This window comes from Hylobates moloch, unplaced genomic scaffold (assembly GCF_009828535.3).
Source record: "Hylobates moloch isolate HMO894 unplaced genomic scaffold, HMol_V3 SCAFFOLD_18, whole genome shotgun sequence".
Classification (NCBI taxonomy): Eukaryota; Metazoa; Chordata; class Mammalia; order Primates; family Hylobatidae; genus Hylobates; species Hylobates moloch.
In genome coordinates this window covers 56708647-56780735 of record NW_026652293.1, presented here as the reverse complement: position 1 = coordinate 56780735, position 72089 = coordinate 56708647, and the positions used below count along the sequence as shown (strand labels likewise).

Below are 72089 nucleotides of genomic sequence, written 5' to 3'. Positions count from 1 at the left end.
TGTTCCTTCTGGCCGGGCACAGTGGCTCACGCCTGTAATCCCAGCACTTTGGGAGTTTGAGGCAGGTGGATCACTTGAGGTCGGGAGTTCAAGACCAGCCTGACCAACATGGAGAAACCCCACCTCTACTAAAAATACAAAATTAGCCAGGTGTGGTGGCAGATGCCTGTAATCCAAGCTACTCAGGAGGCTGAGGCATGAGAATTGCTTGAACCCAGGAGGTGGAGGTTGCAGTGAGCCGAGATCACACCATTGTACTCCAGTCTGGGCAACAAGAGCAAAACTCTATTTAAAAAAAAAAGAAAAGAAAAGAAAAGAAAGAAAGAAAGAAAGAAGAAAGAAAGAAAGAAAGAAAGAAAGAAAGAAAGAAAGAAAGAAAGAAAGAAAGGGGGAGGGAGAGAGGGAAGGGAGGGAGGGAGGGAGGGAAGGGAAGGAAAGAGTGCTCCCTCCCTCTATGATTATATAAATAGGCCCCTAAATTCTATCCTAATATGTTAATGTCTTATTTTGACATGTAAATCTTTAATTTACCTAGAATTTGTTTCTACATATGGTTAAAGTAGAATCTCTTTTTGTTTTTCTTTAAATTGGATAAACAGTTGTACCTGAACAATTGCTGGAACTGAAAATGCCACCATCATATTTTAGATTTCTTTACTCATCTATTTCTGGGCTCTCAGGTCTGTTTCCTTAATACATTGGCCAGATCCCGTGCCAGCAACATACTGTTTTGGTATTGGTTGCTTGAGTCTGAGTTTTATTGTGTACTAGAACTGGTCCCCATGCATTCGCATTTTCTTCATTATTTTTCTCTGAACATTTGAAATGTATAGTTATTTTACATTTACTTTACAATTATTTTATCTACATAGAATCTAAAATTATCCAGTTCTTAGAAGTAAAATTCTAACTGCAATTGCATTAAATTTATATAGTAATGTCTTAAATTTAATATATTAGTTTTTTAAGAACTGGTTTTTTTTTATGTTAAATCTTTCCACACAGAAACATGGCTTATACATATCCATTTGCTGAGGGTTTTTTTAAATGTCCTTCAATACAATTCTATCATTTTGCTTCTGTAAATAGTTTACCTTTTCTTGTTAAATGTATCCTTAGGAATTGTATAGTGCCTGCTGTTATTATGAATGGGCTTTTTTTTTTCATTTCCCTTCTCAAATATTTATTGCTACCATAGATCAAAGCTTTATATTTACACATTTTTCTACCTATCTACCTTACTAAATTCTCTTACTAATTTTAATATTATTTTATTAAGATCTGTAGGTTATCTAGGTATACTCTCAATCATCTGCAAATAAAGACATTTCTGTCTTCATTTCCAATGCTTATTCCAATCAATTCATTTTCATCTTATTATTAGTTAAACCCACCAATGCTGTGTAGATCAATAGTGATGACAACAAGCACACTGTCTTGATCTTGAATTAATAGAAATGACTTCAGCATTTTTCCATTTAGTAAACTGTTTGCTCTTGGTTTGTAATAAATAGACTTTATTGTATTTAAGTAGTTTCTATCTATTCACACGGAACAATCTCTTAGAGGAAAAAAATATATGTACCTGTCGGATACATAATAGAACTACCAAATATCTATGATATTGGCTACACAAATTCTGAAGCATGAATCATATTTCTATTTGATCTGCCACGGTGAGAAACTCATAAAATTTTTGTGGTTAGAAAATTTAAGAAAACCAGGGTCATTTTAGAAATACCCAACGCCACTTTCTCACGGAAAGAACCCAACCAGGGTGAGTCATCTGCACTCCCACATCACCCATTTGCTGACCACAGGGGCCCTGCTGAGAGCTCAGCAGCCAAGAGACAACCCCCACGGTGGGCTTCCAATCCAGGTGGGTGGCAGGCGGAAGGCGAAGGGATGAGAGACCTGAGACAAAGGTGGAGTATAGCGGAGGGGACTTATGAACCAGGCCTACATCCCAGCCAGACAGGGTTGGTGGGTTAGAAAGGAGAGGCCAGAGAAGGCCAGAGCACAATGAGACAGAGATGGGACAACATCTGGCACCTCTGCAGCTGTCACTCTTGCCATCCCGTGATGTCATGTTGCTGAACAGATTCTCTCACTCATAGGTAGAGCTGTGGAAATGAATCCCAATCCCACATAAGCGGGAACGTTGTAAATCCTTCAGTGTTTTCACAGCTGCTAGGAGGCACACCCCTGAGTCGTCCTGGGCAGAGAGAGGTGGGTGTCGCCTTATCCTGTTCCTCATCCTCCTCCTGAGGCCCCAGTACAGTCTTTCAGTGTCCATTGTCTGGTTTGACACATGGGGAGAGAGGATCATGGCCCTGTCTCCAGGGAACACAAGTCCAGCACTGAAAGGTGACACAAAGGTGATGCACACAATCAAACGTTTTGTCTTGGGATTTCTGACTCACCTGCAAATTGGTGACCCCAGCCCCCAGCTAGGACAGCTTCTGCCCTTCCCCCTCGCTTGGCTGTGGCTGACACCTAGTCCCAGTTGGCAGGTCCACCTGCACCAGCCCCTAACTGCCCCAGTGCCCACCTGTGTCAGCCTCCACCTGCACCAGCATCTGCCAAAACCAGCCCCCACCTGCACCAGCCCCCACATGCACTAGCCCCCACCTGCACCAGCCCCCACCTGCACCAGCCCCCACCTGCACTAGCCCCCACCTGCACCAGCCCCCACCTGCACCAGCCGCTACCTGCACCAGTTCCCACCTGCACCAGCTCCCACCTGCACCAGCCCCTACCTGCACCAGCTTCCACCTGCACCAGCTCCCACCTGCACCAGCTCCCACCTGCACCAGCTCCCAGCTGCACCAGCGCCCACCTGCACCAGCCACTACCTGCACCAGTGCCCTCCTGCACCAGCACCTTTCGAGGAACTCTTTCCCAAGGAGAAAGGGATGACAAAAGAGGCCTTCAGAGCACCCCATATGAGGGAGATTCTTGGAAAGCAATTCCTGTTCCTCCTGCCTCTCTCATGCCCAGTTTTTCCAGGACAAGCAAGGTCTCACTGGCTTAAATCAACAGGAAAATTCAATCAACACATTCTGAGTGTCTATGACCATGACCTGGTGCTGGAGATGTGCAGGTACAGGGTGAGAAGGAAAGGGCCCAGAAAGCTGGAATACCTCACCCATACAGGAACCACCCACCAGGGGACAAAGGCGGTCCCCAGCACAGAGGGAGGGAGGAGTTCCACCCAACAATGGACAGCCTAGCCAGGGTGTCGGCGGGCGCCATGCACCCTGGGAGGTCTTTTCTTCACACAAGGGCAGCTCAGAAAAATCCACAGCCTTGCCCACCGTCAATATGTCACAAAGCACCGTGCTTCTCATCTCCCCTGACTTCTCTTTCTCTTCCTCTTCCTTCCTCGCCTTCTTCCTCTTCCTCCTCTTCCCCTTCCTCTCCTCTTTTCTCTCTTCTTCTTTCTCTTCTTCTGCTCTTTTTCCCCCTTCCTCCTCCTTCTTTTTCTCTTTGTCTTTTCTTTTTCCTTCATTCTCTGCCCCTACACTGCCTGCTGACAGGATTTGCAGCTATTCGCTTTCCATCCATCCACCCCCACCACCATCTTTCCAACAAATATTTATTAAGTATATATGTTGTGCTGGGCATGCAAAATCACATTTTCTCTTTACCATGGGAAATCAAATAATTCTTTGTTTATGAATAGAATTTTAAAATTGTTGTTTGATAATTTCTAGCCTTTTCAAACACTTCTGCCTCTCTCCTCCCCACATTCCTGATTTTAAACTTCTTATTTTGAGATCATCGTGGATTCACATGCAGTTGTAAGAAATAATGCAGAGATCCCATGAACATTTTACCTAACTTCCCCCGATAGTAACATCTTGCAAAACTGCAGTATGGTATCACAGCCAAGACCCTGGTATTGATACAGCTAAGAAACAGAACCTTTCCATCATCACAAGGGGTCCTCAAGTTGCCTTTTTATAGGCACACCCATTTCCTTCCCTTGCCAATGCCCTCTCCTCCTCCTTAACTCCTGCCAACCACCAACCTGTTCTCCATCTCTATAATTTTGTCATGTTAAGAATGTTAAACTAATGGAATCAGAGACTGTGTAGCAGCCTTTGGGGATTGGCTTTTTCCACTCAGGATAATTCTCTGGAGATTTATCCAGGCTGCTTTTTGTATCAAGGCTGTTTCTTGGCTTTTTCCACTCAGGATAATTCTCTGGAGATTTATCCAGGCTGCTTTTTGTATCAAGGCTGTTTCTTCTCGTGGCTGAGTAGTATTTCATGGTATGGATGAACCAGTCTGCTTAATCATTTACCAACTTGTTGAAGGACATAGGGGTTGTTTCCAGTTCTTGGGCTATTATGAATGAAGTTGCTATAAACATTCATGTGCAGGTTTTTGTAGGAACATAAGATAAGTCTTCGTTTCTCTAGGACTAATGTCCCAGAGTGCAATTTCTGGATCATATGGTAGTCGCACGTTTAGTTTTTTAAAGAAACTGTCAAAGTTTTCTAGAATGCCTGCACCATCACATTCCCACCAGCAATGTGTGAGTGATCTGGTTTCTCTACATTCTAACTGGCATTTGATGCTGTCACTACTTTTTATTTTAGCCATGCTGATGGGTGTGTGGTGAGATCCCATTGTGGTTTTCATTTTTCATTTCCCTAATGGCTAATGAAAATGTACATGTTTTTGGCCAGGCACGATGGCTCATGCCTGTAATCCCAGCTCTTTGGGAGGCCAACGCGGGTGGATCACCTGAGGTCGGGAGTTCAAGACCAGCCTGACCAACATGGAGAAACCCCGTCTCCACTAAAAATACAAAAATAGCCGGGCGTGGTGGCATGTGCCTGTAATCTCAGCTACTCGGGAGGCTGAGACAGGCGAATTGCTTGAGCCCGAGAGGCAGAGGTTGCGGTGAGCTGCACTTCAGCCTGGGCAACAAGAGCGAAACTCCATTTCAAAAAAAAAAGGAAAAAAGAAAAGAAAAAAAAGAAAGTGTACATATTTTCATGGGCTTATTTCTGTCTGTATACCTTCTTCAGCAAAACATCTCTGTGTCTCTTGCCCATTCTATAGTTTCACGTTGCTGCAGTAGCAAATTTCTGTGAACCTGGTAGCTTAAAAACGACACACATTTGGCCTGGCATGATGGCTCAAGCCTATAATCTCAACACTTTGGGAGGCCAATCAAGAACAGAGGACCACTTGTGCCCAGGAGTTTGAGACCAGCCTGGGCAACATAGTGAGTCCCTATCTCTAAATAAATAAATAAATAAAACTAAGAAAATTAGCTGGGCGTGGTGGCGTGCACCTGTAGTCCCGGCTACTCAGGAGGCTTAGGTGGGAGAATTGCTTGAGTCCTGGAGGTCCAGGTTGCAGTGAGCCATGATTGTACCACTGCACTCCAGCCTGGATGACAGGGCAAGACCCTGTTTCAAAAAACAAAAGAAATGAACACACACATATTCATTCTCTTATAGTTCTTGAGGCTAGAGTCCGAAGACAGCTTCACCGGGCTCAAACCAAGTTGTCACCAGGGCTGCACTCTCTCTAGAGGCCCTAGGGGAGAATCCACCTCGCTTTTCCAGCCTCTAGAGCTGCGTTCCTTGGCCTGTAGCCGCCTTCCTCCATCTTTCGTACTGCCATCAAAGCGTCCTCCAACTTCTCTGTGCTTTTAGCATCACATTGCTTTCTGCCTTCTGAGTCAAATCTCCCTCTTCCTTTGTTTTATTAGAACACTCAGAATTACATTTAGGGGCCACCTGGATAATCCAAGATAATCTCTCCATCTCAAGATCTTTAACTGAGCTGCATATGAAAAGTTTATTCTGCTATATAAGGTAACATTCACAGATCCCACGAGTTAGTACCTGAATAGCTTTCAGGCCGCGATGTAGCGTACTACACCCACGTTCTAATTGAATCGTTCGCTTTTTAATGTTAAGTTTTGAGAGTTCTTTATATATTCTAGATACTAGTCTTTTGTTGGACATGTGGTTTGCAACTATTTTCTCTTACTCTCTAGCTTGTCTTTTTATGATCTTAATGGGTCTTTCATAGAGCAAAAGTTTTCAATCTTGATGAAATCCAATTTATCAGTTTTTCCTTTGATGGATCATGCTTTTCATGTTAGGTCTAACTGCTTGACTAGCCCTAGAGCCCAAAGAATTTCTCTATGGGTTTTTTTTTTTTTCTGTTTTATAATTTTACATTTAAGTCTGTGATCCATTTTAGTTAATTTTTGTATGAGGTGTGAGAATTAGGTTGAAGTGCATGTATTTTGCCTGTGGATGTCCAATAGCTCCAGCACCATTTGTTGAAAGGCTGTCTTTCTTCCACTGAATTACTTGTGCACCTTTGTTGCAAATCAGTTGCCACATTTGTGTGGGTCTATTTTTGGCTTCTCTGTTCTGTTCTGTATGACTCTCCCTCCACCAAGACCACAACAATCTTGATTGTTTTATGTTTTCAATTTTATTAATTTCTGCTATTTTTTTATTTTTATTTTTTTTAGAATCAAGGTCCCTCTCTGTTGCCTAGGCTAGAGTGCAGTGGTGTGATCATAGCTCACTGTAACCTTGAACTTCTGGGTTCTAGTGATCTTCCTGCCTCAGCCTCCTAAGTAGCTGGGACTACAGATGTGCACCACCACACCTGGCTAATTTTTTTTTTTTTTTAATTTTTAGTAGAGACACGGTGTCCCTATGTTGCCCAGGCTGATCTCAAACTCCTGGCTTCAAGTGATCCTCCAGCCTCAGCCTACCAAACTGCTGGGATGACAGGTGTAAGCCATTGTGCCCAGTGTACTCTTATCTTTATTATTTCTTTACTTCTGCTTCTTTTGGGATTATTTTGCTTTTCTTTTCCTAGGTTCTTGAGGTGGGGCTTAAATTATTGATTTGAGACTTTTCCTCTTTTCTAATGTATGTGCTTAGTGCTATAAATTTTCCTCTCAGCACTGCTTAGATGTGTCCTACAATTGATTTGTTGTATTTTCATTTTCATTCAGTTTAATGTGTTTTTTTATTGCCCTTGGGATTTCCTCTTTGAAGCATGGATTATTTAGAAATATGTCGTTTCGTTTTCAAGTATTTGGAAATCTTCCTCTTATCTCTTGTTCTTGATTTCTACTTTGATTTCACTGTGGTCTGAGATCACACTGTGTGTGATATCAATTTCTTTTTAATTTGCTGAGGGTCAGGTGCAGTGGCACACACCTGTAGTCCCAGCTACTCGGGATCCTTGAGCCCAGGAGTTTGAGGTTATAGTGTGCTGTGATCATGCCTGTCAATGGTCACTGCACTCCAGCCTGGTAAACATAGCAAGACCCTATCTCTGGAAAAAAAAAAATTCTAACAAAAAAATTAATTTGCTGAGGTTTATTTTATGGCCTATCTTGAAAAGAATGTGTACTCTGTTGTTGTAGGGTGGAATGTTCTACCGTGTCCATTAAATCTTGTTGCTTGGCAGTATTTTTAGTTCTTCTATAGTCCTGTTGATTTCTGTCTAGTAGTTCTATCAATGATTGAGAGAGGTATGTTACATCTCCAACTATTACTGTTGATTTATCTATTTTTTTCAATTCTTTCCATTTTTATATTATATATTTGCAGGTCTGATGTTTGGCGCATATACATCTAGGATTGCTATGTCTTCTTGGAGGGTTAACCCTATTGACATTAAACAGTCCTTCTGTCTCTGGTAATTTTTTTGCTCTGAAGTTTACTTTATCTGAAATTTATATAACCACTCCTGCTTCCTTGTAATTAATGTTTGCATTATACATTTTTCCATCCTTTTACTTTCAATTTGCCTGTATTATTATATTTGACATGAGCTTCTCATAGAAGCATAGAGTTGGATAGTAGGTAATATTTTTTAATTCGCTGTACCAATCTCTGTCTTTAATTGTATGTTTAAAACTTAAATATCTAATGTATTTATTGATGTCTTATTGATGTCTTAGGGCTTAAGTCTGCCATTTTATTTTTTGTTTTCTGTTTGTTCTCTGTTTCTCATTTCTTTTTCCTTTTCCTGCCTTTCTGTGGGTTACATAAACTTTTTTTTTTTTTTTGAGGCAGAGTCTCGCTGTGTCGCCCAGGCTGGAGTGCAGTGGCACAATCTCAGCTCACTGCAACCTCTGCCTCCTGGGTTCAAGCAATTCTCATGCCTCAGCCTCCTAAGTAGCTGGGATTACAGGCACATAAACATTTTTTAGAATTCCATTTTGGTTTATATATAGTGTTTTTGGATGTATCTCTTTGTATCGCACTTTTAGTGATTGCTCTGGGTATTGTATTATATATTCATAACTTATCAGTCTACTGGTATCTTCATTTTACCAGTTCAAATCACACCTAGAAATCTTACATCCTTTTGTATCCCTTCTCCCTCCCCTCCTGCTTATCGTTGTCTTAAATATTCCTTTACATAAATTTAGAACCACATAAAACAATGTTATAATTTTGCTTCAACTATCAAACATAATTTTTAAAACTCAATAAGACAAGGAAAGTCTATGGTATATACCCATATTTTTGCTTTCTTCTGAAGGTTCTAAGGTTTCTTTTATCACTTTCTTTATGTCTAAAAAATTTTCTTTGAATAGAACTTCCATATGATCCAGCAATTCCACTAGAAATATCCAAAAGAAAGGAAATGGGTGGGGTGCAGTGGCTCATGCCTGTAATCCCAGCACTTTGGGAGACCAAAGCAGGAGGACTGCTTGAGCCTCCCTCCTGGGAGTTTGAGACCTGCCTGGGCAACATAGCAAGACCTCATGTCTACAAAAAAATAGAAAAATTAGCTGGGCATTGTGATGTGTGCCTGCCTATAGTCCTAGCTACTCAGGAGACTGAAGCAGGAGAATCACTTGAGCCCAGGAATTTGAGGTTGTAGTGAGCTAGGATCATGCCACTGCCTTCCAGCCTAGACAAAATAGTGAGATCCTGTCTCAAAGAAAAAAAAAAAGAAATCAATATATCAAAAAGATAGCTTCACTCTCATGTTTATCGAAGCACTATTCACATTCATGAAAATATGGAATCAACCTAAGTGCCCTTCAAATATGGTACATATACACAGTGAAATATTATTTGGCCATAAAAAAGAATGAAATCCTGTCTTTTGCAGCAATTGGAAGCCATTATGCTAAGTGAAATAAACCAAGCACCAAAAGACAAATATTGCATATTCTCACTTACATGCAGGAGATTAAAACGTGTATTTCATGAATAGAGAGTAGAATGGTGGTTAGTTAGCAGAGGCCAGGAAGTTGGGAGATGAAGGGGAAAAAATAATATAAATGTATTTATTATCACTAAACTACATACCAGTAAAGATGGTAAATTATATACGTATATTTTATCTCAATAAGAAATGTTTTAATGGAACACAACACAACTAGTTGAAAGGAGAAAAGTTCTTTATAAGAATTCAGCTAATAGCAATAAGCTGTGATTGTGCCACTGCCCTCTAGCCTGGGTGACAGAGTGAGACTCTGTCTCAAAAAAAAAAAAAAAAAAAAAAAAAAAACAAGAAGAAGAATTTAGCTAATAGGTGAAAGATTGATGATAGAATCCTAAAATCACATTTTACAACTCTGAATAAAACAGTCGGTCTAGGCAACAATCACCAATGCATCCTAAAATCATTAGGGGAAAGTGTGATTGGACATTTTATGAGGATCAGGCTAGCATCAGCTGAATCCACTGATAAATCTTATACTTAAATATGAGGCAACCGGATATCATGATGTCTCCATGATGGGAAGCAGTAGGAAGTGAGAAATATCACATATGAAGTGGATTTGTCAAAATACTTGAGCCTGACTCTAGTAAGTCCCCCAAACCTGCCAGTTTGTAGGACATACAGAGGATAGAGGAAAGTTCGTATGTACACTACAAGGGAGTAATCAATCAAGGGCAGATTGTGGGACATTTGATTGTACATGTCAATAGAATAAATAAGATGAGGAACAACTGTTTGTTATAAAACAAAGGAGACTTAGAAGACATAACTTAATGCGGTATGTAGACTGTGAGGGATGCAGATTCAAATCAATTAAGTAAACAAAATATTTATATCATATTAAGAAATTTTTGACTTTTAAAGTGTGATGATTATTTTAAAAGTCTTCTCAGAGGAGCACACTCAAGTATTTACAGTGGAAACACCCTGATCTATGAGATTTGCTTTGAAATGCTCTGGCTAAAATGTGTGGGTCAACACGTATTAGGTGAGTGCAAAAGAAATTGTGGTTTTTGTTCCCCTTCCTGTGTCCATGTGTACATGTACCCTAAAACTTAAAGTATAATAATAATAAAATTAAAAAAAAAAGAAATTGCGGTTTTTGCATTGTTGGAATTCGCTGTCTGATATTGGAATACATTCTTAAATAAATGTGGTTATGTGGCATTTCTCGCTTTATAACTTTTGCTAATGAATTACTACTTGCTGTTTATTGTATTTATTTTAGACTATGGAAATAATGTTAGACAAAAAGCAAATTCAAGCAATTTTTTTATTCAAGTTCAAAATGAGTCATAAAGCAGCAGAGACAACTCGCAACATCAACAACGCATTTGGCCCAGGAGTTGCTAATGAACGTACAGTGCAGTGGTGGTTCAAGGAGTTTTGCAAAGGGGACGAGAGCCTTGAAGATGAGGAGCATAGTGGCTGGCCATAGGAAGTTGACAACGACCAATTGAGAGCAATCATTGAAGCGGATCCTCTTACAACTACACGAGAAGTTGTCTAAGAACTCAACCTCGACCATTCTACAGTGGTTCAGCATTTGAAGCAAATTGGAAAGGTGAAAAAGCTCGATAAGTGGGTGCCTCATGAGTTGACCAAAAAAAAAAAAAAAAAATTGTCGTTTTGAAGTGTCATCTTCTTTTATTCTATGCAACAACAATGTACCATTTCTCAATTGGACTGTGACGTGAGACGAAAAGTGGACAACTAGCACCGACCAGCTCAGTGGCTGGACAGAGAAGAAGCTCCAAAGCACTTCCCAAAGCCAAACTTGCACCCAAAAAAAGTTGTGGTCATCGTTTGGTGCTCTGCTGCCAGTCTGATCCACTACAGCTTTCCGAATCCTGGTGAAGCCATCACATCTGAGAAGTATGCCCAGTAAATCGGTGAGATGCACCAAAAACTGCAGTGCTTGCAGCTGGCATTCGTCAACAGAAAGGGCCCAATTCTTCTCCATGACAATCCCCAACCTCATGTTGCACAACCAATGCTTCAAATGTTGAAAGAACTGGGCTATGAAGTTTTGCCTCATCTGCAATATTCACCTGACCTCTTGCCAACTGACTACTACTTCTTCAAGCATCTCAACAAGTTTTTGCAGGGAAAATGCTTCCACAACCAGCAGGATGCAGAAAATGCTTTCCAAGAGTTTGTTGAATCCTGAAGAACAGATCTCTATGCTACAGGAAGAAACAAACTTAATTCTTGTTGGCAAAAATGTGTTGATTGAAATGGCTTCTATTTTGATTAATAAAGATGTGTTTGAGCCTAGTTATAATGATTTAAAATTCACAGTCGAAAACCACAATTACTTTTGCACCAACCTAATAAATTAAGATTGGTCGTATGTTGCTGCATATACAAGTTGGGTGATGGGTACATGAGGGCTGATTAGAGTGTTCTCTGTACTTCTGGTTATGTTTAAAATTTTGCGTAACAGAAAGTGAATAGTCATATTCACTGATAAAGGATGAGATTATAAATGAAGAAGATACATTTCCTATGACTAAGGACTTGATGACGCAGTGGCACAACTGGATCAAATCTGGGCATGATTTAGAGCCAATTTAAAATTAATAGACATTGTTCTGATGTCACCAAAAAAAAAGGAGTGTTTCAATGTCATGTTAATTACCATTTTTATAAATTGATTTCAAGTCAAAATCAAAATTTCCTTCTGTTGTTCTTTTAGGCTAGATCTGCCAGTAACAGATTCTCCTAGTTTTTCTTCATCTGAGAATGTCTTGATTTCCCCTTCAATCCTAAATAGTATTTTTTCTGAGTATAGAATTCTGGACTCACCATTGTTTTCTTCCAGCACTTTAAAAATATTGTCCTGCTTCTTTCTGGCTTCCGTGGTTTTTTAGGAGGAATCTGCTGTCATTTGAATTTTTCCTCCCCTATACGTAAAGTAGCAGTCTTCACAGGCTGCTATCAAGGCTTTTTCTTTATTGTTAGTTTTCTGAAAGTGAATTATAATGCTACTGGGTGTAAATTTTTTTGGTTTTATCTTGTTTAGGGTTTTCTCAGCTTATTGAATCTGTAGGTTTATGTTGCATTCCAAATGTGGAAAGTTTTATGTCATTATTTTTTTGATGACATTTTCAGTCTCATCCTCTTTCTGGTACTCCTGTGACATAAATTTAGGTGTTTGAGGTTCTGTTCTTTTTTTTTTTTTCTCTGTCTGTTTTCTCTCTGCTATTCAGATTGTATAATTTTTCATGTCTTATCTTCCAGTTCACTTTCCCCTGTCCTCTCCATTCTGCTAGACCATCCACTGAGTTCTGTGGTCTTTTTGTTGTTGGTTTTTTTTCTTTTTTTTTAGTTATGGTATTTTTCAGTTCTAAAATTTTTATTTGTTCCTTCTCTATATCTACTATTTCTTTGCTGAGGCTTTCCATGTTTTCATTTGTTTAAAATGTGTTCCTAATTTTTGACTAAAGTGTTTTTATTGTGCCGGCATTAAAATTTTCATCAGATAATCCTACCATCTCTGTCATCTCGGTGTTGGCCTCTATTGAATGTCTTTTTTCATTCAGTTTGAGATCTTCCTGGTTCTTGGCATGACGCTTGATTTTTTATTGAAACCTGAATGTTTTTGTATTATGTTATGCGACTGAATTTTCCTTAAGCCTTCTCTTTTAGCTGGCTTTCTGTGTCAGCACCCTGGAAGAGGAGAGGGAAGGCACTGCCTTGATACTGCCACGTGGGGTAGACGTCATGGTTCTCCAATCATCATCTACTGACACCCAAGCTGGGAGACTCCTTGTTACTACTGAGTGAAAGTTAGGGTTCTGGATTTCCATATGGTCTCTACTTGCACCGCAGTAGGAGAATCTTTGTTACCAGCTACTGGAGATGAAAGCCCTGGCTCACTACTTGGTCTTTTCTGACACCACTCTGGCAGGGGTTGTTGAAGTACCCCATCATATCCTTATGAGGGTGGAAGTCTCTGATCCCCACCAGGTCTTTGCTAGCATAGATCGGGCTGGGGCCACAGTCTTTACCGTAGTGTTTGGAGCATAATGGTTATCGTCTAAAAGTCTTCTGCCTTGCTAGGCTGCCTCTTTCCTTATCCTTTAGCTAGAGAGAATAGTTTTTTGTTGATTTTTTTTTCTCTTTCTCTGCACCTGTTTCTGGCTTCTTCAGCTTCAGGCCCAGGGCATATGAGCCAAAAAAAAAAAAAAAAAAAAAAAAAAGAAGCTCATCACTGTGTCATTCCTCAGGTCCCACAATTCCCAGCTGGTTCACCTCCTCTCTGTCTTTCAGAATCTTCTGATTTTATTTATATAAACCAACCCAGAGTTTCTAGTTGTCTTTAGCATGGGGAAAGGGGAACACTACATTTATCCCATCATTCTGGAAACATGTACATACACACACCCCCATACACACACTACATTTATGTTAGTATCAGCTCTCAGGCCCTAATGTTCATTTTCCCTTCACCTTCTCCTTTGCACTCCCCATTATGTGCCATTTTTCTCTCCCTCCCTCTGCTCCACACTCTTATATTTCCTGTGCTCCCTTTTCTGGCCTCCCCCCTTGTTTTCTTCTAAGACTGAGGAAGAGTCTATTGGATGTAGCAGAATCATTTGGCAACTATTTAAAACCCATCAATCCTTTCATTCTACCTCATTCAGTCTCACCTCCCACATGGTCTCACCCCACACCTGTGCACATGGGGCCCTGCCAGGCTTGCTGAGCACTGCAGGAATCCACCTGCGCCTTACAGCTCACAGACACCCAGGGATCCCTCTAGGCATCCTCAGCTCGTATGATCCCACAATTGCACTTTCCTCATGATTATTTCCGTGACTAATTCTTCCCCTTGTCTCTCAGTGTGTGGTGCTTTATGCCTTCCACGTTTCATTCTCTGAAGTTTTAATTGATTTCTTACACTTCCTCCTCATGGGTGTGGATTCTTTACTTGTTACAAAATCACGATTGCAAAAGCCTTGATTATAAAAGTCTCTGGCACAAGCTTAGCATCTGCTAAACTATCTGACTGCCCACACCCTTTCTCTGGACTCGTTTTAACGTTTTTCGGTTCCGCTCCAAGTGCTCTATGGTGTGGTTGTTTCGTAGACCTGGTGCTTAAAGACTAATGTCTCTCCCTGTTGTGCCTGCTGGGTTTCTAAAGAGGAAACCAAGTAGCTAATAGTCTATTTATTTTTCCAACAGTCTCGGGAAACAAATTCACGCAGGTCATCTATCTGCATAAAAGAAGTAGTAGCTACGTTGCCCCAGCTAAAAGGTAACGCCACATTGGTATGCACTGCACAAAAGTAGAGGCTGACTTTAAGTCATAATTTGCATTTTCTCCTTGCAGAGCTATTTATCTGGGGATGTTAGAGTTCCCTGTATGTGGGAAACTCTCATTTAGCATTATATAAATGGTCTCTGGCTGAATCTGTGGAGCTCAGGCAGATATCTAAAAGTGGGCAACATGTTCTCTGGAATAGCTTTCCATAATTCTGTAACAACTGGTACCTGGTCCTGGTATGAAGGAACAGTTGAACGTAATTATCTCCCCATGAGAGAATTCCAGAAGAGATGGCTTAAACCCCAATCTCAGAGGTTTGAAGGAAATTCACATCTCTAGAAGGGACTGTGGAGGACAATGTCTCTTGACTATTTTAAGTTAGCAAATTGTCTCCCCTAGTCAGAGTAGGGAAAATGTAAGGTAAATATTTAAACAAGTGAAAGGAGGCAGTAAGCAAGAAGACAAAACCAACTCTACCTTCAAAATCGTACAAAGAAAGAGACTGGATTCTATTGGAATTAAATTGATGGAAAGATCCTGGACCAGGCTGTGTCCTCCCCATGTGGCTGCAGTGGACACTGGGCAAGACCCACTGGTTTATTTTGTGACTTTCACTCATGTGATGCCATTTGTCAAGGTCACGTGGCAAGCTTTTGGGAAAATCCACCCAGACTGCAGGTCTTTACTTCATCCCACTGTGGTCACACAGCTTAGCTACCAAGGGATGGGAGTAAGAAAAGTGTGTGGTGGGAGGCTGGGGTTGATGGTGCATTTATTTGGTAATAGAGGTCCTTGGGCCGCATGTGCTCTGAATACAGTGATCTCACAGACTTGCTCCCATTCAGGGACCTTATTACATATATGTCTCTCTTTGCCTCATGGTCATTCTTTTTTTTTTTTTTTTGAGACGGAGTCTCGCTCTGTCGCCCAGGCTGGAGTGCAGTGGCGCGATCTCGGCTCACTGCAAGCTCCGCCTCCCGGGTTCACGCCATTCTCCTGCCTCAGCCTCTCCAAGTAGCTGGGACTACAGGCGCCCGCCACCACGCCCGGCTAATTTTTTGTATTTTTAGTAGAGACGGGGTTTCACCGTGGTCTCGATCTCCTGACCTCATGATCCGCCCGCCTCGGCCTCCCAAAGTGCTGAGATTACAAGCATGAGCCACCGCGCCCGGCCTGCCTCATGGTCATTCTTGTGTCACCAACCAGACTCCAAGTTTCTTGAAGACAGGGACGGTATCTCAGACTTAGACATTCCCTGGTATCTAACACAGTACTGGGCTCAACAAATGCTACATCGACTTGAGAGGGCCTGACAAAGGCTGGGCACAGTGGCTCACGCCAGCAACCCCAGCGCTTCGGGAGGCTGAGGCAGGAAGATCACTGGAGCCCAGGAGTTGGAGACAGCCTGGGCCACATGGTGAAACTCCATCTTTAAAAAAAAAAAGAAAGAAAGAAATTGAGACACAGGAGCCCAAAATAACAAAAATGATGTTTGATAGAAAACCCATTTGGTGTAATTTATAATAAGAGAAAAAAATTAAAAAATAGAAAAGGCCTGACAAACATGCATAGTAGTTCCTATGGTCAGCCTGAGCCACAGAGGGGCCGAAGGCAGAAGGAACAGGAAGATCTGAGATGCTTCAGCAGAAAAGGGGACCTCTGAGGAGGCTGGATCGAAGAACCAGCTACAGAGTCAAGCTAGTGAAGGAAATGCTTAAACTCATTGAAAGAAAAAGCACCCCTCCTTCAAAGAGGGCTCCCTACCCCAGACAATGCCTGGAGTTGTCTCCTTGCTCACAGTCACAACTTGGAAGGAGTGGATTTGCATCTAATCTTCTTGACTTACTGAGGCAGATCAGAGAGGGGCTCCTTGGCTCTGCAGAGCTCAGAGACTTTCCTCTCCCCAGAAGAGCTGGTCTAGTCATTGCTGGTGCCCCTTCTTTAGGATCAGGCTGTCTAATCAGCCTTCCATATCTGGCCAGTGGGGGGCAGGGGGTTAAAGGTAAAGAAATCTTTCCTATAAAGTGGTTTAGATAAATTTTGAGGATGAGGTGATTGATGAATTGGCTAGGAGAGTTGGGGGTGGGGCATGCAAACCTCTATGTAGGAGAAGAGAATTGATTTGATTAGGTTTAAAAATTAGGGGCCAAAATACAAATGGATATCATGGATATCTCTCTCTCTCTCTCTCTCTCTCTCTCCCCCCCCCCCCCCCCCACCACGCACACACTCACACACACACGCACCCGCCCCAGGGCTTCTGCTCTCCTCCCGGGGCTACCTGTGTGCCAGCATCATCATTAACCTGCATCTCCCGCTTATCACCTGCTGCACCCCCTGTTCCCACTGATGCTTTAGCTTCTCCAGGGCCCTGCCTGCTCTTCATTTAATCTCACAGCCTCTCACGGTGCTGTGACTCCAAGGCAGGGGGAGGGCAGAACTATGTATAAATCTCTCCAGCCGCTCTCCCTCCTCCCCAGTATCCCCTTGGCTTGCAGGCTCCCTGTGACCCCAGAGACTCACAGAGATGGATGGAGATTCCTTCCTGGCCCACTGGGCTGTCAGAGTCCCCAAGACTTGCTGTGCAATTTTACACTCTTTCCTAGATTAAAAACAAAGTCTTTATGAAAAATCAACCTGTCGTGAGTGAAAGCCTACATACATACAGCAAAGGCTGCTTTCCCACGGTTCTGCTGGGCTAGGGCTGGGGAATTGGCATTATTGGGGGGCGCAGTAAAGGTTAACCGTTTTGTCTTCTTTTTTGCAAAAGCCGTTTTTACACATTGCTTTTTTGAAAATAATAAAGCACTTTCTTTGGGAACTTGGGGTCTTGGTCATGTTGTGGGCATTGGCTTCCCAGCCTCTGCTTTATTTCATTTGTCTGCATTTCTCTTTTCTTATTGGGCCTCCCTGAAAGTGTTCAGAATGTCCCCAGACTCATGCATCATTTTCTGCCTGCCACTTCCTCATTCCTTGTTCCTCAAATTCCCAGAATACAGTGGTTGACAGCACTGGCGGGTTTAGAGACAAGCCAAGCTCAAGTTCCAGCTGTACTATTTGTTCACTGTGACCTTGGGTGAGTTCTCTCACCCCTTGCACTGCAGGCATGATGACAGTACCTGCCTCAAGGGGCTCAGGCAATGCATATATAAAGCCTCAGTGGGGATCTGGGGTGCTCCCTAAATTTTAGTGATTGTCATTATTATAATTTTGGAACACAAGCTTCCAATGCCAGAGTAAGACCTTCACATAGAAAAGATCTAGAGTGTTGTGGGGCCTCCAGGACCTGGAGTGAGAGCACCACAAGGACACCTGTACTAAAACTCACCGCTAAATATCCTGGGCCTGGCCTTTGGACCCTGAGAGGCTACATACTGGAGGCAGTTGTGGGCAGGGGAGCTGGCATAAAAAGCAGACAGATGGGGCTCTGAACTCTGTCTCATTCTCGTGACCACAGGCAAGTAGCCCCCCTCTCTGAGCTTCTGTTTCCTCACCCATACAATAAAGATAATAATTTCCAGCTAAGAATATTTTAGTGAGGTTTAAAGACCATGCATCTAAACATATAACACCACCTGGCTCAGAATGCATGCTCAGAACTTTTAAAATTATGTGGTGACATCAACTTGCCTACTTTGTGATAAGCATCACCTGTAGTGGGTACCAGACCTCTGTGAAAAGCGGCAACAGGGAGATGAGCAAAAACAGGGACACAGCTTCCTTCCCTTAAATAGCACATAGCCATTCCCAAGATCTTTTCAAATACGTGATCTTATCCCCAAAGGCACCAAGCCACTCTAAGGCTGAGGAAGTTTGTCAGCCCCTCTGAGGAGTGGGCAAAGGGGTTGTCCTAGTTCTTTTGAGATGCTATCACTAACTACCATAAACTGGATGTCTCGTAAACAACAGACACTTATTGCTCACAGTTCTGGAAGCGGGGAAGTCCAAGATCAAGGTGCCAACAGGTTTGGTATCTAGTAAGGGTCCACCTCCTGATTCATCGATGGCGTTTTCTCACTCTGTTCTCCCATGGAGGAAGCAGGGAGGCTGTTTTCTGGGGCCTCTTTTATAAAGGCATGAATGCCATTCATGAGGGCTCCACCCTCACAGCCTAATCACTTCCCAAAGGCTCTACCTCCTAACACCATCACCCTGGGGATTAGGTTTCAACATATTAATTTGGAGAAGGACATAGCCATTTGGCCTATAGCAGGGGTCAGAGGTCAGAGATAATGAGCTATGCCTGAAGCCACGTAACCTGAAAGAGCCAGTCCCCACACCTGCTCTCCCACCCCTATCCCAGGCTCTCTGCCACACCCATGGCCATGCCTCTGCAGAACTGGAAGTGTCCCAGTCTTCTGGAGGGGTGGCCATATTAGGACAGGGAATATGTTTAGTCACCTATGACTAGCATTGTTTAAAAAAGTAATAGAATAGAACATAATAGAATAGAACGCAGCAGAATGAAATAGAACATTTCAGATGCACTGCCCATAAGAAAAGGAAATATTGTTTCATGAAATTTGTTTCACGTGTATGTGGGTGTTTCTGTGCATGTATACTGAGTATTGATACCAAATGTAGTTTTTGATTGGGTCACTGTCCAGAAAAGTTTGAAAAACACTTTATTGTTTTATCATCTATTCCTATATCCGGAGCTAATATCCTTTTTTCTAACCACCCCAATTATTCTCCATTAGAGAAAAGTATATTTTGTCTCAAATTTTTTTCAGTCTGGCACAATGATATAAAACAAATTCATCCAAACCTATTTTTGTTATAGGGAAACCCCCTTCCAGCTCTGAAAACTCTGGGGCTTCCACATGCCCTACAGGGTAAATCCAAATTTCCATTAGCTTCCAATGTTCCACCTTTCCAGCCGTACCTTCCACAACTCCTCAATGCCAGTGCTCCTGCCACGCTTGTCTTCCCAAGGTAACTTCTGTCTGCCTAAGAAGAAGTCGCCCCCTTCACCTCCGCATCTCTATCTCTTAGGCCCTGAGCAAGTTTCACTTGCCTCTGACACTCTTCTGCTTTGCAGGCCATGGTGATTCCAATTTCCTGTGAAAACAGCATTTCTTGTGCAATAAGTGCATGGGGTCCCTTGTCACATGTTGCCGAGTTCCTGCATTAAAAATCACACTCCCTCAGCACAGTGCTTTTTGAGATTCATCTCTGTGTCATACGCATCAGTAGCCTGTTCCTCTTTTCTCAATCTCTAAGTAATACTCCATTGTATTCCATGGATAAACCAAAAATTTCTTAGCCATTTGCAATGAGCTTGCCAAACTGCAAAGTCTGGGTGAACAGTCCCCATAAGACTGTCCTCTCCTTAGATGCCAAGTGTGGGGGTCCCCAGGGTTACCCTCACTTCAGATCAGCTGGCTACAAATTCAGAGGTCTCCACAACCACTCTCAGGTTTGAAAATTTGCTAGAACAACTAACAGAACTTGGGAAAGCCCTGTACTTACAATTACAGTTTTATTACCGTGAAAGAATACAAATTAGAAATAGCCAAAGCTTCTACTGCATAGGGCAGAATCTGGGAGAGTTTCAAATATGAAGCTTCCACGCCCCCAGGAACATGTGGTCTTCCCATCACCAATATGTGGCAATGCGCACAGAGTACTGTGGATCTTCTGCCGAGATTTGGTGTCCAGAGCTTTTAATGGGGCTCAATCATATGCTGCCCAAGCACCTGACCTTTAGTCTCCAGCTCCTCCCAGAGGCCAGAGCGAATACTGTGTATTCCAAAGGCCCATCATAAATCACATCATTAGGCTGCTGCTGGCCAAAGCCCCCAGGCAAACAATGACATTCCTATTTCAGGACACTTCAGGGGCCTAGAGATCACCTACCAGTGGCCCAAGACAAAGACTGGACCTCTGTTTGGTTAATTCTGCACTGCGCGCCATTCACCTGCTGATGAACATTTGGAGTGTTGCCAGGTTTTGGCTATTAGAAATAAAGCTGATGTTGGTAAATGCAACAACCTAGGTGAATCTCAAAACTATTAGGCCAAGTGAAAGAAGTACATACTTATGATCCCATTTATAGACACTATAGAAAAGTCAAATCTAACCTATGGCGATGCTAGAACCAATGACAGCTACATAATTTGTGGGGCCCAGTACACTTTATTGTGTGTACCCCTCGATAACTCAATGAAGTAGATTTTTTATTTAAAAAAATACCATTTACTGAGCTCTTGCTATAAAACCCCTGTTTGTGAACGCCCCCAAATTTGTAGCCAGCTGATCTGAAGCAGTTTACTAAGCACTTTACAATATTAGTACATTTGTGCTCAGATGATACTTACAGATGAAGAAATTTAGGCTGAGAGAAGTAACCTGCCCAAGGTTTCATCTGGCAAGGGACAGTATCTGGATTTGAATCCGGGACTGTTAGGCATTGAGAGCAGTGTGCCTAACCACCAAATACCAGTACTCCTGTCCTCTGTTTAGCTCCTCCCTAGGTCATGGTCTGGCTTTTCATATATATTTTTCTGGTCTTCCCATCCACTATAAGTCCCCAATAACAGAGACGTCACCCACAGTTGGGTACGCTGTGGAATACACATAGGAATTTCTTTTCAGACAGTTTTTTCATATGCATATATCTTCATACACAGGGATATAGGTTTTGTTTTTTAAATAAAATTGAGATCTCACTATGCAAACTGTAACATGTTTTTTTTATATAATGGTTCATGAGTTCATTTTTCCTCATATCTTGGTGTTCACTGCATTACTGCTTGGTTGATTTTTCAAAGCAAGAAGGAAGATAAAGTTTTCAGGTTTCGAAAGTGTCTGTGACATGCTGCTTTGCTGTAGATGATAATCCTGCAATCACACCTGCACAAGATCTTCTTATCACAATGGTTGTTTCCTGTACATATTGACACTAAAGAAGATCAATAACTTTAAGGAAAAAAGTCGTTCTGTCAAGAACATTTGACTCTGTTTTTAGAACAGTTACATTTCTTTAAGGGCAGCTCCAAAGTGTAAAATATAAAATGTTTGCAAATATGTATATTATATATACCTTAAATGTGCATCAGGAACATTATATTTAATGGCTGCATGTATTCCAAGAAGTAAATGTATCATAATTTGTTTAGCCAATTCCCCATTATTAGATAACTCACCTTTCCCAATTTCTTTGAAATTATAAACAATGCTGCAATATTGAGACATGTTCGTGAAGTATGAATTTTACTTAAAAGTTTCTGGGGTAGAGTTAAGTACTTTAAACGATATGTAATTTGAAACATTGGTTTTATTTTAAAACAAGCAGATATGAAATTGAATGTAAATTTTGAATTTATTTTTAAAATTAAAAATCTAATTGTGGGCCAGGTGCAATAATCCCAGCACTTTGGGAAGTCAAGGTAGGAGGATCGCTTGAGCCCAGCAGTTCAAGACCAGCCTGGGCAGCATAACGAGACCCACCTCTACAAATAATTAAAAAATTAAAATTAGCCAGGCATGGTGGCATGTGCCTATGGTCCCAGCTATGTGGGAGGCTGTGGTGGGAGGATCACTTGAGCCTGAGAAGTCAAGGCTATGGTGAGTTCTGACCATGTCACTGCCCTCCAAGCTGGGCAATAGAGTGAGACCCTGTCTCAAAAAACAAATCTAATTGTATGGACCATTTGAGACTATATTCACTTTCTTCTTTACTAACAGAATCCAATTTTGTTGGAGGTCCCAGTTGAAAAATAAAATTACCTTTCCCAGCTCCCCTTGAAGATGGAGTGGCCAAGAGTCTGCTCTGGCCAGTGAGCTCTAAGTGGAAATCACCAGGCAGGACTTCACAGAGTGCTCCTTAGAGGTGGGTGGATTTAGCTGGAGCCTCCTTTTGGCCTTGACCTTTCTTCCTGCTTGGAAGTGACCACAGGACAACCATGAAGAAAATGCCAAGATCTAGCTGGGACTTGGCCCTGACATCTGTGAGTCTTTGAATCATACCTTCATGTGGCCATCTCTGAAATTCTTGTACCAAGAGAAAACTAAAACTCCTGATTCATCTAAACCACAGTTTGTTTGTTTGTTTTTGTTTTTTTGTTTTGTGTTGTTTTGTTTTGAGACAGAGTCTCGCTCTATCGCCCAGGCTGGAGTACAGTGGCGTGATCTTGGCTCACTGCAAGTTCCGCCTCCCGGGTTCATGCCATTCTCCTGCCTCAGCCTCTCGAGTAGCTGGGACCACAGCTGCCTGCCACCACGCCCGGCTAATTTTTTGTATTTTTAGTAGAGACGGGGTTTCACCATGTTAGCCAGGATGGTCTCAATCTCCTGAACTCATGATCCACCCACCTCAGCCTCCCAAAGTGCTGGGACTAGAGGCGTGAACCACCGCTCCCGGCCTAAACCACAATTTTTCAAGTTTCTGTTACATCTGATTGTAGTTCTTCTATTTTCAGTATTTCTCCATTTTCTATGAACTTTTACCTCCTTTCCATTTTTTACCTTTTACAAAAGTGTCACTGCCAAATTCTGAGTGATTCCAGTCTCATTCTATCATGCTCCCCAAGGGAGTCCCTGGTTTAGGGTGCTGAAGGAAGGAGAACATGCTGAGGGCTGGGAAGGAGAAAGAACCCATCCGGCTGGAGCTAAGAACAAAGACCTGGGCCCACCTGCCCATGGGAAAGCTCAAATGCGTGTGACTACTTTTCTTATTGATTGATTGATTGATTGATTGATTGATTGAGACAGGGTCTCACTCAGGCTGGTGGGTCACCCAGGCTGGCATGCAGTGAAGTAATCTCAGCTCGCTGCAACCTCCACCTCCCAGGCTCCAGTGATCCTCCCCCTCAGCCTCCCGAGTAGCTTGGACTACAGGCACCACCACCACGCTCAGCTAATTTTTGTATTTTTTGTAAAGAAGAGGGGCAGTGTGGATGTCTCGCCATGTTACCCAGGCTGGTCTTGAACTCCTGGGCTCTAATGATCCACCCACTTCAGCCTCCCAAAGTGCTCAGATTACAGGCAGCTCATTGTTTTTAGTTGCATTTCTCTGATTATTACTGAGGTTGAGCAAGTGTTCATGAGTTAATGGCCATTGATCCTTTCTCTCCATCGAATATTCATGTTCATGTTCTTTGCCCATTTTTCTATTGCATTCTTTATCTTTATCTTACAGGTTTGTGGGCATTATTTGTATATTGTGAATGCCAGACTTGTGTCAGCAATATACATTGCTAATATAGTCTTCCAGTCTTTGAGTTGTGTTTTCACTTATTTACAATGAAATAAAAATACAGGAAAACTGAAGATTTTTAATGTCATCAAATCTTTTATTAATTCTCCCATTTAAAGTTCATGGTTTTTGCATCATGTTTGAGAAATTCTTTGCTATCTTGTAGTCTGGGAGTAGCAAGAGTTTCAGGATATGTATGTACCAAAAAGCCTAGGTCACATCCCGAGAAGAGATATGAAAGTTTAGAGCACCAACCTGATGACAAGGTGGAGGCATGGAAGGAAAGGAAAACAGAGAGCTGGAGGACTGCCAGCTTCCACAGCCCAGCTAGTCCTGACCAGCACAACCTTCTGGAACCTAGGGTTCCACTAGGCTCAGACCCTGCATGCAACTTCTGAGACTATCAGGTGGCAGCCCTGGGCCCTGGGATAATGGAGTTCCTCCAGTCACAGCAACCAACAGGCCAGGGAACACCTCTGGACTTCGGCAGAGAGGAACCTTCCAAGACAGAAAGTCCAAGGATTCCAGTGGAGCATGGTGAGGACTGCCCACAAAAGAAGGTCTGGACATGTTAGGGGGACACTCTGAATCTTTATTCAAGATGGCTCTTTTTTTGTTTTTCAGACTGTTATAACAAAATAAACTGGGTAATTTATAAACAAATGAAATTTATTGCTCACAGTTCTGGAGGCTGGGAAGTCCAAGACTGAGGTGCCAAAAGATTCTGTTTGGTTAGGAGCTGTTCCCCATCAACAGTGCCTTTTTGCTGAGCTGTCACATGGTGGAAAGGCAAAAAAAAAAAAAAAAAAAAAAAAAAGGCTCCCTCAAGCCTCTTTTATAAGGGCAATAATCTCATTCATGAGGGCAGATCCCTTATGAGCTAGTCACCTCTCAAAGGCACCACCTCTTAATACTAATGCTAATACTATTGCATTGGTGATTCCAACATATGAATTTGGGGGCCACAAACGTTCAGATCATAGCACATCCACACTGGGGATTGTCTTCCCATGGTCTACATCTGAGAGGTTTGGGGAGTGTGACGGCTGAGACTGGACAGGCCCTGGGTCCATCCAGGTAAGAAAGGACCCAAGGAGACCCTGGTGGGTTTTTGGATGCAGAGCTGATGAGCTGTGATGGCTGCAGGGGTGAGCTGTCCCTAGAGTAGGGTGCAATAAGGAATGATGTGCTGAGCTTACATCTGGAGGACAATTTTCTTCAAATCATCACCTCTGCTCACTCATTCCCTGAGGTGCCTCTAATGAGATTATCTTTTTCTCTGTTATCTGCAGCTTCTGTCCTAAAGTCACCTGGCACCTACAGCTCCCAGGCTGTGTCACCTCCCTCTCTCCGCCACCAGGGCAAACTCAATCAGCAGCTCAGCAGACTTGAATCTTGGGCTGTGTGAAGACAGTCTTTGGGTGCCTTCTTCCCCCAGCATGGGCTTGCCACCCCCCTCCAAGGACAGGTCTCTGCTGCTTTCTAGTCTCTGCTAACAGTCTCACCCTCTGTGCGTAAACCACAACAGCTTGAGGTTTTCTTTTCCTAGGCCTTCTCTCCCACCAAACTTTTTCTAATTTACATCACAACTCAAACAGTTATTTGCTGCATTTAGCAGACTGCTGGTGTCATTATTTCCCCAAGGATGCAACAGTCTCACCTCTCATCTGCTCCTACGTGGCGATACCCCACCTTCCCCAGAACTAAGAACACAGTTTAATATAATAAGAGTGTATGTTTGAAATGTGTAATTGTGTCTGTTGTTTTCACATAGGCCCATGGGAGCCCTGGCTTCCCTTCCTCATCCTTCTTTTCCCGTCTTTATCTTGTAGTTTGTCGTAGTAACCAATGGGTGGCTTTAGTACTTACATGTACGCACACATGTGTGTATGCACATACACACACACACACACACACACACTCCACGCTACTCATTTTCATTTACAGAGTTGCCAAAAATAAGCGAATGGGGGTTCGGATGGACGGATGCGTGGGTAAATGACCAAATAAATGAATGAATGAGTAAATGAACATATGAATGAACGAATGAGGACAAAGGAGAAGACTGTTGACAGGGAGGTACTCAGCAGCAGTGAATACCAAAACACTAGAATTTTTTTATAGACTCCAACTGTCCAGAATGTCAAAGAAACAGTCCGTGGGAGCCAAAAAATATGCCATTTCAGTTCCACAATACAGAGTATCTGAAATAACAAAAAAAAAAAAAAGAGGAAGAAAATATAAGAACAGGGGGAGCATAAAGGTGGAAAAAAGACAGGATACAAAAAGAAGAGAAAGCAAAAGGCAGTTTATGTAACTAATTCCAGGACAAACAATGCATTCGTTGATATTAATGTCGATTTAGATTCAAATACTTCCAAGAGCCTGGTATGTGTGAAGCACTGAGTAAAACATCCACATGCCTTACTCATTTAATGATCACATCAACTTTGGGCGGGGAGGCATCATTCTTTTTGCTTTCCAGATAATTAAACCAAAGCTTTAATAAATAGAGCCTTCAGACACGGTGGATCACAACTGTAACCCCAGCACTTTGGGACGCAACATGGGAGGATGGCTTGAGGCCAGGAGTTTGAGACCAGCCTGGGAAACACAGTGAGACCTCCTTTCTAACACACACACACACACACACACACACACACACACACACACACACATAAAACCTTTTTTGACTAGCTGGGCATGCTGGCATGTGCCTGTAGTCCCAGGTATTCAGGAGGCTGAGGTGGGAGGATCGCTTGAGCCTAGGAGTTGGAGGCTGAAAAAGAAAAGAAAGAAAGAAAGAGAGAAAGGGAAAAGGAGAGAAAGAAAGAAGAAAACAGAGCCTTGCCTGGGTCTCAGCTGTGTGCCTAAGGAGGGTGTTTTGGGGCAGCTGGGCAGGAGAGCAGGAACACAATGTAAGTGGTGGCTGTAGGTGACAGCATATGGGTCACAGAAGGAGCATCATTAGCATGCAGGACCCACCCTGTCCTAAGTTCAGTGAATCATTGCTGTTTCCCCTCCCAGGTACTCAGGCACAAACACTGCATCCTTCTGGGCTGCAGCCTCCTTCCTGCTCTAGAGGTTCCAGGGGGACTTGAAGAGAAGAGCCCAGTCCTTGCCCTCAGGGAGTTTCAGGCTAGTTCAGGCGACAGAGCTGACACCATGAAGTAAAAAGGCAAAGTGGGCCTAGAACAGGGGCTGAAATGTGTGGCTCAGACAAAACGTGTTCTAGGAATTCAGAAGAAAGAGAGACCCGTGAGAGAGTAAACACTTAAGGAAACATTCTGGAGAAAGGCAGGGATTACTTAAGGATTTAGGCTGGTGGAGGAAAACGGATTCTGGGGGAGAGGCACCAACAGCAGGAATGAAGGATGAGCCTGGTGTTTGTAATGCAATGACCATCTTACCCTGACTGGAGTGGAAGGGCCTAGATGTAGTGGAAATAAAATGGATGAGAAACAGGGCTGGAATCCCAGGGGCCTTCACAGTCAGATGGAGGTAATCTGTGCAATCCGATGCCAGTTACTGGCTGCCACGTTTATAGAACTGGATTGAGAAGCCCAATCAGAAGCAGACATGAAGAAGTCTACTTCAACATAGATAGGACCCCCATCCCTTCCCCCGCTGCCTGACCTTGATTTCAAAACACAAAATCTGTATGGACCAGAAAACCAGGCAGTCAGACCACAGAGCATCTTCTTACAGAAGGAAACAAAGGCTGTGCCTTCTCCACCCTCCCTCCTTCCCTTGCCCCTCACTGGCACCTCTCTTTATACATCCGTTTGGAGAGTTCTATTTCCAAAACCAGTGAGGCAGATAGTGAAAGGAGGGAGAAAGAGGGGGCACCTCCAGGAAGGACCCCGGTGCCAGTGAATTTAGAAGACTGACTTCGGTATATCAGAGAACAAAGCAAGAGGGGCTGGAGAAGAAGTCATTGGTCCAGTTGCCTCTGGTGGGGAGATGAGAGGATTGGGCTGGGAGCTCTGCTCCCTGGCTTGTCCAGAGATGGATCTGGATGGCGAATTTGGCAAGTAGCTAAGTGGACAAAGAGAGAATTGCCACAGTGAGCCACACGGCGATCTGTGAATGTACACCAGGCCTGGGGAGTCCCTACTGCCGGGAGGAGGAGTAACCAAAACCCAAGACAGGACCCATGAAGACTCCTATCGAATATGGGAGGGGAACCATCATCATGAAGACCTAGATGACATAACCAGCTCTGGAAGCAACTTTTTACAGAAACCAAAGGGGAAATCGAGTACAGGACTTGGCAGTCTCTAAAGGATACTGAAAGATAGGATTTTCATGATGTGTGATGAAAAGACAGCAGGTATTATTGTAGGAAGAGGAAGATAAGAAAATATTACAGGGAAGCGAAACATGCACTAGCAGATTTAAAATTCACATTGGTGCCAAATATCACCCCACAGATCACCTACCTGCTAATTTCCAAAAGGAGAATAGAGCTTGACAACAGAAAGCCCTGATCGCTACTACCTTAACCACACAATCAAACTGAGCAGCGTTAATGATAGGACATGGGACAATTGATAAAAGATAAAGTAGCACTATGAAATATTCTTGCCAAAAATGTTAAGCAGAATCTAATCACACCTTCAAATCTAGCTTCTACTTTATAACACATACAGGGATGGAGCAACAAACTAAATATACCAAATGGAAACAATCAGACTAATTGCAGAATGTGGGAGAGTCTAAAATTAATAAATGAATAAAGCAGGGGTGAGGAAGATCATTCTAGGTTAAGAGACTAAAAAGGCAAAACAACAAAAAGCAACAGATTAACCTTGATAGTATACTGATTTGGGGGCAAGGAAGACGTTTTGAGGACAGTTGAGGCAACCTGAGTGTGGTCTGGATTTAATATCAAGGAATTAAGTTTCTTGGGTGTGATCATGGTATTGAGGTTATAAAACAAGAGTGTTCTTACTTTTAAGAGATACATACTGAAGTACTTAAAGGAGACATGTTATAATATTTGCAACTTATTTTCAAATGGTTTAGCCCTTAAACATGCCCATATATATAAATGAATAACAGATGGTGAAATGCTCACAGTTATTGAAATTATGTGATGATCCTTGAATTATTCTCTCAACTTTTTTGCTTGATAATTTTTCACAGTGAAAAGTTGGGGGGAAATCACATGGCATTAGTAAAGAGCAGAACTAACTGTGCTCTACTACAGGGGTCCCCAGCCCTCAGGCCACAGACCCCTACTGTGGCCTGTTAGGAACCAGGCCATATAGCAGGTGAGCAGCAGGCGAGGGAAGCTTCACCTGTATTTACAGCCACTATCTGATCAGTGGTGGATTTAGATTCTTAAAGGCGCACACACCCTGTTGGAACAGCACATGCGAGGGATCTAGTTTGCATGCTCCTAATGAGAATCCTGATGAACAGTTTCATCCCAAAATCACTCCACCCCAGGCCCCTTGGTCTGTGGAAACAATTTCTTCCATGAAACCGGTCCCTGGTGCCAAAATGGTTGGGGACCCACTGCTCTTAGTAGAGCAGTCTGTCTCTCATGTAGAAGGCAAACTCAAGAAGCACTCCCAGGAAGAAGAAGAAAAGAACAAAAAGGTAAAAACGATGAGAAAGAAGGTGACAGACACGTAGACAGACATCAAGGGAGCTTGGGAGAGTGTGAATGAGAAAGCAAGACAAAAATGAATCTTATTTTCCAAGCAGCAGAAATGGAAGAGAAGGAATTATGAGTGTTCCTAAAGAATGCATTAGAATAAATAGAGGAAATAATTTGACATAATTAAAGAACATGTTGTAGAAATGATAATAGGCCTGAGTAAGAATAAAAGCATGGTCTGGATTTCAGGCAAAATCAAGAATTTGACTCATTTCTAGAAACCTTTTGAAAACAGCTTCTAATTACAAGGAATGCAAGAAAGTACTATAAGCATTCATGCAAGGAAATTTTTTTTTATTTGCATTATAAGCAAAGGAACAGCTTTTATGTTGCAGACTTCTCAGCAATGCTAAATTTTTTTTTAAGTTACACTCAGAGCATTTTGAGTAAAGAAAGTAAGGATTCAATAATTTTCTGCCTGGCCAAATTATTTGTAATATGTGGAGGCAGCATAAAGATATTCTTACATATAGGCATGGAAAACATAACTTTTACAGAAGAAAATTACATGAACATATGCTCCATTCAACCAAGTGATAAATTTAAAACACAAGACTGGTGAAATCACATCTGAAAGTATTTGTGGATCCTTTCTTGCTGGATTTAGATCCCAATCATAGTAACTCAGTCCAATTATATATCTACCTAGAGCAACCATGCAGTCATCTCACCACTTTCGCTTCTGCTAATGTACCTTTTCCAGCACCAGGAGGTATGGTTTTGAGCCATATGTATCACCCCATAATTGTGATGGTATCTCTTGTCATCCTTGATAGGCAGCAAGAACAATTACTGTATACAATAGAAAATGATTAACATGTACATTGCTATGCCAGGAGAATTACTGAACTCAAGATCCTTTTATTTTTTTCTTTTTGGTCTTCTATTAATCCGCCACATAACAATAAGGAACTTGAATGGTGATTTTTGTACATCTTGGGTGGCATAAAATTTTTGTTTGTGTTTTTTATTTTTATTTATGTATTTGTTTGAGACAGAGTCTTGCTCTGTTGCCAGGCTGGAGTGCAGGGGCATGATCTCGGCTCACTGCAACCTCCACTTCCCGGATTTAGGAGATCCTCCCACCTCAGCCTCCCAAGTAGCTGGGACTACAGGCCTGCACAACCATGCCCTGCTAATTTTTGTATTTTTTGTAAAGATGGGGTTTTGCCATGTTGCCCAGGCTGTTCTCAAACTCCTGAGCTCAAGTAATTCACCCACCTTGGCCTCCCAAGGTATTGGGATTACAGGCATGAGCCACCGCACCCGGATTGTTTTTGATTTTTAAAAAGTAATAAAATACCAAGAAGCAATTGTGATGTCATTAGCCTCTGTTAGTATAATCTTCCATCTAAGACATGTGTACATTCTTATGTTAATTATTCCTTTTTTTTTTTTTTTTTTTGAGACGGAGTTTTGCTCTTGTCACCAGGCTGGAGTGCAATGGCGTGATCTCTGCTCACTGTAACCTCCACCTCCCAAGTTCAAATAATTCTCTTGCCTCAGCCTCCGGAGTAGCTGGGATTACAGGCACCCACCACCATGCCTGGCTAATTTTTTGTATATTTAGTAGAGATGGGGTTTTACCATGTTGGCTAGGCTGGTCTTGAAATCCTGACCTCAGGTGATCTGCCCACCTCGGCCTCTCAAACTGCTGGGATTACAGGCATGAGCCACTGTGCCTGGCCTGTTAATTATTCTTTAAAAAGAATATATGTTATGTGATCTTGACTGTGTAATTTATACATACACATACTAATGCCTGCACATTAATAAAGGGAGCTTGAGAAAGTGAGACAAGCATGAATCTTATTTTCCAAGCAGCAGAAATCCTCTCTCGGGAAATATTTCTTCTTGTTAGACATTTATCTTGATGAGCCTTAGGGTGAATGGTGACAGTGCAATTGGTAGTTGTGATTTTTCCAGCCACGTGGCTTTTGTTTTGCTGAGTGGGGGATACAACATGAGGTGGCAGTTGAATTGCTCCAAAGCATAGAAAGAGGCAAAAAGGAGAGTAATATTACTATAGCTAATACCCCTTATGTGCCAGACAGTGCTCTAAGCAGTGTTTAAGTACTAACAATTCTGCAAGGTAGGTGCCATTATTTTCCCCACTTGACAGATGAGGGAACTGAGACACAGAGAAGTTAAGTCGCTCATCCAAAGTTTGACAGCTAGTAAGTAGCAGAACTTGTGATCAAACCAAGCAATTATGGCACATGAATCTGTGCTCACAGCTGTCACTATACTCTCCACTCCACCTCACTGCCCAGGAAGGAGAGCTAGGGTTAAGAGAGTGAGAAGAATGTGGATAAGTTTCTGATGGATAGGATGTGATGTGGATTCTCTTTCATGTTTTGCAATAAAATCTTTTATAAAATATTCAGGTGTCCTTCACGTGTTGTAAAGTTGAATTTGTTTTGTGGGTTACGGTGAAATGCCAAGTGTGGGGCGTGTGTGTGTGTGTGCGTGTCTGTGTGTACAAACAGAATGTAAGAATGTAGTTGAATCTGTCTTATTTTTTTCTCCTTTGCATTTTCATTTTCTGTAATATTCTATGGCTGAATGTATACTTTTACAATCAGAAAAAAATTATTTCTTAAAAAGAAATGTATTGAATTTTGTATTTGCCATGTGATGAGTGCATTTAAAATGTTCATAGCAAATAGCCTGGAACAAAACTCATAAAAATGTAAGCAATGGTTATAACTAGATGGAAAAACTAGGCCAACAATGGGCCAGGCACAGCAAACAAGGAGGAGTTTAGATTGAGTAGGGTAGATAAGCACTAAACAAGTAAACCAATGACTACACAGCTAATTTCAGATGGTGGTACAGGATGTGAAGGGGAATAAGTATGACACTGACCAGAAAATAGGTATGGGGGGGCTGGTGAAGGAGGGTTTTGCTTTAGATAAGGGGCACAGGGAATTAAGGTTTTAGCCGAAGCCTGAAGGGTAAGAAGGAGCTGTCCAGGCATTCCAGGCAGTAGGCACTGCAGGCACGCAGGCTGGGAAGAGGAACAGAAGGGACAAGAGGGGTACGGGAATTGAGCAGGAGTCAGTCACATATGGTCTTGCAGGCCATGCAAAGGAATCCTTATTGTATTCCAAGCACAAGTAGAAGCCATTGGGAGGTTTTAATAATGGAATGGCACAATCTGAATTATGCTTTAAAAGGTCACTCTGACTGCTCGTGGAGAATGAGTTGAAGAGGAGGAAGAGAAGTTCTGCAGAGACCAGTTAGGAGGTCAGCATGATTGCTGGTGAAAGATGATGAGGCTTGACTATGGCGGGCTCTGGAAAATGTGACTCAGCTTCCTGTCTTTCAAGAACCTGCCCAGCAGTTACCTCCTGCCTGAGGCTTTTCCTGACCCTTCCCAGGGGGCTTTGTGACTCCAGGGATCACTTCCTGTTGCAACTGTAGCACTGTATAGCACTCACTGTGTGCATGTCCATCTCATCCTTATAAACGGTCAGGCTCCTTAAAATTTTAACTGGTGCCTAGCACAGCAGCTGGCCCTTAGCAATAAGCAACAACTAGGGTATTGAGTGCCTATAACCTGCCAGACTCCCACTAAGCAATTTACATACTGTGATGGTTCATTTTAGGTATCAACTTAACTGGGTTAAAGGGATACCCAGATAGCCGGCAAAGCGTTATTTCTGGGTGTGTCTGTGGGGGTGTTTCTGGAGGAGATTGGCATTTGAATCAGTGGGCTGAGTGAGGAAGATCTGCCCTCACCCACTGTGGCCAGCCACCAGCCAATCCATTGAGGGCCTGGATAGAACAGAAAGGCAGAGGGAGGCAAATTCTTGCTTTCTCTCTTCTGGAGCTGGGACACCCTTCTTCTCCTGCCCTTGGACATCAGGCTCCAAGAATTGCACCAGCAGCCCTCCACGTTCTCAGGCCTTTGGCCTGAGACTGAGAGTTAGACTGTTGCCTCCCCAGGTTCTCAGCTCTTTGGGCTTCCCTGGGGCTCCAACCTGCAGACAGCATATTGTGGGGACTTCTCAGCTTCCATAATTGTGTGAGGCAGTTCCCCAATAAATTCTCTCTCATCTGTATAACTATCTCTCCGTTTATCCTATTGTTTCTATTTCTCTGGAGAACCCTGACTAATACACATTTATTGCACTATTTTAATCCTGTTAACAGCCTGATAAGGTAGGTATTTGTATTAGGCCATTCTTGCATTGCTATAAAGAAATACCTGAGGCTGTGTAATTTATAAAGAAAAAAATTTAATTGACTCAGTTCTGCAAACCATACAGGCAGAATGGCACTGGCCTTTGCTCCACTTCTCGATAAGTTACTCATTTCCATCTGAGACTTCAGCAGCCTGGACTTCCCTGTCCTTATTACTATCAGCATTTTGGTCACAACCATTTAACCAGTTTCTAGTTTTTAAGAAGTTCCAAACTTTTCCTCATCTCTCTTCTTCTGAGCCCTCCAAATTCTTCCAATCTTTGCCTGTTACCCAATTCCAAAGTGGCTTCCACATTTTTGGGTATTTTTATAGCAATTTCCCACTCCTTAGTACCAATTTTCTGTATTAGGCCAAAGAAATACTTGAGACTGGATAACTTATAGAGAAAAGGTTTCATTGGCTCCCACTTCTGCAAGCTGTACAAACATAGCGCCAGCATCTGCTCAGGTCCTCTCTCCCACATATTCACAAAGACGCATGATAAGCCAGGCCCCTGATGGTCTTGCAGCATCCACCCATGATGCAGAGTAAACAGTGCCACACGTCAAGCTGTCCCCAACCTTGCCCTCGGTTCCACTATCAAAAGAGGGAACACTGGGCTTGCCCCAGCAAGGTGTTATTTATGTCAGGCTAGGGCCACTGTGGCTCCCAGCTCTTACTGCTTTCTAGGTGCCCTTACAGACCTCCCCACTGCCCTCTGCATATGCCAGATTGTGAACACCCCCTCCCTCTCCACAGCCCCCACAGTGGGGTTCGGGTGGGCGGGAGGTGGTTTCATCCCTCTACGTGCAGCCCTTGGAGACCTACTTAGGCAATTTGTCACTCAGGCTTCAAGCTGCCAGCCGAGGAGGGGAGCTGAGAAGACTCTATAATGAGATCTTTGCGCTGTAATTAAGTGCCAGGCTTTGTTTTGCACCTATCTTTCCCGCCTTGCCCGATCCCACCGCCAAGCTCCTTCAGGCGGTGAGTGGGGAGTGCCAGCTGCTCTGTGATTACACCCCAAGTGGCAGGTGGCAGGGAGCTCCTCCGCCTGCAGTCTGCGCCCCACCCCCAGGCTTCCCCCACCACCAGTCTTAACTCAAGACGGTGCTATTTCTGTCCTTGAACTGGGTTTCACCCCAGAAAGCCACTCCACCGCTTTCTCATAAGGCTACTTCCTTTTAACCCTTTGGTTGCAGGGCCTCTGGGGTGTCCATTTCTTTCTTTTGACACGTTCCTTTTCCTGAAAGTTTCAGCAAACCCCATAGGCAGAGGGGGTTAGAAAAAGGAAAAGAGAAGTTAGGGCAGAAGGAGCCCTGTTCTTATAGGACAGGAAGGCTCTGTCTTCTCTCTTGGGTCCTCCACACAAAATCGGAGCTTCCAAACATAAGCAGCAGATTCTGCTGACAGGAATGTGTCACTGTGATCTTCACATTTTAGCCTGAAGTTTAGCCTAGCTGAAGAAGCACCGGATTGGGAGTGAGAGAACATGGGATGGTGCTTCTCTTTGGCCTGGCTGTGCTTTTGGACAACACTTCAGGTCTTCGGCCTGGGTTTCCTCCTCCGTAAGATGAGGAGAGGATGGGAGGGGGCAGTGCTGGCATGTGTGATCTCGATAGACACTGTGGGAGTCTGCAGAGACCGGAGCATAACCTCTGCCTCCCTCCCCGGGCCTGGCGTCTCAGAAAAAACCCGTCCCTGGGCTGGGGGCGCGGCAGAGACGGGGGCGTGGCCTGGCCGGTGGGCGGGCCCTTCCGTGGGCGGGGCCGCGGGGTTTTCTGGAGCCCGAGCGAGGGCGCCACTTCTGCGGCCGGGAGGAGCCAACCGTGGCGCGGGCGGCGCGGGGAGGCGTCCCAGAGGTGAGCGCCCTGCAGCGGCAGGGGACAGGCCAGGGGCCCTAAGTCATAGGCAGCGCGGGGCGGAGACGCGGCTGCCTGCGGAGGTCGGACTCCTCTCCGCCCTCCTCCCGGGCTGTCCGGGTCTATTTTCCAATCTATGTCCAACTCAAGCCGCCTCACTAGGCGGCGCTCTCTGCCCCGCGGCACCCGCGAGACGTGCGGTCCCTCGGCCCAGGGACAGGGTGAGGGTGTCATGTGGGTGCCCTGTGCCCGGCAGGTTGGAGATGAGGAGACCTCGGCAGTGACGAAGTCACTCACATCCTCGCTTTGAAACAGAGCGGGTCCTTCTTGTGCTGTCTCGCTGTCACTCTCGCCCCCACCCTGTGGAAGAGGCAGGTGGCTTGTCCCCAGTCACTTTCTTCCTTGGAAAAGGGAGACAGAGGGCCACCTCCAGCAGGGCCATGGAAATCCCAGGAAGTCACTGAGCTGCTCAACAGAAGGCCCCAAAGACCCCACCCCACAGCACCAGGCAGTGCACCCTGGCCAAGACTCCGTGGTCAATATTGCTGGCCTTTATGTTGAGAGGGGGAAAAAAAGCCTGCCTGTGAAGATCATCGCCCAGTGGCCATGCTCCTGTGGAAACACAACTGGAAAGCCATTTCCTAAGGGGCGAGGGTGGGTCTGGGGCCATGCCGTGGCTTGGGTGATTGATGGTCGCGGGAGTGAGGGTGCTGCCCTGGGAAGGCGCTGAGGCCCTGTTGGGTGGGAATCGATGGCTGCGGCTTTCTCCCGGAGGAGGGAGAGCGGTGTTGTTACCTAGTGTTAGGAACACATCCGTCCAGCACCGTGAACTGCAAACAAGCAGAGTAACCCCAGTGTCCTTCAGATACTGTTGCTGAGCAGTGACCTAATCAATGAGATGATCTGTTTGGACGGCAGGTGCATCTGTAATGCAGCCCTCTTGCTCAGTGCCTGGAAGAGGCACTGGTGACTCCCCGCTAATGCTAGGGGTAGCTACCGTGCAGGAGCAGTCAGGCTCTTGCAGGGCCTGTGTGGTTTCATCAATTTTCTCCTGCCTTTACCCAGCCCCTCTGAATTCTGAGAAGTGTGTCCAAGATCTCTTGGACTCCTTGACTCAGTTCACCCTTGTTCTTGTGGGCAGAAAACAATTCCCAGTGTGCCATGCACAGCCAGTCAGAAGGGAAGCCCTGGAGCAGGGCCCTGGGAAACGTTCTGTGGGGCTAGATGCTAATTATTCAGTTACTGGATTGTGGGGAAATTCCAGGGGAGGTCCCAGAGGAGAAACCGGGCTAAAGCTAATTACCAAGCAGTACAAAAATAATCTATCTATCATCTATCTATCTATCTATCTATCTATCTATCTATCTATCTATCTATCATCTATCTATCTATCTATCTATCTATCTATCTCTATTTTTTTTTTGAGACAGAGTCTCGCTCTGCCGCCCAGGCTGGAGTGCAGTGACACAATCTCGGCCCACTGCAACCACTGCCTCCCGGATTCAAGCGATTCTCTTGCCTCAGCCTCCCAAGTAGCTGGGATTACAGGTACCTACCACTAAGCCTGGCTAATTTTTGCATTTTTAGTAGAAATGGTGTTTCACCATTGTGGTCAGGCTGATCTCAAACTCCTGACCTCATGTGATCCGCCTGCCTTGGCCTCCCAAAGTGCTGGCATTACAGGTGTGAGCCACTGTGCTGGGCCAAAAATAATCTAAATTTCAACAATCAGTATGACCATGCCTGTGCATATGACCCTGATTATCAGTCTGACTGATTCTTCCTTCCAAAATGATGGCAGAGGATCACCTCTTTGGATATTTACAGCTCTGAGCAAAGCAAAAAGCATTTAGGTGTCATTGTCTGAATGCAAAACCAGCCCTGCCAGGTTTTCAATGTTGTTTCTGAGGAGGGAGCACCTCTCCGGAGGACAGTGTTTCCGGAACAGTGCTTCCATTGTTCATTCCCGTGCATCAGGAAGTTTGGCTCTGCTGAGTATTGAAAGCAAAACTCTCCTGTTTATTTGTCTCTATATACTTAGACAGCAGACAGCACTGGAATGTCCAGTTACTGCATCCAGATGTGTTTGTTTCACTCTTAACATTGTGGGAAAGAATGCAGAAGGCAGATCCAAAGCTTCAATCAGATTTTTGAAGCTTAAGTGATTTCCAGCCCTGGTCCCTTAATGTGTGAGCCACAGCGTATAGTGCCTTCAGCTCTCTGGGACAAACCCAAGTTTGAGGCATAGTCCCTGCTGTCCAGAAGCTCCTAGGTCTAAGTAGGAAGACTAAACCAGCACCTGTGAAACAATTAGAGCGCAATTAATTGCGAAAGTATGTGGCAGCATCTGCTAGCTCAAAGAAGACAGCTAGTGCGGACTGACTGGGAAAGGAAGAGAGAGCTTGACAGAGCCAGCTGGTGTTCAGCTTGACTTAAGAATGACCATCAAGGGCTGGGCCAGGCCCAGGAAAGGAAGCATGAGGATATATGAAGCTCAGAATAACCAAAGGCACTTGCTGCCCAGAGCCAATTCAAATTCCTGCCTTCCAGGAATTCTGGCTGTGGGTCCTGCCACTCTCTTCCTCACCCAGCCATACTGCCCTTCTTATAGCATTCTAACCATGCCTTTTTTTTTTTTTTTTTTTGAGACAGAGTCTCACTCTGTCACCTAGGCTGGAGTGCATTCATGTGATCTTGGCTCACTGCAACCTCCGTCTCCTGGGTTTAAGTAATTCTCCTGCCTCAGCCTCCTGAGTAGCTGAGACTACAGTCACATACCACCATGCTCAGCTAATTTTTGTATTTTTAGTAGAGATGGGATTTCACCATGTTAGCTAGGCTGGTCTCAAACTCCTGACCTCAGGTCATCCACCTTCCTTGGCCTCCCAAAGTGCTGGGATTACAGGCGTGAGCCACCACGCCCAGCTTGACCATGCCTTTTTTGTGTGCCTCCTTCAGTTTATGCCTACTCTCCTATGCTCAAAATGCTCTGCTGAGCAATCCTCTACAGTTTTTAAGAAGCAGTTCAAATGGCACCTTCTCCAGTGAAGACTTCCCTGGCAGGCCCCTACCCGAGTGAGCAGAGTTGGAGGGTTTCTCCTTTGTTCTCCATTGGTCCTTGCATAGACCTCTGTTGAAGCTCTGTATTGTCCATAGGAGTTAAGGGGTCTTTGACTCACTCACTGAAGCAGAGCTGTGTCTCACTTACCTAGGGCTCCCCTGAGCCAAATTTGGTGTCTGGCACATAAGAGGCGTTTGATAAATGATTCTTGATTGAAATTCAAGCCCTTATAGGTAATGGTGAAGTGCCCCACCAACTTGGAGTAGAAGACACAGGTTATATGTTATTGGGAGTCTCAGATTGGATAAATTAGATGGAGCCAATTCCTAGAGGCCTTGAGGAGTGTTGAGTGTAATGCAGTGGTGGTGCTCAAAACTCATAGCACCCCCTATTGCCTTCACTATAGAATTCTAGAGTCTTCTTGATCTGCCCCCAGCATATCCTCTTTAGCCTCATCTTCCACCAGCTCCCACTTTGAACCCACAAATCTGCCTTCTGAGCCACTCCAGCCCCAGGTAGCTCCCCAGGCCTAGGCTCTCTCTTCTCCTTTGTCCATGCTGTTTGGCAGCCTTGGCCAGGAATGCCTACTGCTCTTGCTAGCTAATTCCTGATCATTAATACTCCAGATCTGAAACCCCTTTGTGCAGAGGCCCCTCAGGCTGGGTTTTCAGGTTCTCCTCTGTGCTCCATAGCACCCTGCACAGCTTCTAACAGCATTTATCACACCCTCTTATGGCTGCTGGTTACTTGGCCATCTCCCTGCTGGTTAGCTCCCTGAAGGCAGTGAATGGGTTAATCCTTGATGTATCCTCCATCAGTTAACATTGTTGCTAGGAGATGGTGTCCAATAAGCGTGCATTGGATGGTAGGCTGAACCAGGGTGATAAAAATATCAAACGAAGGACAAATCTAGAGACATCTGGAAGGGGAAAACTAGAATTTGGTGATTAGTTATATAAGGAGAGTGTATTAGTCTGTTATCACACTGCTAATAAAGATATAGCTGAGTCTGAGTAATTTACAAAGGAAAGAAGTTTAATTGACTCACAGTTCCACATGGTTGGGGAGGCCTCACAATCATTGTGGAAGGCAAGGGGGAGCAAAGTCACATCTTACATGGCAGCAGCCAAGAGAGCATGTGCAGGGGAACTCCCATTTCTAAAACCATTAAATCTTGTGAGACTTACTAGTTATCACAAGAACAGCACGCAGAAGACCTGCACCCATGATTCAGTTACCTCCCACTGGGTTCCTCCCTCAACGCATGGGAATTATGGGAACTACAATTCAAGATGAGATTTGGGTGGGGACACAGCCAAACCATATCAAAGAGTAAGGGGCAAGGTTCCTTTAAACCTGTGAGGCAGGTAGAGATGGTGTCCTGTAGGGGTAGGATTCCTTGGCCTGGGGAGAAGTCCACTTACATGTCTCTGAGTACTACGCAAAAATGTTTTTGTTTCCTGGAGGATTTTCAAAATTCAAAATATCAAGTCACTTTGAGACATATTGAGTCTGATGTTAAAAAGGAAATGTTCTAGAGTCAACTGAAACACATGCTTTAAGTACAGGTGAGGTCAGGCCTAGAGAAAGATTTTGGGAGCATAGTGGCGACAGTTTAACTTGTGAAAGCAAATGTGGTCATTGATGGAAGAAGCCTAAAGCAGAGAACAAGGTCTTGGGGAAACCTGGAAGCCATGGGGGTGGGAAAAAGAAAAGTATCTGTTGGAAAATAGGATGATAGAAAGATATGGAAAAAAACTAAGGAAGCCAAAGGAAGAGATATTTCAAGAAGAAATAGGTGGCCAAAGCTGCCCAATGCTAAAAACAAAAAAAACCCACAAGGAGATTCATAAAAGAAAAGAGGCTGGGTACAGTAGTTCATGCCTGTAATACCTTGGGAGGCCAAGGTAGGAGGATTGTTTGAAACCAATAGTTCAAGACCAGTCTGGGCAACATAGTGAGACCCCTCCATCCCCACCCCCACACACAAAAACTAGCTGGGCATGGTGGCACATGCCTATAGCCCCAGCTACTCCAGAAGCTGAGGTGAGATGATCACTTGAACCCAGGAGTTCAAGGCTGCAGTGAGCTCTGATCGCACCACTTCACTCCAGTCTGGGTGACATAGTGAGACCTGGTCCCCAAAAAAATAAAATAAAATAAGCCAGACCTGAGGAGGTTAAAGAGAGGCTAGTTACTGAGTTACTGGGCAATGGAAACACTGGGTGGAGTTTTTAGACTTTTCGTCTGAGGAATTTGGCCATAAAAGAAAGAAGGCAGGAGGGGTCTGCTCAAGAGTAGACATTCTGTTTGTTTTATGGTAAGAGAGATCTGCCTGCCTTTGACCACACTAGGGAAGGAGCTCATTTATGCTAAAGGAATATGGATAAATATTCATATTGTTCACATTGGTTATATTTCATTTAAACCTTCCTCTCCTCCTTTCCCGTCCCCTGCAAGTGTCCCATAGAACTTTCTTTCTGGGGAATTGCCAAAGTCATGGTATTGCTAAATCCAGTGAAAGGGTGTTGCAACACAGAAATGATTGGTTCTCATTTCACTGGCCTGTAATGAGCCTCCCTCAAATGCTTCCAAACAACTTTCCTTCCTAATAGTGCTAGTCAGGCATTTTCTCTTTTACTGTGCACAAATTAATAACACCAGCAATAATAGCAAATGCATAGATAGCAGTTACTCTGAGCTACAGACTATTGTGAGTACCTATGAGGGGTAAATGGTGAACCAGTATTCAAGCTTAACATATCTGTCTTCAGGGTCCATGTACTTAAACCACTATGCTAAATTCAAGATAAGTAAGTTTGTATTTTACCATAGATTGATATTCATGTTCCTGACACTACTACAAGATTCATAGTCCTGATGCTACTGACAACATGGCTTCTCCACAGTCACCAAACCAGGTATCTCTCCGGACCCAGGTTCACTGTGGGTTGGACTAGCTTTAATAGTCAATAAGGCCAGGGACAATGGCACACGCCTGTAATCCCAGCACTTTGGGATGCTGAGGCGGGCACATCTCTTGATCCCAGGAGTTCGAGACCAGCCTGGGCAACATGGCGAGACCCGCTTCTACAAAAAATAGGAAAATTAGCCGGGCATGGTAGCATGTGCCTGTAGCCCCAGCTACTTGGGAAGCTGAGGTGGGAGGATCACCTGAGCCGGGGGAGTTCAAGGCTGCACCCTGATCACATCACTGCACTCTAGCCTGGGTGGCAGAGTGAGACTCTGTCTCAAAAAAAAAAAAAAAATTAAAAACAGTCAATAAATAATTTGATAGTCAACAAGCAATCTGCCACATGCAGAGTATTGCAAGGGACCAAAAAAATATAAGCTGTGTGTCCCATCTCATTTACTCTTCATAACCATCCCATTTTATAGTTAGGGAAACTGTCTGGATTTGAACTCAGAAGACCATAATAAAGGCAAAATCGAAAGTCACTTTTAGTCCTGAATTTCTGGGGTCTGAGATTCCTCCTCATCTTGGTCAGAGATATAGCTGGGTTCAGATAGTTTCAAGACTACCTTTTATTTTATTTCCCAACCTGTGAACCAAAAGGGTAGTGAGTGTGAATCTCTAGCATGCACAGATGTGCAAGAAATACTGCCTCTCCTCTATTTTCTAGATATTAATATTGGTTTAGAGCCTTCATCTCATCTGGCTGGCAACCATAGAAGCCACCCCAGGTTGTGTCACTGTGTCACAATTTCAGATCTCTTATGCATTGCCAAGATCCCAGGGGCACGGGTGCAGGTGTCTCCTGCTCCCCCATCTGGTCCACTCGGGTTACCACCGAATGCACTCTTGTGCCTGTCTTGCCTAGCAAGTGCCCACTGCTTCCAGACCACATAGCTAATTCACTGGGGTCCCGCCAGAGTCCTGCCTTCTTGGTACCCACAGACCCCTTTTCCCTTCCTGTCTTCCTCTTTCTAGAAGCATGCCTCTCTGCTTTACCCATCAGCACCCCCCACCCCTCTTCCCCCAACTTGGCAAAGCCTTTGTGTCCCCAACCTAAGGCCCTGTTTGGGAAATCGAAGCCAGAAGAACCTGCAGGCTATTCCTAGTAGGGTTCTGACATATACCTGCCCTGGGCCAATGACTAGGGAACTGGCTACAGAGGTGGAGGTGAGCCTAGGAAAGTAGAAATACAAGGAGAGGGGGAAAAAAAGTCAAATCTCAAAATATCTAGCCACAGACACAAGCTCCTCTGAGGGTAATTTCTTGAGAGGGGAAAAAGTTGCTATTTAAAGCTAGGATATATGTGGATCCATTTTTTTCATCAGTACATTAATAACATCATTTTCCACTGTGTATCTTCAAGATCCGGTGTAACAGGCTTGCAAATTTGCCAGAATGAAGAAGGAATGTTCTGCTCCAGGGAGGATTGGCCCTGGTCTGTGATTGCTGTCATGATGATACTCAGCAAGTTTCCTTAGATAACTTCAGAGTTAACAAGGATGTAAAAATGCTTCCATTTCAAACTCACCGTTATACATATGCAGAAACTGTGGACAATGAAAGTTAGACTTGTCTAGGATACCCAGACTGTGGCTGAAGGAGGACTAGAACTGATATTTATCCTCTCCCAGCCCAGCATTTTTGCCATGGTTTCATGTATCTCGGAAGTAACCACCACTAGCAAATTGGAGCCAGATCAACTAGCTGACTCCCTGCCCTGACTCAGAATGGAGCACAGCCACCTTGGGCAGCCTGCCCAGGCAGATTCCACATGCAATAAACCTCCTTCGGGTCCCAGGACACTGGGCACAGGGTGGGGACCTGTGTTTCCAGCAGGGGTGTGCTCCCCAGCCTCCCCTGTCCCTGCTTACAGTCCCTCAGGCAACACCAGTGAAATCATCTTCCTCTCAGGGTATCCTTATCCTGGCCTGAGTGCCCCCCACCTTTCCTTCTCAACCTCTTCAGGGCTTGCATCGGGGGTGTCTCCAGCAGCTGCATGGTGCATTGGATTTTATCTGCCTGGGAAGCTTTCTCTTGATTCCTTTGCTAGCCCAGCACAGATTGCACCTCCCTCTCAGAACAGTTCTCAAGTGTTTGATACTCTGTCTTCACATTCCCATTTCGTATCTAACTGATCAGTTTAATAGGGTTCCTAGTCGCCGGTCACCACCCCACCCCAACTGTTTCCAATTTACATCACAATCCAAATGATTTTTGCAGCGCTTAGCAGATTGTCTGTGTCATTACTTTCAGGGATGCTATACTGGACTTCCCTACTCTCATCTGCTCCAGCTCCCTGACCTTATAGTTGCCCAGCTTCCCTGGCAATTGACTTTGCCCATCAATACACAGGATTTAGCTGAGTAGCATCCAGGGAGGATGTCGGAGCCTCAGATGTTAATTTTCTAATTGAGAATATCGGCGCTGCCCGAACCTGGAGACAGGTAGGGATGTTCACTTTCTGGGCGAACTACCTTTTCTCGACAATTTTAAATGTGGTGCTAGTTGTTCGTTTTTAATAATCACTGAAACAAAATTATTTCTTTCAATCAGATGCTTTAAAATTGTGTGCTAAAGAGTTATAATGTGCAAACAACGGGGAATCCATTCTGTACCTAAACCATGTGAGTTTTCAACATAACTTTTCAGAGTATCAGCGCTTTTGCTTGCTGCTGTTTTCGTTGTTTTTTTGATGCTGGGAACCACCACCTAAAGATAGTAAAGAAAACAGAGGAAGCTTTCCGGTAACTCATGCTAAAGAAACGCAAGATCACCCCAGTGCCTTGAGAAATTTCCTTTCCCTCTCTCACTTTCCCCTTCAGTGTTCTAAAGGGAAAGCGTTTCTGGTTAGGTGTAGTTGCGTAAATGATGGCTGCCTACTTCAGCAAGCAAGAACTGTTGGAGTATTAAGCATGGGTAACTGGATCCTCTGGTTTGGGCACTGGAGGACCCTTGGAAGCCGGAAGCAGGCTGTTGCTGCCGGGGTGGGGGCGGCGGGGGTGGGAGGCAGAAACTATTATTGCTGTGATTTTATAGGCAGTAAACTGATGCTCAGAGAGGTTCAGCACTCGCCCAAGCTCACACACCTACTAAACTGTGGAGCTAGGATTTGAATCCAGGTACAAACTTAGCTGTCATTGAAATGTCTAAATGCACTCTATTGCGCAAGCTATAGGAACTTCCCAGCGGAGCTCAGCTCAGGGCCGCTTGCAGCTCCTCCCCGCCCCGCTCGACTCTCCTGCCGCGGCTCCGCGGGCTCCTCCCCCTCGGTCCCTGCCCCTTGTGCGCCCTCTGCTGGTCTCTAGGGAAAGCGCATCTCCTGAAATCAGAGAAGTCGCACCCAAGCTGTCCTGTTTCCGTAGCTCCTAGTAAAGCGATATGACCCATCCATCCCCTCCTCCTCAAAGCCTCACATGAATCTTCTTTGAGGTACTCTCTGATGCTTCACTCTTCAGCGCTGAGAAAAATGGGGAGGAAGGGGAAGTTAATGTATTAGTATAGCCCCTTCTCAAAACCAATCGTGCAGCTTCTTAATCATGCCTCATCCTGGAAGAATGAGGCAGCTCATGTGGGCATGGGGATAATGAGCAGAGAGGCAATCACAGACTCTTAGGTTCTCACCGCTAACAGTGTGGTCAGTGGACCAGCAGCAGCATCACCTGGGAGCCCGTTAGAAATGCAGACTCTCAGGTCCTGCAGCCACAGCCCTGATGAATCACAATCACTGTTTCAAGGAGGTCTCGGGCGGGCCGTTTCAGGTTCCGAGCTCGTTTTGAGGTTCTATGGATGCTTTGCAGCATATTCAATTTTGATTTTGTTCAAAGGTCACAGTGACAACTAAGTTTGCAGCTGGATTCAAATCCGAGCTCCACAATGTAATAAATGTGAGATCTTAGACAAGTGCTTAACCTCTCTGAGTTAATCATCTATCAAATAATGAAAAGCACTATAAGCCAACTCTTCGACTTTCAGGACATTGTTCACCTGAAACCCGAAATCCAGTAACTGTGCACTGTCTTCTAACACAGCCATAATTCACCTAGATGCACTGCTTAGAAATGTCTCACTCTGATGGTGACCTTAGTTCTGTTTGTCCCTAGAGGGCTGCAAGACCATTTTGTCTGGAGGTTCTCTGCTCACTGGACAATAGGGACAGTGGAATTGTCCTCATCCTTGTGTTTGAGTCTTTGGAAACCAAATGACCCCAGAAATGTCATGAAAGAGATTTTTAGGTCCCAGAGGAACTGAATGGCTTAGACACCCACCTTCTGAACAAGAGGCTGGGCCAGAGATTTCTCAAGATCCCTTCAACCTTGGTATTCTATACGCCTTGATTTACAAAATGGTCTTGATCTTTTCCAATTAAAATTCCATTTAGTAGAGATACACAGAAAGTTTGCAGTTCTTCCACAAGAAAACTGCTGTATGGCATAGAAAAATATCTATGTAATATTTTTTGTTTCTTCTTCTTAATTAGCTTTCCTATTTTCCCTTAGGAAAACAAAAAGTCCTTTCTCTTGATTCACCAAAAATAAAATACTGACTACCATCACTGTGATAAGATTCCTGTAGTCTCAGGAACTGAAGTCTTTAAACAACCAGGGACCCTCTGCCCCTAGAATAAGAACATATTAGAAGTCCCTTCTTCTAGGACAATGAAGTAAGTGCTTCTGGTAAAAATGTGTCGTGTGTGTGTGTGTCTGTGTGTGTATGATACATATATAAATATATACATAATTGTACATATATATACACATATGTACAAATATACATACATGTAAGATCTCTCTGTCGCCCAGGCTGGAATACAGCAGTGTGATCATAGCTCACTGCAGCCTCAAACTCTTAGGCTGAACGGATCCTCCTGCCTCAGCCTCCCAAATAGCTCAGACTACAGGTGCACACCAGCATGCCTGGCTAATTTTTCTATTTTTTGTAGAGACAAGGTCTCACTATGTGGCCCAGGGTGGTATAGAACTCCTGGGCTCAAGCAGTCCTCCCGGGCTCAAGCAGTCCTCCCATCTTGGCCTCCCAAAGGGCTGGGATTAGAGGCATGAGCCATCATGCCCAGTCCTATCTTCAAAATATTAATGGAGAAAAATATTGCTGGGGTACTTAAGTTGTGCCAGGTACTACAGGGAGATCCTGCATGAATGAAACTGAGTGCCTGCCCCTCAAGACTTACAATCTAGTGGAGAAGGCATAATATAATAAAAATGCTATGATGGAGATGTACCCAGAATACCAGGGGATGAAGATAAAGAGTGCATGTAGGCCGGGCGTGGTGGCTCACGCCTGTAATCCCAATACTTTGGGAGGCCGAGGCAGGTGGATCGCTGGATCCCAGGAGTTCGAGACCAGCCTGGGCAACATGGTGGAACCCTGTCTCTACAAAACAAAAACAACAACAACAGCAAAAATTAGCTGGGCATGGTGGTACAAGCCTGTAGTCCCAACTACTTGGGAAGCTGACGTGGGAGCATCACTTGAGCCCAGGGGGTTGTGGCTGCAGTAAGCCCTGATTGCACCACTGCACTCCAGCCTGGGTAACAGAGCGAGACCTTGCCTCAAAACAAAAAAACAAAAAGAAACTAGTGCACATTGAAGTGTGAGAAGTGCACACAGAAGTCTCATGGCAGAGGTGGCCTCTGAGGTGGCCTTTGACGGGGGAGTTGGAATGGGATGAGCAGATGAGACGTTCACGAGCATTCCAAGCCCCAGGACCAGCCTAAGCTGAGAGATTGGGTGGAGGGCAGACTCTGAGAATGGCAAGTTAGATCTCGAGCATAACGCAGTGACGGGACGCCAGTGTAGATGCAGCCAGGAAGGCAGGGTGGCTGGAGTTTCCCGCTCTGTGAAATGAAAGGGTTCCAGCACTGAGGGCCTCTCTAGTCAACCATTCCAGAATTCACTTAGAGTCTGTGGTGGGGACCCTGAGGTCATCCTGAAGAGTTTGAGTGATATGGGCATGAAGAGTCAGTGAAGACTTTCAATCAGAGTCATGCCCTAGGAAGCCCCCTCAAATAGCAAGTGAGGGGTGTGTGTGTCAGGGTCAGGCTTACTCTGGGAGACTAGCAAGGTGGTGTCTCCCATATCTAGAGAGAAGGCAGTGGAGCCTTGCAGCTGAGCAGTGGCTGCAGAATTGGAAGAAGGGGAATGGATGCTGGAGGTATCCTGACGTGAAATTCACAGAACTGGCCACCAACAGCATTGATGTCCTGCTTAAGCCTTCTTCCAGCTGGGAATTAAGGAAACCAGAATGACCTCACCCTCCTGGTTAGATTTTAAGGATATATACACTAAAGACAGAAATAAGGATCCATGAGCAAAGATGAATATGAGGCAGTGTCTGACCAGTGAGAAGGGTCTCAGAAAGGCTATAGCCCTAAATGCTCTGAATTTGGGGGAAATGCTACAAATATGCAAAATGATTTTTCAAGCTCTGTTCAGATAAGGAAGAAGGAAGCAACAAGCTCACTCTCAGAAGCAGATGGTGCAATGGTATAATACTAGCAGATAACCACTCCCTGGCAGGAGAGAAGTGATGGCCCAGGTAGGAGAGAAAGAAGCAAGCAAGTGACATGGGGCTGTTCTGAATCTGCCCAAGTCCTTCTCAGACCAGCCTATCCAAGGAACCCAAAGAATTGGCAGAGGAGCCCTCTGCACCTGGCAGCCTTTTCTGCAGGGCCACGAAGAGGGAGGGAGGCACCAGGCAGGATGTGAGCAAATTCATTCATTCAGCAGATATTTGCCAACATACTACATTCTAGGTACTGGCAACACCATGAGTCAAAGAGAACCAAACAATACCTGGCCTCTGGAACAAAATTCTGATTCACAAAAAGGGACACGGGTGGGCTTTTAAACCACAAACCAGTGAGCTTGACAGCAACTGTGGACAAATTTCTAGAAGAGGTTTCGTAGGTGGTCTGCAGCTCTGTGGAACGGTGCAGGGATCCCTGTATGTCAGCCTGTGTTTCTGAATGGCGAGTCACAGAGAACTCAGCTTGTTTCCATCCTGACAGGGTTACCCTTTTCTAGCAACTCTAGGAATTTGGCAGGGCATTTGACAGTCTCTCAGGGTATGCCCCAACCCCCACCCATTGCTAATGGAACAAAGACTGCACATAAAAGTGCACATAAAAGGGAAATTTAGGCTACACTTAATAGACATGCTTTGTATTATGGAATCATTAAGACCTAGAGAGGCAAACAGACCCTAATGAGACCACCGGGCATCAGTAAATAAATCAACCGTTCTGCAGTGCACAGAAACCTCGTGTGCTGATTCTCTGAGTTCTCTTTCGAGAACAGTAGTCGGTTGTGAGGCGTTTACCCCGCTGTGTTAATCCCTGATGCTAATGGCTGTTGCTGCTCAGGCGTGTCGTGGCTCTGAGGAGAAACCTGGGTAGGAGCTCGCTTTCCATTTTGCCCGCATGAACGGACTGCCTGTTCCTGGCCGTGGAGTGCATTTTGCACTCACGTTTGCACGAGTGAGCTGCTCTCCCTCCCTGACCTCGTTAGCCTGAGTGTGAGCTGCCTGGGGCCCAGTCACACCTGTCTGACCCCAGCTTCCCCTCCCAGTGGCGCTGCTGGGCGATGTTCCCCGGGACTGCGGCAGAGCCCTCCTCGCTGGCGCCGCTCCTGACATGGTGTCCGGCCGCACGGATGACCGCTAGAGGGCAGCAGCGCGCTCCGGGTCGGGAGCAGGGCCTTCCTAGTCCAGAAACGGCGGCAGGTCCGCTGCTGAGGGCCGGGACCTGGTGGGCTAGGGGCAAGGGCAACCTGGGGAAGGGGTGAGCTCACTCTGCAGGAAGAAGAGAAAGAGGAGATGTGAAGTCGTGCTGACCACATGGCATATTGGACACTGCACATTTATGTGGACCTCAGTGTGCCTGGCGCATGGTTTCTGCGACAGGAGCCCAGCCGTCAGGTGTAGACGTGCAGGAAGCTGGCAGATGGGCTAGAAAAGCAAGGAGGCTCAGCACTTGCAGGTGTCGAAAGAGGGTTTGAAGAGAAAGCCCGGAGTGCCTGGAATGGTGGGGAGGCATGAAGAGGCTCACACCATGAAAGGCAAAGACAGCTCAGGGGCACTTTCAAGGCCGTCGAGGAATGGTGCGGAGAAGTGAGCGCGCGCAACAGCTGGAGGGGGCGGTTGTGAGGAGGGTCGGAGAGAAGGCCCTCCTGTCACGGGTAGAAGGTCGTGACTGCAAGTTGTCCAGGTTCTTGGCATTTTGAACAAAGAATTGGACAAAACAACCAGCAAAGCAAAAAGCAAAGAGGGTGCAAATGCAAAAAGCAACCAATCGGAGGCTAGGAAGAAGTTACAGTTATATTTCTATGCAAATGAAGACTCGACAGGCCATCAGTCTGATGGGTTGTGGACAGCAGCCATTCAGAGGCTGGAGTGAAGTTACAGAGTTGCAAATGAAGACTCACCTGCAATCAGTCTGATTGGTTGCAGACAGCCAATTTCCCATCTGCCACGCAGAAAAGGACAAAGGGAGTAGCGTCTGGTCCTTTTGTTACTTATGCGTGGAAAGTTAGGATTTTCCTTTCCATTTAGTTCTAAGAAGTCGGCGTGAAACAGACTTAGGTTCCATGCCTCCAGACCCTATTCTTCTGCCTCACTCCCACATTGTTCCATTGTCAGGAATAAAAGACTCTGGGGATAAGGTGGACCTCCAGATGAAGATGAAGATAGAAGGGGAGGAGAGGCTGAGAGGCTAACCTGCCACTGGGACCCAGGGCCAAGGCCCTTTGTGATTGAGGGGAAGTGACCACAGATCAGCAGATGATGACTGAGAGATGGGCTGGAGCAGGACCGCGGTCCGGTCCTGAACAACACATGCAGCCATGCCCAGAGATGCTAGGCTTAGAGGCTAACATGCAGTAGAGAGCTGCGTGGCCTTAAGTTACTTTAACTTCTCCGGGCTTCAGTTTCCTCATCCGTAAAATGGTACCTACAGTAATGGTACCTAGTAATAGTACCTACAAAAGACTGGGAGGATGAGGGAAGGGAGGGAGCTCCCAGCTGTGTGGGGAGGAGCAGACAGGCGAGGGTAACCCACCATATGGTATTATAGGGATTTGTGTCTATTTCTGTCCTCCCTCCAGACTCTAGCCTCATGGTTCTCAGACATGAGTATGCATCAGAATGACCCAGATGCATTAAAAACACTGCCAGGTCCCAGCCCCAGAGCTTCTGATTCAGTGGGGCTGGGGTAAGGCCCAGTAATTTGCATTCCTCGCTAAGCCCAGGTGCTGCTGCTGCTGCTGGTTCCGGGACTGCACTGTGGGCACCACTGCTCTGGAGTCTGTAGAGCTCCAGCAGGGACTCCTGTTGAGGAGAGACGGGCATATGGTGGGAGCCCAGGCCTAGGACGAGTAACTCTAGGACAAACAAAAATTCCAGTGCAAGAGGTAGTGATGAATGAAAAAGCGATCACTCCAGCAGAGCTTTAAAGTCATGAAGGAAGTTTATGAAGGAAGTTAGAATTGCACCTGGGGAGCAAGTGCTGAGGTTAATGGCAGTGCAATCCCCCGTCTGTTTTATTGGAACTGTTGTCAGAGGCAGAATGCTGGGCTGGAGGGACTGTGGCCCTAGCAATGTTTTGGACTTGACAATGCCCATTTGTTGGGCATGGTTCCAGTGGGATGCTGTATTATGCATCTAGAGAATGTATTTGTCCTGGAAGAGTTCACTTTGTCCACTGCCCTCGAGCCTTTATCCAAGGATAAACCCACATTCTGTACCTACGTTTGGAATTAGTCCAGGAATTTTATACCTGTGTGAATTTAGAGAAACTCTCTCAGACACTCATTTGGAAATGAATTAGTGTTTTTGTCAGACAGTGAGTCCTCCATGCTTGCTGTTCCAATGGCCCTCCAGGTTTGGGCCCAGCACCTGCCAGGAGAAGCATTCCCTCTGTAGCTTCCACCTGACCACAGCCAGCCCAAGCCCTGCTCAGAACCCCAGGCCTGCCAGCGAGCCTGTGACTGGAATTATCTGCTAGGGATCAAGCATTAACTTGACACAGGAGCAGCCCTGGCTCAGCTGGAGGCATCCGCATGCTGTGGTGCCCCAGGAGCAGAGGCGCCCCCGAAATGCAGGCTGTGTGTTTGCTGCAGAGACACCAGGGCCCATAACTCCCCAAGCGTAGGTGAGCAGCTCTGCTGTCCAGGCAATGAAGTCAAGAAAGGGAACCAGCACAGCTAATGGCTGGGATTAAAGCTAAATGAATTCAGCTCAAATGAAAGGGATACTGACCCTTCTCCTTCTGGCCTCATTAACTTAATTAACAGTGCTTGGCAGGAGTATTGAAGCCTGCATTGATTGTTCTGTTTCTGTTTTTCCCCCTCAAAGCCCTAGATACAAGTTATATCAGCCTTAATAATAAAAACCCAATACTCAACAGCCCTCAGATTTTCTTACCAGCCCTTCTTCCTCTAAGAGAATCCCTTGGTTTCTGAGTTGGAGGAGATCCATTAGACCAACACTTCTCAAAGCATGGCCTGAGACCACAAGCATCAAAGTAACTGGGATACGGCTATAAAATGCACTTTCCAGGCCTCAGAGGCCTGTGGAACTGGAATATCGGGAAGTCCAGTTTGGGTATTTGTAGTGGGTTTTGGGGGTTTAATTTAATTTTTTTAATTGTGGTAAAATAGACATAATTTTCATTTTATAAAAAATGTCCATTTTAATAATTTTTAGGCAGACGGTTCAATGACATTAAGTACATTCACCACGGTTCATCTCCAGAACGTTTTCATCATCCCAGACTGAAACTCTGCCCATTAAACGCTAACTCCCCATCCTCCCCTCCCAGCCCCTGGTAACTTCTGCTCTGCTTCCTGTCTCTTTGAATTTATCTATTCTAGATATCTCTTACAAATGGATTCATGCAATATTTGTTCTTTTGTGACTGGCTTATTTTACTCAGCATAATGTCTTCAAAGTTCATCTGTCTTGTACCATGTGTCAGAATTCCATTCCTTTTTAAGGTTGAAAAAATATCCCACTATATAGACAACAAATTTTGTTCATTTATTCATTCGTTGGTGGACATTTGGGTTGTTTCCACCCTTTGACTATTGTGAGTGATACTGCTATCAATATTGGTGTGCAAATATCTGTTGAGCTTCTGCTTCCAGTTCTTTTGGGTATACACCCAGAAGTGGAATTGCTGGGTCATGTGGCAGTTAGTTCTGTGTTTCATTTTTTGAGTCAGTACTGTTTTTAAGCAGCCCACGTGGTTCTAAGGTGCAGTCAGGGTTGCAGCCAGAAGACCAGGTGATCAGACTCTCTGCTGGTGGAGTCACCTGAAGACTCTGAACAACCCCGGATGCCCAAGCCACACGCCACACCAACTAAATCAGCCTTTCTCAGATGGGACCCAGACACTTGTATTTTTTTAAAGTCCCCTGGTGATACCAGTGTGTAGCCAAGTTTGAGAACCATTGGTTTCCATCAGTGATTCTCAAATTTGAGTGTGTATAAAATTCACACAATGACTAAGGATATAGATTCCTGAGACAGCACACCACCACCCCACCCCCCACCCCCCACCCCCCCCCCCCCCCCCCCCCCCCACCACCCCCCCCCCCCCACCCCCACCACCCCCCCACACCCCGCCGCCACCACCACCAACCACGGCCAACCCCAAAGAGGCTCATTTAATGCATCTATGGTCAGTCTGGGCTCCCTGGGTCTGAAGACTTCCCAGGTGATTCTAATATGTAGCCAAGGCTGAGAGCTACTAATCTTGTTCAGTCTTTCAATGAAACATGCGAACACTGAGACTGTGAGAGGTGACACACTCTGCCCAAGTCCCTGAGCTCATTAGGGTCTGAGTCTGCACTCATTCCCAGGGCTGATTTTCAAGACAGTCCTACGGGTTCTCCATACTCTGCCTCACAGGTGCAGGGGCTAGAATCCTATATAGAACCTGCATCTTTTCTACTCTTAATTTGAACTGTAATCCTCGAATTAGAGTATAGTCAGTGCTGCTATAAGGCTTGTTTTGGAATGTAAATTTCTTTCTAACGTGATTGATATATTAGGAAACAATATTAATGTGTTAGGGAAGATTATTGATATGCTGGAGAATAATATTAACATATTCAAGAATGTGAATTTCACATTTGCTTATGTGCAATTTCTTGCATGTAAAGGCAGAAAACTGCACCCAGCTGTGCCAAAACACAAAAGAATACACAAAATACACCACCAATATTAGTCAGCTACCTCATTCTCCATGTGTGATTTGAGCCACATGCACCCACGTCTGTTGCTGTAACTTCCCCTCTGATATCAAATAACCCTTCTTCCCTCATTCACAATAACTCACCGGCCGAGTGCAGTGGCTGTAATCCAGTGCTAGGCCTGTAATCCTAGCAATTTGGAAGGCTGAGGCAGGTGGATCACCTGAGGTCAGAAGATCGAGACCAGCCTGTGCAACATGGTGAAACACCATCTCTACTAAAAATACAAAAATTAGCCAGGCATGGTGGCGCACACCTGTAATCCCAGCTACTCAGGAGGCTGAGGCCTCCTGAGCCTGGGAGGCGGAGGCTGCAGTGAGCTGGATTGCATTCCAGCCTGGGTGACAGATCGAGACTTCATCTCAAAAAATAAAAATAAGATAACTCACAAGCTGCAACCCCTCAGATGTCCACTTCCACAAGCAAACTGCAGGTCAAAAATGCTATATTATGCATTTTTAAGCATTTAACTTGGCTAAAACTGTGCTACCATAAGGGGGGCTCCAGTCTTTTTTTTTTTTTTTAGACGGAGGCTTGCTTTTGTCGCCCAGGCTGGAGTGCAGTGGCATGATTTTGGCTCACTACAACCTCCGCCTCCTGGGCTCAAGGGTTTCTCCTGCTTCAGCCTCCTAAGTAGCTGGAATTAGAGGCGCCCACCACCACACACAGCTAACTTTTGAATTTTTAGCAGAGATAGGTTTCACCATGTTGTCCATACTGGTCTCGAACTCCTGACCTCAGGTGATCCACCTGCCTCAGCCTCCCAAAGTACTGGGATTACAGGCGTGAGTCACAGCGCCTGGCCCAATCCTTTCTTTATATGCCACTGGTAAGTTTTCCAGCGTGAAACACCCTAGCTCCATTTTTCCCATGAGCCTTGTGGTTTTTATTGTGTGATTTTGCATAATGTAAGGACTTGTAAAAAGGAATGTGTATGTCACCTGATAGAAGAACTAACTGTAGAAGTAATTATACACATTGCTTTTTAGCATCCTTTTAACAATGATTGAGCAGCTCACTGCCCCCTTGAGAATTTTAGTTCCTGTCCCTCCCTTTCCTCCCTCTATAACCACTAGATGGCGCACTCCTCCGCTGGGGTCGGGCGCCTTTGCAGGGGCCACCTGAACAGCCTGGACGCTGTTCTTGAACTCTCGTCTCACTGAGGTTTGATCGGGTCTGGAACAACTTCACAGCCTGGTTCTCCTCTTTAGATTGGATTTCCCCAATCCCAGTGCTCATTCAAGATTTACTTCTGCCCACTTTAGCTCTGGCTCCTTTTTGGATGGTACTTCCTCCCAGGCTGTCTGCAGGAGCTGCCTCGCTGCACACACCTCTGCTCACCTGCGCACCTGGTTCCTCTGCTCACCTGTCCTGCCATTTAACCCACAGAGATCTACTTCAGAGACAAAAATCTCGTTATTTCATGCCTTTCTGTACTTCATAAAGAAATCGGTCTGCGTGGTATCTTTGTAATACAACATAAGCCCAGATAATGTTCTTTCACATCCATTTGTTCAGCTGGCCTCATCCACCTTACTTACTTTCATTTTAGCTTCCCTATTATGTACTTGAAAATTCAGTATCCTGGAACATATTTCGTTTGGGGCTGTCTTTCACTCATCTTCACCACAAATTCAAGGTCACCTAGTTTGGTGGCATGTTTGCGAACCGGCATTGAGTCATCCATAAAAACAAAGAATTTAAACTAAAAAATGTAACTGTTCTTCGGAGCTGGCATTCTCACTCCCATGTCTGCAGGGATTTCTCCGGTTTCATGAGATGAGAATTTCCTTCTCATGTTTGGATAAAATAGCAGCTGCAAAACTGTCAGCAACTTGGGGTCCAAGTTTGTTCTTTCCTGCAAATACTGGTAGTTCAATATTGGAACATATTTATATCTTAGAGTCACTTAAAATCCTCATTTCTGAAATCAAATTTTCTATTCTCTTTTCTTCTAGAGTAGAGATCAGCAAACTACGGTCTGTGTTTGGACTGCAAAACCTAAAATATTTACCCTCTGGCCCTTTAGAGAAAACGTTTTCCATCCCCTGTTCTAGAACCTAAAGTGTGATTGTTTAACAGAAACTAAGGGCCCTCAATGTGACATGGAGATGGACAGACCTCAGGAAGTCAGCAAATCCTCTGAAACTGGGTTCAAAGTTTGGTTTGTGATGCCAATGTGCATTTTTGTAGGAAGAAGAATCAAAGCTATCATCAGAGCCTCAAATGGGTCCAAGACTTCAAAAGGTTTAAAAACATGTTGTCTACTTATGGGCAGTGTGACTGAGCATGAGAGCCCACCATAACATCCTAGGTGTGAGCAATGAAGCCAACATGCCTATATGCCTTGTAGGCACTTCAGAATCTACTTCATACTATAAGATGTGGAAAAGGTTATGTGGAACCCAATACAAATAAGGTCTTTCCATTACCATTTATTTTCCTCCTTGGATGGCAAAGCCTGTTCTCCCCCACTATTCTTGTCTCATCTGAAGTACATCTTCAGACTCTTCGCCCCAGGTACCACTGAGTAAGGGCTCATGCTTCCTACCACACACCCTTATCTCTGCCTCCCAGGATTATATCAGCTTCTAGAATCACAGCCTTCCAGTTGCACGCCAGGAACCCTGGAGCTGGATTTAGGGCCCATTGCAATAACTGCCTCTCATCTCGTCCCTTGTGACATCTGTCCCTCTCTTCATGGATTCTATTCTCCCCATTTTAGGTTGGTTTATCATCATGATGCATATTTGATATTATTGGACACTGTGGAATGTCAATGATAAATGTGTAACTGAGGGTGGCAGGGACAGAGCAGAGCACCTCCCATGGCACCTGAGAAAGCCTGTGCCAAACCTTGGAGGTAGGAGGGATGGTGTTTGCCTTTAGGAGTTTCTTCTGAACTGTAACACCCTCATCTGCCCTGATTGGTTTCTATTTTCTTTCAATAATTCTTCATTTTATCTATTGAGATCGCATTGAACTTTTATCCCATTTTCCAAAATGCAGCCTCCCGCCTGTGTGTGTCATCTATAAATACAAGGTCATTAGCTCTGAGGCCCATTTGAAGCCACAAGAAATTCACTAAGACAGAAAGTAGCTACTTTGTTTGCATTACTCAATCTCATCACCTACAAAAGAAACAAACACTGGCCAGGCACATGCCTGTAATCTCAGCAGTTTGGGAGGCCAAGGTGGGCTGATTGCTTGAACCCAGGAGTTCCAGATCATTCTGGGCAATATGGCAAAACCCTGTCTCTACAAAAAAAAATACAAAAATTAACTAGCATGGTGGTATGCACCTGTGGTCCCAGCTACTCAGGAGGCTGAGGTGGGAGGATTACTTGAGCCCAGGAAATTGAGGCTGCAGTGAGCTGTAATCGCACCACTGAACTCCAGCCTGGACAGCAGAGTGAGACCCTGTCTCAAACGGAACAAAACAATCACAAACTATGTAGGTGGAAAGAATACATAGGATTCGCAGAATTCCTGGCTTTAGTCATCAGAGTGCCTGTAAGGAATGTGGAAAAAGACCTGGAAGCTTTACCTCTTGGCACTGCAGCACTGTCAGACCCAGACCTCTGTTTTATAACAAATATTTGAAATGACTTCTTTATTATTTTGAAATGACATTCATAGATGTAACATAATCCACCTACATACATAATTGTATAGAAATAATATACTGTCCTAACTGGGATATAAAAAAGAAATAAAAGGGGAAGTAATTTATAATGAGTTGGTACATGTCTCAATGTGTGAATGCTTGTGTACAACTAGAAGATGAAATGAGTTAAACACTCACACCTACTTATAAAGAAGATGCTTGGATTTAAGAGAAGTGAGATAATATTCAACTGACACTTCTTAAACTTTTTTTTTTCCAAGGCAGGGTCTTGCTCTGTTGCCCAGACTGGAGTGCAGTGGCACAAACACAGCTCACTGCAGCCTCAAACTCCAAGGCTTAAGCTATCCTCTCACCTCAGCCTCCCGAGTAGCTGGGACTACAGGTATGCACCACCGTGCCCAGCTAATTTTTGCATTTTTTTGTAGGTATGGGTTTTCACCATATTGCCCAGGCTGGTCTTAAACTTCTGGGATCAAGTGATCTACCTGCCTTGGCCTCCCCAAGTGCTGGGATTACTGGAGTGAACCTCCACACCCTGCCTCTTCTCAAACTTTTTTATTACACTTGACATTTTGAAAGGAGGACCAAGTAAATTTGCTCACACATAAATGCTGTCACCATATGATGCAGATGGGTACTGTGTGTGACATTGTTTGATTCTCCACAGAGGCACTGGCCATCATGAAGCGATTTTCTGAAATGGTGAATAGCACTGTCAATAAAAAAAAGTCAAACTCTGTAACATATTTCAAGAGTTTATTCCAAGCCAAATGTGAGGACCACGACCTGTGACACAGCCCCAGGAGGTCCTGAGAATATGTGCCTAAGGTGCTTGGGCTACAACTTGGTTTTGTATATTGTAGGGAGACATGAGACATCAATCAATCTATGTGGGGTATGCATTGGTTTGTCTGAAAGGCAGGACAACTCAAAGCCTGGGGCCTCCAGGTCATAAGTGGATTAAAAGACTTTCTGACTGGCAATTCACTGAAAGAATCAAGTTTTTATCTAAAGGCCTGGAATCAAGGGGTTGTGAAGAAAGGTTCTTATGCAGATGAAGCCTCCAGGTAGCAGGCTTTAGAGAGAATAGATGGTAAACGTCTCTTTCACGAGAACTAAAAACGTGCCAGACTCTTAAATCTCTCCTGGATCAGGAAAAGACCTGGAAAGGGAAGGGGATTCTCTACAGAATGTAGATTTTCCCACAAGACACAGCTGTGCAGGGCCCTCTCAAAATATGTCAAAGAAATATCCTATTTTGGGATAAAATATTTAAATTTCTTTCAGGTCCTGTATTTTATTTTATTTTAATTTAATTTAATTTTATTTTGAGACAGTCTCACTCTTGCCCACGCTGGAGTGCAGTGGCATGATCTCAGCTTACTGCAACCTCTGCCTCCTGGGTTCAAGTGATTCTCATGCTTCAACCTCTCAAGTACAGATGCCACCACCCTGCCCAGCTAATTTTTTGTATTTTTAGTAGAGACGGGGTTCCACCATGTCAGCCAACCTGGTCTTGAACTCCTGACCTCAGATGATCTGCCCACCTTGGCCTCCCAAAGTGCTGGGATTACAGGCATGAGCCACTGTGCCAGGCCTGTTGCGTTGGTATCTTATGGCCACAAAGAGTCTGTTCTATCAGTCTGAAGATCTGTTTTAATGTTAACGCTGGTCAGTTGTGCCTGAATTTCAAAGGGAGGAGGGTATAATGAGGTGTGTCTGACCCCCTCACCTTTCCCATCATAGCCTGAACTAGTTTTTCAGGGTTTTTTTTTGGAATGTGCTTGGCCAAGAGAGGGGTCCATCAGTCAGTTGGGGAGCTTAGAATTTTATTTTTGGTTTATAACACTATATTAAGGTCCAAACTAAACAAGGTAGTCTTTCCTAGATTGACAATTACCTAGATTGACACAGTAGTTGCATTCCTGAAAAATTCAGTATATATTAAAACAGTGCAAAAACTATTTTGTTAGCATGTAACACAAAGTTAGGTTCTGAGGTAATTTTGAGCAAGTTTTTGACCCTTGGGGACTTTGGGCAGAACATCCTACAGCTGTGTGGATGCTGGCCGATTCTGCATGGTATGGGACTGTCATGCACATGTCAACCAAAAATTAAATTCTAAGGCCCCACAACCATCTGAATGGACTTCCTTTCTTTTCTTCTTCGTTTTTTTTTTTTTTTTCTTTTCTTTTGAGATGGAGTCTCTCTCTGTCACCCAGGCTGGAGTGCAATGGCACAAGCTCAGCTCACTGCAACCTCTGCCTCCTGGATTCAAGCAATTCTCCTGCCTGAGCCTCCTGAGTAGCTGGGATTTCAGGCACATGCCACCACGCCTGGCTAATTTTTGTATTTTTAGTAGAGATGGGGTTTCGCCATGTTGGCCAGGCTCGACTCAAACGCCTGACCTCAGGTGATCCACCTGCCTCAGCCTCCCAAAGTGCTGGGGTTACAGGTGTGAGCCACCGTGCCCGGCCCATCTGAATGGACTTCCTTCTAGGTCAGGGCACTCTAAAATTTAACCTAAAAGTCTGGTTTAGGCCATGATGGGAAGTGGAGGCTGAAAATGCCTCATTATACCCGTCAGCATTAACATCAATACAGACCTTAGGTCTGATGACAGGCATTTATATTACATTCTCTGTAGCCTGCTACCTGGAGGCTTCATCTGCATGATCAAACTTTGGACTCCACAACCTCTTATCACAACCCAGACATTCTTTCCTATTGATAACTCTTTTTTTTTTTTTTTTGAGATGGAGTCTTTCTCTGTCACCCAGGCTGGAGTGCAATGGCACAAACTCAACTCACTGCAACCTCTTCCTCCTGGGTTCAAGCAATTCTCCTTCCTCAGCCTCCTAAGTAGCTAGGATTTCAGACACGTGCCACCATGCCTGGCTAATTTTTGTATTTTTAGTAGAGATGGGGTTCCGCCATGTTGGCCAGGCTGGTCTCCAACTGCTGACCTCAAGCGATCCACCTGCCTCAGCCTCTGAAAGTGCTGGGATTACAGGCGTGAGCCACCATGCCTGGCCTCTACTGATAACTCTTTCAACCAACTGCCAATTAGAAAAATTTTAAGTCTACCTATAAATTGGAAGCTCCCCCGCCCCTCAAGTTGTCTCACGCTTCTGGACCAGACCAATGTATATCTTAAATGTATTTGACTAATGTCTCACATCTCCCAAAAATGTATAAAACCAAGCTGCACCCTGACCACGTTGGGCACATGTTCTCAGGGTCTCCTGAGGGCTGTGTCACAGGTCGTGGTCCTCACATTTGGCTTGGAATAAACCTCTTGAAATATTTTACAGAGTTTGACTCTTTTTTATTGACAGCGTTATTCACCATTTCAGAAAATCACTTCATGATGGCCAGTGCCTCTGTGGAGAATCAAATATGTGGCACTCATATTTAGCTCAGAATAAATCTCTTCAAATATTTTAGTTTGGCTCTTTTCATTGACATACATTATCATGACATCTTGATTACAGGGGGGATACCCACCCCTATCACTGTGACAACCAAAAAGCATCACTACAAAATTACAGCTATCCCCATCAAGAGCCACTGCTTTTAGAGAGTGTTACAGATAAAATGCACTGAGGCAAAGGTCCTAGAACAGATCCAATCCCTTTATGTTTCTGTTGATGGCAGTGTTGTTCATTCAACATACTCTTTCCTTTTCTTTTTTCTTTTTTTCTTTTTCTTTTTTTTTTTTTTTTTTTTGTGAGCACCGTGCTTCTTTCTGTTTGCTGTATGGAGAAGATAGTCTACCAGGGGACAGAGATGATAAGTATTAAGAGGTGACAGCCTGCTGGCAGCCCTCACTCACTCTCGGTGCCTCCTCGGCCTCATCGCCCACTCTGGCGGTGCTTGAGGAGGCCTTCAGCCCACCGCTGCACTGTGGGAGCCCCTCTCTGGGCTAGCTGAGGCTGGAGCAGGCTCCCTCTGCTTGCGGGGAGGTGTGGAGGGAGAGGCACGGGCGGGAACCAGGGCTGGGATGCTTACGGGCCAGCGCAAGTTCCGAGTGGACATGGGCTCGGTGGGCCCGCACTCAGAGCCGCCAGGGGCAGTGAGGGGCTTAGCACCCAGGCCAGCAGCTGCGGAGGGGGCGTCGGGTCACCCAGCACTGCCGGCCCGCCCGCGCCATGCTTGAATTCTCGACGGGCCTCAGCCGCCTCCCCGAGGGGCAGGGTTCGGGACCTGCAGCCCGCCATGCCCAAGACCCCTGTGGTGGGCTCCCGTGCCACCAAGCCTCCCTGATGGGCGCCGCCCCCTTCTCCGCAGCGCCCGGTCCCGTCAACCACCCAAAGACTGAGGAGTGCAGGTGTGTGGGGCAGGACTGGCGGGCAGCCCTGCCCCTGGCCCTGGCGCGGGATCCACTAGGTGAAGCCAGCTGGGCTCCCGAGTTGGGTGGGGACTTGGAGAATTTTTTTTTTTTTTTTTTTTTTTTGAGACAGAGTCTTGCTCTGTGTCCCAGCTGGAGTGCAGTGGCATGATCTCAGCTCACTGCAACATCCGCCTCCTGGGTTCAAGCAATTCTCTGCCTCAGCCTCCGAGTAGCTGGGATTACAGGCACCCGCCACCACGCCCAGCTAATTTTTTTGTATTTTTTAGTAGAGACAGGGTTTCACCATCTTGGCCAGGCTGGTCTTGAACTCCTGACCTTGTGATCCACCCACCTCGGCCTCCCAAAGTGCTGGGATTACAGGCGTGAGCCACCGTGCCCGGCCCTAGACTTGGAGAATTTTTATGTCTAGGTAGAGGATTGTAAATACACCAATCAGCACCCTGTGTCTAGCTCAAGGTTTGTAAATGCACCAATCAGTGCTCTGTGTCTAGCTAATCTATTGGGGACTTGGAGAACTTTTGTGTCTAGCTCAGGGATTGTAAATGCACCAATCAGCACCCTGTCAAAACGGACCAATCAGCTCTTTGTAAAACAGACCAATCAGCTCTCTGTAAAATGGACCAATCAGCAGGATGTCGGTGGGGCCAGATAAGGGAATAAAAGCGGGCTGCCCCAACCAGCAGTGGCAAACTGCTCGGGTCCCCTTCCACGCTGTGGAAGCTTTGTTCTTTCGCTCTTTGCAATAAATCTTGCTGCTGCTCATTCTTTGGGTCCACACTGCCTTTATGAGCTGTAACACTCACTGTGAAGGTCTGCAGCTTCACTCCTGAGGCCAGTGAGACCATGAACCCACAGAGAGGAATGAACAACTCCGGAGGGGAGGAAAGAACAACTCCAGACGCACTGCCTTAAGAGCTCTAACACCCACCACGAAGGTCTACAGCTTCCCTCCTGAAGCCAGCGAGACCACGAGCCCCCCAGAAGGAAGAAACTCCGAACACGTCCAAACATCAGAAGGAACAAACTCCAGACACACCACCTTTAAGAACTGTAACACTCACCGTGAGGGTCCACGGCTTCACTCTTGAAGTCAGTGAGACCAAGAACCCGCCAATTTCGGACACAGTATGATAAATAAGCAACCAAATAGACAAGACTATTAAGGGCTTGTGATCATTGCTTTGATGGAAATAAGATGGTTTTTGAAAGAGTAACAGGGCGGGGGATTTATTTCAAATAGGTGTGCAGGAGAAGGCTCTCTGGGGAAACACTGATGTGAGATCCCGCCACAGTGAGAGCAGAGAGAAGAGGGTTCACATGAAGGAAGCAGCACTGGCCAAGGTCCCGAGGCTGGAAAGAGTTTGGAATGGCGGACCATGTGTGTATTCCAGGATGGCTGGTACTTCCACCCTAGGACCTTGGTGCTGGCCGCTCCTCTCCCTCAAACATTGGGCCTCTCTACATCCTTTCCTTACTTCCGTTAGACCCCTGCCCTAATCTCATTACATCAGAGACACCTGTCCTGACTCCTCTGTATAAACAGCAGCCACCACCCCAGCCATGGCACCCCCATCTCCTTTTTCCCACTTTACTTTCTTCCATTGCATTTACCTCTACCTGTCAGTACCTATTTCCTCTTCCTTTTGTTGTCTGTCACCTCTTCCGTCCATGAGAATGTAAGCTCCATGAGGGTAGGCTTGGTCCATTTTGCTCACAGCTGTATCTCCAGCTCCTAAAATAGTGCCTGAGGCTTGGTGCGCTGGCTCATGCCTGTAATCCCAGCACTTTGAGAGGCCGAGGCCGGTGGATCATTTGAGGTCAGGAGTTCAAGACCAGCCTGGCCAACATAGTGAAACCCCATCTCTACTAAAAATACAAAAATTAGCTGGGCATGGTGGCACACACTTCTAATCCAAGCTACTCAGGAGGCTGAGGTGGGAAGATCACTTGAACCCGGGAGGCAGAGGTTGCAGTGAGCTGAGATAGCACTGCTGCACTCCAGCCTGGGTGACAGAGTGAGACCCTGTCTCAAATAAATAAATAATAAATAAAACAGTGCCTGACACATAATGGGTGCTCAGCAAATTTTTTTTAATGAGTTACTGAGAAAAACTATTCAAGATAATGTTGACAAGACAGTCGAGCTGAATCATGTAAGTACTCACGGGATTTTATTCCAAGTACAGCAAGAAGGAAGGGAAGGGCCCTGTACAAAGAGGAATGGTATCAACCAGATTATGTTTTTAAATGAACATGCTGTCTCTGGCTGGAAAATGAAAGCAAGACCAGAAACAAGAGAGCCAGTGAGGAGTCTCCAGTCTGGCCCACACAGAGAGATGGCGGCGGCTTACAGTAGGGCAGTGGATAGGCTTGGGAGGTGGCACCAACAGGACTTGCTGACGGATTGGATATTGGGGGGATGTTTAAAAGAATGATGTTTAAAAGACTCTGCTGTGTTGTCACCCTGAGACTCTGGGTGGATATGGTGAAGCCATTTGCTGAGATGGGGGAGAAATTCAGAGTGGTGATAAACATTCTCACCAAGTTTTTCCTAACAATTATTAGATGCCTGAGTTTGAAACTTTGAGTCAACCCAGGCATCGATGCCTATTTCTGATTTGCTGTAGCTTGTGTGCCACAGCCTCACAGTTTCTGTGGAAACCCCACCATACATCAGCCCCAGCACAAAGCACAACCTCGTCAGAGCTAGCCCACCTCCAGCACCGTGACTGCTCCAGGCTTAATCTCTACTGGTGTTGACACTTGCCAGTGATGGTGTCTCACGGGATTCATGCTCTTTATAAACCATTGCCTTCTTCCTATTTCTTTCATTTATTTTTCCTCTCATTCTCCTGCCCTCTGAGCTATGTAACTCTTCCTTTCCCTTCCAACAGAGGCCTTTCATTACATTTAGAGCAAATAGAATGCATAGTAGGCACCAAAGATGGAGGTGCTATGCAAATAATAGACACCAAGCTCTCTGCGGGTGGGGTCCTTGTGTGTTTTCTCTTCATAGCACCCAGCACAATACTTGGAACATAAGCCAGACACATTTATTGAGCACCATTTCTGCTACACCCATGAAAAAAACACTCAACTCAGACAGATGGTCAGCTCCCCGACAAGACTTAAGCAAGTGGGCCAGTCTCTGTTTATTGTTGTGCACTCACACAATCACACAGCTGCCAGGCGAGCAGTAGGCACTTATCACACTTTTATTAAACTGATCACATCTGGCTCTTTGTGGGGATGCCAGAAAGTGCCCAATTTCTGCATGATGGGATGGACTGTGTGTGGAGTAAGGTCAGATAAATGGAGATGGGCCAGTAGCCTAGACAAATTAAGGGAGATAAACAGTGAATTTATTTTCCACTCATCAGCCGAGCTTTCTGTGGGCTAGGAACCGAGTGCCTGGCTGAAGTGAAGCAACACTGTGTCTCTTCCTGCTGTTTTCTCCAACTCACCTCAGCAAATCATGAATGAATAAATGAATGAATGGACAAACATAGAGTTATTATAAGGATTAAGTGAAGGCAGGGTGCAGTGGCTCATGCCTGTAATCCCAGCATGTTGGGAGGCCAAGGTAGGAGGATCGCTTGAGCTCAGGAGTTCAAGACCAGCCTGGGCAACAAAGCAAGACCCCCATCTCTCTATTTTTATTTTAGTTTAGAATAATAAATAAATTTTTTAAAAGAAAAGATTAAGTGAAATGTTTTTTAAGTACCTAGAATAGTGCCTAGTATACAGAAAATTCAACATGAGTGTTTGATAGAAAGAGAGCAAGAATAGGCCAGGTGTGGTGGCTCACATCTGTAATCCCAGCACTTTGGGAGGTTGAGGCGGGCAGGTCACTTGAGCCCACAAGTTGGAGACCAGCCTGGGCAACATGGTGAAACCCCATTTCTACTAAAAATACAAAAATTAGCCAGGTACAGTGGCACGTGCCTGTAGTTCCAGCTAATCAGGAGGCTGAGATGGAGGATGACTTGAACCCGGGAGGCGGAGGTGGCAGTGAGCTGTGATCGTGCCACTGCACTCCAGCCTGGGCGACAGAGCAAGACCCTGTCTCAGAAAAAAAAAAAAAAACAGAAAGAGAGTAAGAATAGCTTTGTCTCTATCTGCCAGCAGCCACGTCTGTGGAGTCAGAGGAATGAAGGGTTCAAAGGGAGCAGGCACACCATAGAGAATACCCCCAAGATCTGAAGACCCCAGTGCAATACCTCGAGCTTAAATGCCTGTGTTTTCATTCTCCCTTCTTCTCCATAGGATCATGGGACACCACCTGGACCTTCTCCTAGGAGTGGTGCTCGTGGCCAGTCCTGTGTTTGGAATTCCGTCCTGCTCTTTTGATGGCCGAGTAGCCTTTTACCGTTTCTGCAACCTCACCCAGGTCCCCCAGGTCCTCAACACCACTGAGAGGCTCCTGCTGAGCTTCAACTATATCAGGACAGTCACTGCTTCATCCTTCCCCTTTCTGGAACAGCTGCTGCTGCTGGAGCTCGGGAGCCAGTATACCCCCTTGACTATTGACAAGGAGGCCTTCAGAAACCTGCCCAACCTTAGAATCTTGGACCTGGGAAATAGTAAGATATACTTCTTGCATCCAGATGCTTTTCAGGGACTGTTCCATCTGTTTGAACTTAGACTGTATTTCTGTGGTCTCTCCGATGCTGTGTTAAAAGATGGTTATTTCAGAAATTTAAAGTCTTTAACTCGCTTGGATCTATCCAAAAATCAGATCCGTAGCCTTTACCTTCATCCTTCATTTGGGAAGTTGAATTCCTTAAAGTCCATAGATTTTTCCTCCAACCAAATATTCCTTGTATGTGAACATGACCTCGAGACCCTGCAAGGGAAAACGCTCTCCTTTTTTAGCCTCGCAGCTAATAACTTGTATAGCAGAGTCTCAGTGGACTGGGGAAAATGTATGAACCCATTCAGAAACATGGTGCTGGAGACGCTAGATGTTTCTGGAAATGGCTGGACAGTAGACATCACAGGAAACTTTAGCAATGCCATCAGCAAAAGCCAGGCCTTCTCTTTGATTCTTGCCCACCACATCATGGGTGCTGGGTTTGGCTTCCATAACATCAAAGATCCTGACCAGAACACATTTGCTGGCCTGGCCAGAAGTTCAGTGAGACGCCTGGATCTTTCACATGGGTTTATCTTCTCCCTGAACTCGCGAGTCTTTGAGACACTCAAGGATTTGAAGGTTCTGAACCTTGCCTACAACAAGATAAATAAGATTGCAGATAAAGCATTTTACGGACTTGACAACCTCCAAGTTCTCAATTTGTCGTGTAACCTTCTGGGGGAACTTTACAGTGCGAATTTCTATGGATTACCTAAGGTAGCGTACATTGATTTGCAAAAGAATCACATCGGAATAATTCAAGACCAAACTTTCAAATTCCTGGAAAAATTACAGACCTTGGATCTCCGAGACAATGCTCTTACAACCATTCATTTTATTCCGAGCATACCTGATATCTTCTTGAGTGGCAATAAACTAGTGACTTTGCCAAAGATCAACCTTACAGCCAACTTCATCCACTTATCAGAAAACAGGCTAGAAAATCTAGATATTCTCTACTTTCTCCTACGGGTACCTCATCTCCAGATTCTCATTTTAAATCAAAATCGCTTATCCTCTTGTGGTGGAGATCAAACCCCTTCAGAGAATCCCAGCTTAGAACAGCTTTTCCTTGGAGAAAATATGTTGCAACTTGCCTGGGAAACTGCGCTCTGTTGGAATGTTTTTGAGGGACTTTCTCGTCTTCAAGTTCTGTATTTGAATAATAACTATCTTAATTCCCTTCCACCGGGAGTATTTAGCCATCTGACTGCATTAAGGGGACTAAGCCTCAACTCCAACAGGCTGACAGTTCTTTCTCACAATGATTTACCTGCTAATTTAGAGATCCTGGACATATCCAGGAACCAGCTCCTAGCTCCCAATCCTGATGTATTTGTATCACTTAGTGTCTTGGATATAACTCATAACAAGTTCATTTGTGAATGTGAACTTAGCACTTTTATCAATTGGCTTAATCACACCAATGTCACTATAGCTGGGCCTCCTGCAGACATATATTGTGTGTACCCTGACTCGCTCTCTGGGGTTTCCCTCTTCTCTCTTTCCACGGAAGGTTGTGATGAAGAGGAAGTCTTAAAGTCCCTAAAGTTCTCCCTTTTCATTGTATGCACTGTCACTCTGACTCTGTTCCTCATGACCATCCTCACAGTCACGAAGTTCCGGGGCTTCTGTTTTATCTGTTATGAGACAGCCCAGAGACTGGTGTTCAAGGACCATCCCCAGGGCACAGAACCTGATATGTACAAATATGATGCCTATTTGTGCTTCAGCAGCAAAGACTTCGCATGGGTGCAGAATGCTTTGCTCAAACACCTGGACACTCAATACAGTGACCAAAACAGATTTAACCTGTGCTTTGAAGAAAGAGACTTTGTCCCAGGAGAAAACCACATTGCCAATATCCAGGATGCCATCTGGAACAGCAGAAAGATTGTTTGTCTTGTGAGCAGACACTTCCTTAGAGATGGCTGGTGCCTTGAAGCCTTCAGTTATGCCCAGGGCAGGTGCTTATCTGACCTTAACAGTGCTCTCATCATGGTGGTGGTTGGGTCCTTGTCCCAGTACCAGTTGATGAAACATCAATCCATCAGAGGCTTTGTACAGAAACAGCAGTACTTGAGGTGGCCTGAGGATCTCCAGGATGTTGGCTGGTTTCTTCATAAACTCTCTCAACAGATACTAAAGAAAGAAAAAGAAAAGAAGAAAGACAATAACATTCGATTGCAAACTGTAGCAACCATCTCCTAATCAAAGGAGCAATTTCCAACTTATCTCAAGCCACAGATAACTCTTCACTTTGTATTTGCACCAAGTTACCATTTTGGGGTCCTCTCCGCAGGTTTTTTTTTTGTTTTTGCTACTATGAACACAACATAAATCTCTCAATTTTCATATCAACACCATGTTCTGTCTCACTAACCTCCAAATGGAAAATAATAGATCTAGAAAATTGCAACTGCCCTTAGAGGTTCCCAGTCTCCACTGATTTTCTTTCAGATTCAATAATACTGTTCTGTCCTGCTCTGTTGATTATGGAATGTATCCTAATCATGGGAAGGGCACCTTGGGAGAAGTTGCAGATGGCTGACGTGCGTTCTCTAGCAGTCAGCTAAAAAATGGGATGGTTCATGATTCTGGGTTCTCTGTGTTCTGCAAAACAACATTAAGTAGAAAACCAACAGAAGCAGAGGCACATTTCCTTCTTTTGCCACAGAAACAATGCCACTGTTGAGTGCAAGTCACACTTTGTCTTGTAGATAAGAGGTGGCCCCAAAGAAGCTGGGATGAATGAGAGTCACTACCTCTCTTGTGGCTGTACTGCACTTCATGTTCTTACCTTCAGCTTCTCCAGGTCTGCCCTAGTGAGCCAAGAACTTTCTCTCACATGCTGCCTTTATGTCAGCCTGGCCTTCAAGACCTTCCGTGATTTATCACCAACCTACCTTTTCAGCTTTATTTCCTAGCACACCTCATTGATCAGCTGCTCAGGCTGTTGCATGAAGAACATGGACTTTGCACACAGATCCTGGGTTGAGTTCTGAGTCAGCTGTGTATTAGCCGTGTAAGCTTGGCCATGGTATGCCCTTGCTGGACCTACATTTTCTCACATAACAGCATCTATGTCATAGAATTCCTGTGAAAATTAAATTGGCCAAGGATGTCAGGGCTTCTCAGATCTTTTCCTTCGTTGCCCTAATGACCACAAGAGAACACATACACTGAAGGCCTTCTGGGGGCAGTCGCAGTTTCATTGAAGTTGTATTTTTTTTATCTTAAATGAAATCTATGTGTATTTTCCATTCTGTTTTTTTTTTCATGTTTATTAATATAGAAATGTGCTTTTGCAAAAGGATTAAGAACACAAAACAAGGAAACTGTGCCAAAATTACGCCATAGCTTCACACACTGCCTCCTCCAAGTCCAGCATAACTCCAGGTCAGCTCCTGCAGTTTGAGGGGTACACGTGGGTCTGGGATTCAGCTCTCCAAACTGTCACCTTCTTCCCCTCACTGGGCCCCTCAATCCTGACTACACACACACACACACACACACACACACTCGCTATTCTCATCCCAACTTCTTTTGGCCACTTGTAGTCAATGAGACTGAGCTTGCCCTGCACCCAGTGATGGCATTATTTTCATGCACACCATGCAGGCCCCACTCTGCCTCTTTCCTCTGGATTCTTCTCCCATCTCTGCACATCCATCCTACATTTTCTTCAAAATCCAGCCCATGAAGCTCCCTGGGATCCCTCCAACACAAAGTCCTCTCTCCCTTTTGTGAAAACTCTTGACACTTTATCTGGTCTTTTAAAAGTAGCACTTACTACTACTTCCTGTCTCCTTTGTTCTGAGCCTGTCTGGCTGCCCGCCCCTCTGGAAGATAAGTTCCCTGAGGAAAGACCTTGTCTTCTGTGTCCTGCCCTCACTGGCTGTAGCAGATCACTTATGGTTTTGGGACCATTCAAGGGTTTCCCACCTACACATCTGCCCATGCTTCTTCCTCCCCATGGAATTTCTTCTCCCCATCCTACCACTCGTCTGCCTGGTGAATTTCCTTGATTAGCAAGACTGCCCATCCCTCACGACCCCAATGACAGATTTTCTGTCACTGATACATGACATTGTGTTGCGCCAGTGTGTTTATGTATGTGTGTGGACGGCTTAGTTTGTGAGACACTGCAGTCAGGACCTTGTCTTGTTCATCTGTGTATCGCAGGCCCAGTGTGGTGCCTGGCCCACAGTGTGTGCTTAATAAATGTCTTGTGGATGAATGAAGTATATTGGGAAGCCCAGCCTCCCTCATGTCAACACCTGCTGCTATTAGACTTTCCCCTGGAGGGGCAGGGAGAATGAGGGCCTGAGAGAGCAAGATATCCATGGAGGTGCTGAGTGGTAAGCTGAAAAGGGCAGGAGACCACAGGCTGTCAGACACCCCTGAACACTATTTCAAATGGCCAGGCATGGCATAGGGCTCCTGGGTAGTGGGACAGTGGCAACCTGGATTAGCAGCTAGGAGTGGGGCTAGGATGGAGAGCTGAAGGGGTGGGGAGGAAAACAGAACCCACATGAATTTGCAGTGAATAAGGTCTCCTGGAACCTTGTGCTAAGAAATACAGTAAAACAGGGCCAGGCACCAGTGGCTCATGCCTGTAATCCCAGCACTTTCGGAGGCTAAGGTGGGCCAATCACTTGAGGTCAGGAGTTTGACAGCAGCCTGCCCAACATGGTGAAACCCCGTTTCTACTAAAAATACAAAAATTAGCTGGGCATGGTGGTGCACGCCTGTAATCCCAGCTACTAGGGAGGCTGAGGCAGGAGAATTCCTCAAACCCAAGAGGCGGAGATTGCAGTGAGCCAAGATGGCACTACTGCACTGCTGGGTGACAGAGCGAGAGCCTAACTCAAAAAAAAAAAAAAAAAAAGAAAGAAAGAAAGAAAAAGAAAAAGAAAGAAATACAGTAAAACAAAACAAAAGTGTACTGTGCCAGTAACAGGTATAACCGCAAATCAGGAAGACTGTGGAAAGACCACTCTGCTCGGTTCATGCTCTCCTGTCCCACCTGCTGCTCAGCCATGGTTTCCCCCAGCTCTAGGGGGCGGGAGAGGCACCCAGGTTACTGAAGAAATCTCCTGATCAGAACACCTTGTATGAACAGGACTCCTAGGGAAAGGGGTTTCCTAGTCCAGCTAGGGGTTGGAGGTAGTGCTACACCAGGGACCTCCCTTGGTTTTGGTGACCATCGCTATGACTCTATTTTCCAAACCAAACCTGGGACATGTAAAATGACAAGTGCAGGTGTATTTACAGGAAGAACAAACTGAAACACAGATAACTCCCAACATAGGAAAGGAGTCTATCCCACAGCCTTTTCTAATCTTCTTATTTAAAAACACAAATTACGGTAATTTTCCTAAGGAAACACATTTAAAAGGCATCTTTTGTGGTCTCTGTATAGAGTGTATGGGGGACCTGTTCACTTCTACATCCTAGCCACCGTTGGATTCAACATACCACTCTATTTCAAAGCTTCCCTTTTCTGGCAAAGATCGAAAACTTACTAAAATTCTTTTGTCTTCTTTTCCATGGTCAGGCCCAGCACTTGGAATTCTTTTTGAGGCCATTTTCCCAAGTCTTTATCACATCACAAGACTTGCTGCATACATGACAAAAGGAAGGCCCAACGGAACCACATTGGGAAGTGGGCCCTGGGGAGTCTGCTAAGACGCTGGTTGCTAAGTGACTGCCCTGTCTTCCACGGCG

The 72089-nt window shown here is 45.0% G+C and overlaps 1 protein-coding gene across 1 annotated transcript; it reads left to right on the top strand.

Moving 5' to 3' along the window:
* Positions 1–35383: 35383 nt before the first annotated feature.
* TLR5 (toll like receptor 5) lies at positions 35384–69622 on the top strand. Its single transcript, XM_032137221.2, has 6 exons — positions 35384–35436; positions 36869–36984; positions 41333–41418; positions 43728–43918; positions 45971–46134; positions 65990–69622. Exons 5-6 carry the CDS (start codon positions 46130–46132, stop codon positions 68568–68570), a joined length of 2586 nt encoding a protein of 861 aa, XP_031993112.1. The 5' UTR covers positions 35384–35436; positions 36869–36984; positions 41333–41418; positions 43728–43918; positions 45971–46129; the 3' UTR covers positions 68571–69622.
* Positions 69623–72089: the final 2467 nt, after the last annotated feature.